Source organism: Abrus precatorius, unplaced genomic scaffold (genome assembly GCF_003935025.1).
Source record: "Abrus precatorius isolate BTA unplaced genomic scaffold, Abrus_2018 Scaffold1, whole genome shotgun sequence".
Taxonomy (NCBI): Eukaryota; Viridiplantae; Streptophyta; class Magnoliopsida; order Fabales; family Fabaceae; genus Abrus; species Abrus precatorius.
This window is the reverse complement of record NW_020874291.1, coordinates 474664-546752: the sequence shown is the minus strand read 5'-3', so window position 1 is coordinate 546752 and position 72089 is coordinate 474664. Positions and strand designations below refer to the sequence as shown.

The following is a 72089-nucleotide window of genomic DNA, read 5'->3' as shown; positions in this document are numbered from 1 at the left end:
TTGTCTCGTTTTACCCCTGTGGATCTATTAACTTATGTGGTGGTCGCCTACAATATATATAATTATGATATGTTTAAAAGTTTCCAATTTCTAATATACAAGTATAGTATAATAGGATAAAAATCAATTAATAGAAGAAAATAAAATTATTATCAATCACAGATAACACATAGTCATGCAAAGGATCAACTATAGCTTAGAGATAATATAATAGAAAACCAAAATAATAATAAAACAATCTATAGTTATTCAAAAAGCAAATACAACTTAGAAGAGTCTCTAGTGGAAAAGAGATGAAGAAATCTCTTGATTTCAAAACACGCTCTCAAAGCTCCAATAGTTGTCAACGACTGGCCAAAAAAAAATGATCTAAGTCATTGCTCTCAGGATTCTTTAAATAGAGTTTAAAATATAAGAGATGATGGTTGTTGTCTCTTAAAGATATGTTTTATCTCTAATAACAATATGGTGTATCAAGAGAAAAAAATATGATTTTTCAGATTTAAAATTTTAAATTCTCTCTTTACAAGTCCCTTTAAAAAATCTCAAAATCTGAAGGCAAGTACGGTCGTGCTACCCATTATGCACGCCCATGCATGGTCCATGAAACACGCTTATTCTTCCTCATAAGCAAGGTCATGTTGGCTACTTAGCCCATTTTTCATCTAATTTGGCCCCAAAATGCACCAAAATTTAGTTGTAACCTTCTTATATCCTGCATAATTAATATAGAAATCAGTTTAAAATCCTAATAAATAATGGTTAAGCATGTAGACATAGGTTGTAAAAATATATAAAAAATACAAACTTATTTACAATCTTGTATCAAAATAATACACAAATTGCATCATTATCTCTTGAAATTTGGACTAAGATCTAAGGGCCTCCTTCCCCTGTGGTCTTACTCCTTGGTTTTGTGTATGGGAAAGGTGATAGACATTTGTATTTTGACTTCCAAAACTATTCCTCCATGAATTAGGAGAGTTACTTTATCATCTCGAATTGTAATTTATGTCTATGAAGTTAGCTTTCTTTTAAACTTTGGTAACTAGACAATTGCTATTATCATGGCCCAAAGAGTTGCAATGCTCACATATAGAAGTTGTAGGTGACTTTGTTGATTGTTCATGTACTATCATTAGTGATTTTACTTGCTTAGTCAAAGCTTCCACTTTGTTTAATAGTGAACTGTTACTCTCTGCTAGATAGATCAAAGTAGTCTCCTTCTTCTACTCATGTAAGGATCAATGTGCCACTGAAAACTAGCAGATGTCATCTCATCTACCAATATATATGTATCATCTAGATTTTTTCTCATGATAACTCCTCCAGCTGCTGCATCAACTGTGGCCTTACTATAGACTAATAGTCTAATGTAAAAAATTTGCGTCTATCTCTAAACATGAAAATTATGATGTGAGCATCTCCTTAAAAATTTTCCAAAATATTATCACACTTCAAATAGAGATTCAGACTCATATTGCTGAAAACTGAAAAAATTTTGCCATAAGCTTAGCAGATCTAATAGAGGAAAATATTTTACCAGAAATTGTTGGGCCAAATCCTCTCATATTGTAATGGAACATGTTGAGAGCATGGCAAACTATGCATTCACCTTTTCTGTGACCAAGAATGAAAAAAGGTGAAGCCTAATAGTATCACTTATGACCTCATTGTATTTTTATGGTGTCTATAAGTTAGAGAAATTTTGTTAGACAAAGGTTGAGGTCTTCATTAGGCGTTCCTCCAAAACTATGTAGAATTTTGCACCATGATGAATAATGTCAGCTCTAGCTCAAGATTGTTGGCTTCCACGTTAGGAGCCACAATGCTTCTGGAGACACCTCCAGTAATGGGTCTATTGTAATCTTGAATTGCTCTCCTTCACTCTACCATCACTTGCTTTCTCAACTTTCACTACTACAAAACCTCCAAACATAGATGAATTTTTAATTATTATAGACAAATTTTAGAATTACAAACAAATTTACAGACAATTTCAGCCCTTTTGTAATATCCGTATAGGTAAATAATTACAGATGAATTTTTAAATCTGTCTGTAATTTATAGATGAAAAAATCTATCTGTATCTTACAAACGACAAAATTTGTTTATAATTATAAACAAAAAAATCTATTTGTAAATTACAGATAGAAAAATTTGTCTATAATTTACAAACAAAAAAATTCGTCTGTAATCGGTCTGTGAAATTTCAAATTTTTTTCACTTTTTTTTATAACCATAATTATTCCTTGTTCTTAATTATCATGGTCTATAAACATAATGAAAACTACAAAATTATATATTTAAAATCAGAAATTATTTATAAAATATAAAAGTAAAATGTTATTAAAAATGAAGGAAGAGGTGTGGAGCTGCTTAATCTCATGAACTCAAAGTATGCATGCATTTGCATATTCTACTGTTGCACCTCCCTTTTCATCCTAGATGCCACCTTCTTCTCTATCTTGTTCTCCATCTTCTTTGCACATTTCTTCCATGCACTTTCCTTGTATTCCACATCTCCTCATTTTGTTTTTGCAGTTGGGTGCTATCTACTCAACAGATGATGGATCTTGAGCAGTGCAACTCTTTCAAGTCTACAAAATCATCTTTTCGTCTTGGGGAGAATGGAGAAGTTGCTCTACATAAATATAATTTCATTAGTAGTGGTACAAGAAATAATATATAATCACACTTAACAAAAACATAAACATCACAATCCTAAACTGTTCTTGAGGACATCCTCTTGTAACTTCACAACATGCATATTCTACAATTTCTGCAAGTACAAATAATCCCACAACACACAGTAATCAAGTTTAGGGAAAGACCTCTATGCCCATCCCCCAGCTACATAATCTCTAATCCTACAACTCTATCTTAAAAATTTTAAGTCTCTATTATAGATCAAAATTTTAAAAATTAAACTGATTAAAAGTTAAAGTATCATATCAAGAATACAATGATGTAAATTATTTTTCAAATGGATGCTCCAATCACTAGTAAAGGCCAAAAAATTGATAATGCTAGAGAGAGACAGAGACAGAGAGATGAGAGAAAGTAGAAATAACAGAAAGTGAAGAAGAAGAATAAGGCACGATTTGGATAGGTTTCACACATTATAGACGAAAAAATTCGTCTATAACTAGTTTAATGAAATCATATGTTTTACAAGTTCAATTACAGACGAATTTCTCCAAAAAATTAAAAAAATGAAAAATTTTTGAATATCCATCTGTATTACAGACATATTATTTTTGTTTGTATATAGCGTGTTTCTAGTAGTGTTTTTCCTTTGTTTTCTCATATTCCTTTCAATTTCTAGATCAAACAAATAGGCTAAAAAGATTAAGAGCGAGTGAATATGCAACAAAAATATTATATAAAAATAAAGTAGAAGAAATTGAAAAAAATAGATTAACAAAATAAAACAGACAATCAAAATAATATTGAATTAAAATTAAGAATTGCTCAAATTAATTCAATATTATATTTTTTAATAATGAAAAACAATCATCGGTAATAGTGTTTAAAACTTGTTTGTGGGCAAATATACCCATCAAAGAGTAATAGAGAGTTCTAAAATAAGTTCTTGAAATACTATCACACAAAGATTGTTTCCAAAAATGAAGAATATCTTAATTTAGTTGTTTAAACTTAAAGAATGTGAAATTAAATAAAATAAGAATTTAAATATAGAAATAATTAAAAAGAATTAAAATAGCACAACCTATGACAATAAATTAATCAAGAAGAATTTCAGGGCATATGGTTTCAATTTCACATTTCTTTATGTTCATTTAGATTAATTCTACAATTAGGATTTCCATATAATTGTTAATCATCTGTACAAAAGCTATTAACATCCAACGGTCATGTAATGCTAAGAGTTTTTTTCCTAAGCTATTACCTCCAATTGTCATGCAAGGTAGAAGGAAGAGAAAGTATAAAGAAATTACGAGTTATTAATTTAATAATGATTGAAAGAAAAGAATTAAGATTGGTTCACCTAATCCCTTGTCTCGTTTTACCATATAAATCCATTAAATATATGTGGTATGGTTGTCTACAATATAATTACTTATGGTATGTTTAAGAGTTGTCAATTTTGAAGATACATGGATAGCATAATAGGATAAACATAAATCAAGAAAGAAAGTTGAAATTATTATCAAACATAAAGATCACATGGAGTCGTGCAAATGATCTACCATAGCCTTAGCTATGGGCAGTGGCAGATCTAAGACCTTAAGGTCAGGGGATGCAAAAATATAAAAGGTACAAAAATATAAAATTAGGGGGTGCAAAATATTATATATATATATATATATATATATTATTAATAACTTATTAAAATTAAAAAGATTTATGAAAGTTGAGGGAGGTCATTTGCCTCCCCTCAACTGTACGTGGATCCACCACTGGCTATGGATTTAGCTAGAAATAATATAATAGAAAACTAAAATAATAATAAATCAATCTATAGTCAATAAAAAAAAATACAAACTAAAAAAGTCTTGAATGAAAAAGAGATTGAGAGGGTTCTTGATTTCAAAACACGTTTATAAAGCTTTAATAGTCATTAACGGCTGGACAAAACCAAGATACCTAAGTCATAGCCCTCAATGTTCTTTAAATAGGGTTTAAAATCTATAAGAGATAATTATTATTACCTCCAAGAGATATGTTTTATCTCTAATAAAGATACAATTCATTTAGGGTTCAAAGCCTTTTGCATGACAACTATTACACCATCAGCTGATCAGCATACACGTGCTTAGCCTCTAACTTGGGCGCAATACTTTATCACGATGAAGTAGTATAGGTGTGCTAAATCTAGCATAGATATCTAACTTTATCAAGATGAATTAGCATATATGTGTCAGAATTAGCATGAACATGTCAATATTAGCACCATTGTACAATCTAACTTCTTCATTATAAGCATCTTTTTTGCTTCTACGACGTTCTCTTAGTTTAGAACATGTCTCACAATTTTTTTAACCTTTTTAGCCCTTTCATATTTATTTTTTATTCTTAAACTTCACTCTTCATTAGAAAATATATATAAAAAAATTAGGCATAAAAATATAAATTTTTAATATTAACTCATTACAAAACAAAATAACTTTTCTTAAGATAATTTGTCAAAATAGGAATTTAACAACCTCTCCGCACTTAAGGGTTATTTATCTTAAAGCAATATCCAAACTAAGAATAGAAGAGTCATGAGCTTACACTTTTAGGACCTAATGAATGAAACAAGATTCATCATTAAGTACCTTGTAATTTCAAGATAAGCATGGCCTAGCTTATATGTTAGTTTCCTTAGAATCAAGTTTTGCACCAAAGATGAGTACTCTTTTCACCTTCCTCTCAAAGTGTTAAAGAGTATAATAATTCACTCAACTCCATTTAAAGAAAGTCCTATACTATAGGCTTGATTTTTAACTAAATTTTTGTTGTTCATTTTAATTGGATGCAAGAATGAAAATGTCATTTTATAGATTGCAGTGTGATCATGAGTAAATATGTTAGGCTGGATAAAAAAAACACACACACAAAGGCTTTAAAACAATTTATAAAGAAAAATAATTTACGTTAAAACTTATAAAGACATCTATTTAGACGCCAATTTTTACTATACTATTTTATTATATTTTATTAATGGTATTTGTTGAAAATATAATATGATAACTTATCTTGTTTAACTATCTTATGCTCTTCTTATAGATTAAATTCTTATCCTCAAGGGTCATGAGTCAAAAACATTTAACACTAAGATAGGAACACTTTTCTCTATTATCTTATTACTCATATTTTCTATCCTTTAATTTTTAAAATTTATCAAAAATAATTACTTAAAAATATAATTTTAATATATTTTATAAAAGTATTATATGAACACTTTTGAATAAAAAAATATTTTAAGAAAAGCATACTTTTACAAATATTTTTTATAAGAAAATACTTTTACTCATTTTATAAAAAATTAAATTTATATATATATAATATTATATTACCAAAAATAAATTTTAATTATAAAAAATAAGAAAATATTATTTAATATCAAAATTTTAATATTAGTGTACACAAAAGTATTCTAAATTTTCAAAATTTTAAATAAGGTATGTTAATTTAAATATTAACACTCCTACTAATCTTGATGAATTTATGTGCCTCTAGAGATAAATTTAGAAATCACCATTTGTGACATAAGGTAGTTAGTCATGAATTTCTTGTTAGACCATACACTTAACTATTTTTTATTGTTAATTTTAATCAACACCATCAATTCCCATCGCCTATACCTACCATTATTTAAACAATTTAACATTAATCACTCTTATTTAAGAAATTTGACCAATTTCACTAAATTATCTTTATTTTCAAGAGTTTCATCAATGACTTTCATTTTAACAGATTCTCCAATTTTACAGAAGCAAAGTTAAAAACAAAAAACAGTTATCAAAATGTGTAACACGTTTCTTAATTCTTTAAAACATTTCTATTCAACAAATAAAATTAATATATTATATTTATTAATATATCTTTCATATTTTGTCTTGAAATATTATTTTATAAAAAATAATAAAATTTTATTATTTGAAAAATAATAATAATAGCTAGTTTTACTCGGTCTAAATTTCATAATTTATTTACTCAAATACTCATAATTCTAGACTAATTTAAAATGTTTTACTTATTTACAAAAAGACTCATACTCCTAAATTCATTTACTTTTTTAATTTTTCTTTTTCTTTTTTTTTTTCTCTTAGTACACCTAAACATGCTTCAAAATAGTTTAAATTTTAATTTTTACTTAGTCAAAACAAAAATATGATGAAAATAATATTTATTCTAATTTATCAAATATCTTTATTCTTTATGAATATCATTGATATATAGGAGTAAATTTCTATGAAATATTTATAGTCAAATTGTTAATTAATCAACATTTACTTTTTGACTTATAAATTAAACATCATTTTGTCATCATTATTTTTGAAACATTGCACGTCCAAATACTCAGGCTTGTGGAAAGAATTAATTTGAATTTATGTATATAAAATACTTTAATTTGAAGTTTCTTGTTGCATGATATCATGTTTTTTGTAACACCTTAAATTTAATTTCAAATAAATAATAATTTCACAAATCGGATAATCAGATTTTCATAAAAGATTTCGAAATAAGTGAAGGGTTACAAATTAATATCACGCAACTGCTACAGGATTAGTTCAATTACAACAAATTTTAAAATAAAATTTAAATCCTATAGCAGTCCATCCGTCCCTTCACTGAGTCTGGTGCTGATCGTCTTGATTACCTAAAAAATGAATGTAAGGGTGAGTACTCTACACTACCAAATCATAAATTAAGCATAGAGTCTCACCTCTAGCACATTTTCAATACATTAAACAAGAACAGGCACAGGCAACATTATCACATCCACAAGCACAAATCATGAACCCATGCATACACACATCAGCCACACTCACATTGACACTGTGATAACAGATTTATACCATGAATGGTCGCCGGTTACCCCCACCTCACAGATACCACGTGGGCAATCACGGGTCGCTCAGCAAAGGTAATAGTCAAAGGTCTAGTCAGGAAGAGAGTGTGTGGCATGTGGTGCACCCGTTCCACAGTCAATGTCACCACCACTCCCTCTTCTCCAAGGTATTTCTACCGTTCTCATCTCTCACACCCCCAGTGTATCGCTAAACCATTCACAGCACATTACAACGGCGTTGCACGCTCCAGTCACACACATTTTAGTATACGGCACATAGCCCACAACTCATTCAAGACACATAGCCCCTAGCCTATTTCCATTCATATTACACGGTCTTCAGGCCCACATTTCACACAATATTTATTCAATTATACGACACGAGTGTCCAAGCCCATTCACAACATTCAATACATAATTCACATCACATATCTCAGCAATTTTCTATCTTCTAACTCAGTTACATCACAACATTCCACAGAATAACAGCAAATTACACATAAAAGAGTAAGGTAGAGTCCCCCCTTACCTTGGATTGAAGATCCACGTCCGAACTCAACCACAGAAATGCTCCCCACACAGTTTTTGGCCTAAACACATGGAAGAATTCTATGAGAACCCCAGAAATCACCCAAAATCAGAGAAAGGAAAGGAAAACAAAAACCCTAACCGTTTAAAACAAGCTTTCTCCACACAAATCTGAGCTCCAATCTCGCTCCCGAACGATTTTGGACGTAATTAATCGGTGGACAAGGGTTCTGGGTCGAGAGGATTGAAGAGATCTGGGAGAGAATTTGAGAAATGAATCTCAAATCCCTAACTCCCCTTTTAAAACTCCTCAGATCGTGACACTCTTGCTACAGCGAGATATTCTTGTTGCAGCGAGGTCCCCTCACTGCAGCGACACGCCCTATCGCTACAGCGAAAAAACTAGAGAAAACTACACTCTGGTTTCTGCAGAATTTCGCTACAGCGAGATTGCACTCAAAAATGCACCCCAGACTATCGCTCTCTCGCTACAGCGAAAATTCTCTCGCTACAGCATGAACAGCCTAGTCTCTGGCCCTGCACTCAGCCCAACCAGTCATGCATACACATAAATACATACATATATATATATATATATATATATATATATATATACACACACATACATACACACATGAATATACATTCATTTTATATAATTATCAATAATTAAGATTACAAAGTTCAGGGCGTTACATTTTTGCTTACTTATATTGTCTTGTCCTATCATAATCTCTATTTACATGTCCATTTTTGCCTTTCTACAAGAACTTTGTTCCTTTTCTTTAACTAGTAATTGACTTCTAATTTTATTGTTATATGTCCTATCTTGACTCATCCTGATTCATGTCTCTCTTTGAATTATTTACAAGGTCCAAATTTCTTTTTATTAGTTAACGATTACTTTCCAACTCGTTATATTCTACACTTTAATAAACTTTATAATTTAAACATTTAATATTTTTAACATGAAACTTAACATACTAAATCAAGTTTTGAGGATCAAGGGTTTACTCTCCAATTATGCATTTACTTTTATCCTACTAAAGTGATTAACGTACTGCCCTCCTTTACCTCAAATTCAAAGTGGATTGAATTCTCACCAAAAGAAAGTTGAACTTGAAAAGCCTTGATACTTCAATGATGTATTGAAGAACTCCCCCAAAAGGCTAGGATGGTTTTTAAGTGTTTGAACTTTATCCTTCAAGATTAAAGATGAAACTTGAAAAAAAATGAGTGTTTAGGTAAGAGTTTTAGCAAAAGAGGGGTTTCTTGTTGAGAGAGAGTTTCAAGAGTGAAGAGAACTTTGGTATAGATGAAAAGAATCCCTTCATCCACCTCCCTATTTATAGGCAAAAAAATTAAGGGCTTGACTTAACTAATTATACAATTTAAGTTAAATTAAATGTTTAGTAATCTTTATTTAATTCTTAAGCTAATTTTTATTATTTTAAAGAAATTTTTTAATTGTATTGTTTCTCTTATATTTAACATATTTCATTTGGTTCTATTCATATTATAAAAAATAATTTCTAACTCGTACATACAGTCTGTATTAAGGTTTAAATAATATTAAAAATGGTAAATTAGATTCTATTATAAAAACGAAATAGTAAATAATAAAGTTAGAATTTTATTTATATTTAAAGAATTTGAAATACTACACATTACAAATCTTAAATTTATTTGAGTCTCAGCTTTTATAAAGTTATCTCTTGTGTAAATTAAATAATTTTTTTTTGTTAATTTTCAAGTATGTTGCTTACTTGTTCTTGCACTCTAACCAATAACAGATTCAATTTGTTTATATTGTAACTCTTACGACTGAAAAAATTCCTAAGCATTCGATAAAAATATTCACATAATTACAATTTAAAAATAGTAAACTTTACAATATACACACACACACATATATATATATATATATATATATATATATATATATATTTTATGATTCATGAAATTCGGTAAGAGAACTTTTCTAATGTTAATAAACTTTCTTGGTGGCTTGAAATAGCAGAGTTGTAGCAAAGCTTAAGATAAAATAGGATCGTTTTTGTTGTTGTTGTTTTTCTTTTTCTTTTTTTATCTTTACAGTTTCATTTAAAATCTTTGAGTTTATAAATAATAAAAATAAAACATATTCACCTTTTAAAAAATTGTATTCTTTTTTTCGTTATATTTTAGTAATCTTTATTTAATATTCTTCGTTAGAAGCTTAAAAATATTTTATTATAGTTGTTTTGTTCTACTCGTTACACTACCTTATAAAAGAATACCAAAAGTAAGAAGAAAAATAAATTTAAGTCATAGTTCTATGTTAATTCGATTTTATTGATTGAAAATATAAAGCCAACATGCTTCTAACTAATCTACATATTGTGTCTTTAAGTTACAACTTTCGAAGAATTTTTTATATTCAATGCTTATGTAATAAATCTAAATCCTCATTTTGCAGGTTGCCTTTAACTTATTCAAGATGACAGATTTCATAATATCCATTGCATCCAAACTTGCTGAATATTTGGTAGGTCCAACATTGCGTGAAGGACAATACTTGTTTTGCATTGGAAAATTCTCAAGAAATCTTCAGATTGAAAAGGGGGAGCTTAATTCAACAAAAGGGAAGGTGGAGAAACGAATTGAGGAAGCTAGGAAGAAAGTAGAAGAACCTGAGGAGGCTGTTAAAACATGGATGGATGATGTGAATAAAATCATAGTAGAGGTGGAGAATTTGCAACAAGAGCTAAATGCCAACAATGGCTGCTTTCGAGGGTGGTGTCCTACTTGGAAGCGATGCTGTTTGTGCAAACAATTGCCAGAGAAAATAGAGAGAATGAAATTGCTGAATAAAGAAAGTACATCATTCAATCCCTTTTCACACCCTCTCCCACATTCAAAATTTGAAGTTTCTTCTTCTGGAAATTTTATGATCTTCAAGTCTACAAAGGAGGCTGAGCATAAACTTTTAGAAGCTCTCACGGATGACAATAACTACGTCATTGGGTTGTATGGGATGGGAGGATCAGGAAAAACATCCTTATCAAAAGAAGTGGGCAAGAAAGTAAAGAAAGAAGGGATTTTTGATCATGTCATATTTATCACAATTTCCCAAAATCCACAAATCCACAATATTCAAAATGAAATCAAAGATGTCTTGGGGTTTGAAGTTAAGGAAACAAGTATTTCTGTCAGGGCAGAGAAATTATCGATGAGAATTAAAAGTGGAGAACGAATTTTGATAATTTTGGATGATGTTTGGAAGAAGCTTGATTTTGAGGAAATTGGGATTCCTACTGAGGGTGACCACAGAAAAGGTTGCAAAGTCCTTATGACCACACGCCGTCTACGAGTATGTGATTTGATGGGTTGTAAGGTGCAAATTCCCCTAAATCTCTTATCAGAAGAGGAATCTCAGGATTTGTTCAAAATGCATTCTGGCATAAATGGTGCATTGAATGAAGTGGCATTGGAAATAGTTAAGGAATGCAAAGGGCTTCCAATTGCAATTGTATCTGTGGGAGCTGCTTTGAAGGAGAAGTCTGACAGTTGGTGGATATCAGCATTGAATGATTTAAAGCATTCAAAACCAGTTGATGTGGATGAAGGTGATAGTAATGCTTTCACTTGTCTTAAATTAAGCTATGATTATTTGAGAAGTGAAGCAGCCAAGTCAATCTTGCGAATGTGTAGTATGTTTCCAGAAGATCATGAGATTGAAGTTGAAGATCTGTTTAGATATGGAATAGGATTGGGAATACGTGAGGAAGTTGACTCTTTTGAAATAATAAGGTGCAAAGTGAATGTGGCAATTGAAAATCTCGTAGAATCTTCTTTGCTAAGTTATTCTAAAGAAGAAAAGAAACATGTAAAAATGCATGATTTGGTTCGTGATGCAGTCTTATGGATAACACGCAAAGAGAAAAAAACCTTTGAGCTATACGCAGGACAAATGCTACATGAATTATTAGAGGATGAAGATGTTAAGGATTCATATGTTTTATCCTTATGGGGATGGGTGGAAGATTCAGTTATTCATGAATTGAATGTTCCAAAACTTGAGGTTCTTTTGTTGAGCTTCTCTGAGTGGAATTGGGAGTATACATTGAATCTTTCAAATTTATCATTTAAAGGTGTGAAAAAACTCAAGGTCATGGCAATAGATGGGCGTTATTATACGGGTTCAATATTATCATTGCCCCATTCAACTCAATGGTTGACTAATCTTCAAACTCTGCGATTGAGGAAGTTGAAATTGGAAGACATCTCTTTTATTGTAAGCCTGAGGAGCCTTGAGATTTTGGACTTACAATTTAGTCAATTGAAGGAATTGCCAAATGATATTGGCAAATTGAAAAAATTAAAATTATTAGATCTAACACAATGTGAAATTCTTGATCAATGTTATGATGAAGTGATTCAAAGATGTTTGCATCTAGAAGAATTATATATCTATGGTTATGGGCTAAGCTTAAAGTCATATGAAAGCTTGGAGAAGAATGATAAGTTATTGAAATTGCAAAGCTATGTTATAAGTGTTGGGGGATTGAATTATTTTTCCTATAGGATACACAATTTTCCTAACAGAGTTTTCTACATGGAAAAGTTCAATACTTTAAATCCAGGAAAAGTTACCAAGGCTCTTTTACAAAGAATAAATATAGTTCATTTACTTAAACTTGAAGGAGATTGTAAAAGCTTCATCCCTGAAGTGGTTCAAGCTGTAGGAGGCATGAATGAATTGACTGAGCTCCGTCTTGGCAAATGTGACAAGATAGAATGCGTCATCAATAAAATTCCTCCACATGAATTTGGCTTCATACAAAAATTAGAAAAGCTAGAATTATTTTCTTGTATTAATTTGAAGAGCATATTTTCAAGGAAAAGCAATTTATGCAATCTCAAATGCTTAAACATAGAAGAATGTCCTAAGTTGGGATCACTGTTTCCAATGTCCGTTGCCCAAAATCTTTTGAAGCTTGAAAAAATGTGGTTGTCAGGGTGTGACATATTGGAACATTTGATAACAGATGAAGAAATACTTCCAATCCCTGAGAATTCCAGCCTTGGTGAAATTGAAGAAGTTCAACCTCACAATTCTCAATTCCAAATTCAGAATCTCTTTCCTCTTTTAAGAGAACTCGAGCTAGAGAAACTCCCATGTTTTCTAAAAATATGCGAGAAATACTATTACCCACATTCGCCATCTACAAAGAAACAACAACTGGTAAGTTATACATAATTAATTACTTCCTAAATAATATCCTTGTTTGTTTCCAAACAGAGGATAGCCATTTTGCTAGTTACAAAAAATGCTCCATGAAGTTGATTGTAGTTCTTGTGACAGTAGTAGAAAGAGAACTATTTGATGTAATAAGACGATGATAACCATTTCCTCTAAATTGTGCTTTTGATATTTTAGTATTTTTTGTTCTCTTTTATGTAGAAACCAAGGACAAGTGGGGTGGATGAGAAGTTCATGGGTGGTGATGTCTCGACTCTACAAATATCTGTATTGGGCTTCCAACATCTTCAAAGTTTAAAAGTGGTTAAATGTAAAAAAGTGAAACATCTATTCTCAGTGGATGTTCTTCATATAGGACTGCCTCACTTGACTTCGCTAATCATAAGAGAATGTGAAGAATTAGAGAAAATTATTTTGGATAATGGTGAAACTCAAAATATATACAATGTTGAAGAGGTCAGCAAATGCAATAAGCTCAAGAGACCTTTCTCTTCATCGGAGGAAATAATTTCAAATGAAGAGGAGAAAGAAAGGCAACACATATGCTTCCCAAAATTGATGGATCTTGAAATAAGTGGATGCAACAAGTTGAAATGTGTCTTCCCTGTGTCAATGATGAGAGATATGCCAATATTGAGCAACATGTGGATAGAGAACTGCTCTGAAATAGAGCACGTTTATGGAAGTGTAGACAAAGCCAATGATTCACAAGTCACAGAGCTGATGCTTCCAAATCTAGTATACCTTCACCTCCAAGAATTGTCCAACCTCGTTGACCTTTGTGCAAGCTTACGGACTCAATATCACTTCGAGAAATTGTCTTCTTTTTATGTGACAGATTGTCCAAAGTTGTCCTCAACAACAGCAGCGTTTCTCCGTAACATAAGTCAAGGTATGCATTTTAAAAATATTCCAAACATGCACAGTGAGATTATAGCTAATTAGTAGTACAAGAAATAATAAATTGGGTATTGTAGACTCATTTTGATAAGTTACATCTTTATTTATTATTTCAGCGAGGGACAAGATGAATATGTTTGCAAAGGTCAGGAGGATACTTCAGGTAAAGTATAGATTTTTTTATACAAACTTTATTACCTTTGAGAGAAGAGCTTGGGTCAACACTTCAAAACATTTAATTTTATAGTTAATTAACTCATATTTTTACATTTGAGTCATTGTTTTTCATTCTCAAGGATACATATTTTTTTAATTATTCATATAAATTATTTTATATGAAAAGCTCAATTTTATTTTTAATGCCAAAAATTTTTATATCTAAAACTTACAATGGTATTGATGAATCTTTCAATTTTGAGTATTAATTTTAATAATTTACCTCTTTATTTATTATTTCAGCGACTTCATCAAAAGATAAGCCATAGGAGTCTGAAGAATAATGATTAGTTTATTTTTAAAGATCGTCATGGCATTTCAGGTAAAGAAAAATATAAAATTGTGAAAATATTTATACAGATAGATAAAATAAAAGGAAAGAGAATTAAAGTGAAGGTTGAATAATAATAATAATTGTGCTCAGGACAATAGACTGCAATTCTTTAAACTTTAGATTTTGTTTTAATGGATTAGAATAATAATATGATATCAGTAATAAGTATAGATTTTTAATATAAAAAAATAATTTTTTTATATTTTATATAAAAATACATTATTTTTATCAATTCTTTAAACTTTACATATTTTTATATATTTTCCATTATTCATATAAATTATTTTATATAAAAAACTCAATTTTATTTTTTTATGTATTATCCTTTTTTATTTTCTCTATTATTATTAATTTTATTAATATTAATTTATCTAATTTTTAATGCCAAAAATTTTTATATCTAAAACTTACAATGCATAAATTTGAAATTTAATTCATAATATCAAATCATAAATTGATTTATATTATTTATTTTCAGAATATTTTAAATACTTTATCCATGTATATTTCATAATAACATAATATTTATTTTTTTACTACGAACATATTTTTAGTATATTTTATTTTAAATTATTTGAAAATACAATATTTTTATATTTCTAAATTTTAATGAATTTACAAAAGTGATTAATTTTGATACACTGTCCATATAAGAACTTTTATACCGTCAATCAATTAGAATAATATAATTTTATAATTGGATGACAATGTAAAAAATCATTACACTATCAATGTATTTTAACTAAAAATAATAATTATTTTTATGTGGTTTTCAACTTGAGGCCTAACAACACACTTATTCTTTAATTCAGCCATACGTAAGGAGAGATGTGCTTCTTCACAACTTTCAATAACTATTATTTTTAGTTCAGTACTGATTTCATGTATTAAACATTACATTTAATTATAGTTTTAGTCTCTTTAGGTATTAAACATTGTAACGCCCCGAATTTTGTAATATTAATTATTGTTATTTATATAAATCTAAATGCATATATGTGTGTGTTGATTTACTTAATAATGATGTTTATGTGTATTAAGTATATGGATGTGCGTATTGTGTGTATGCATGACTGAATAGGGCTGAAATGGGCTAAGTGCCTAAGTGTAAGGAGTAATTCTGGGTTGTCCTCCCTGTAGCAAGAGAATTCTCGCTGTAGCGAGAAGGCCCTAGGGGGAAGGACCAGAACTGTCGCCTTCTCGCTGTAGCGAAAGTATCACGACCAGAAAAGGATTTAAAGGGGGTTAGGGTTAGGGGAAAGTTATTTCTCCCTCTCCCTTCGAAATCCCTTTGATCCTCTCGTTTCCAAACCCTTTTCCATCGATTAAATTGCCTCCAAATTCGTTCGTGAGCTTGATTGAAGGTTGGAATTGTGTGGGGAACGCTTGGAGGTGAGTTTTAATGGTTAGGGTTTCAGTTTTTCGTTTCCTTTCTCTATTTCCGTGATTTCCCTGGGTTCTCATGGAGTTTCTCCATGTGTTTAGGATGAAATCCGTGAGGGAGAGCATTTCTTGGTGGATTTAGTGTGTGGGTCTTCAATCCGAGGTAAGGGGGGACTCTACCCTACTCTTTTTATGTGTAATTGATTGAATATGGAGTTGTGGCTGAGTTAGAAGGTAGAAAATGTGCAGGGAATGAAAGTTGATTGAAAATTGTGATGAGGGCCATGTGCTGTGAGATGTGAATATTGTATGTGTTTACCCGAAATGGATGAATATGAATTGTATGCTAGATGTTGCATGATAGAATGAATATTGTGTACAAATGTGGGCCCGAAAGTCGTGTAATATAGATGAATTTTGGCCATGTGCCGTGTAATGTGAAATGAATATGGGCCTAGTGCCGTGTATTTGAATGCAATGTGGGCTGTGTGTGAGCATAATTACTGCGTGTATGAATGAAATGTATGTGAATGGGGCGTGTAGCGCCGTTGAAATGTGCTGTGAATGGTTCAGCGATGCACTGGGGTGTGGAAGATGAGGATGGTAGAAATACCTTGGGGAGAAGAGAGTGGTGGTGACACCGACTGTGGAACGGGTGCACCACGGGCCACACACTCTTTTTCTGACTAGACCTCTGACCATTACCTTTGCTGAGCGATCTGTGATTGCCCACGTGGTATCCGTGAGGCGGGAGTAACCGGCGACCATTCATAGTGGAAATCTATTATCATAGTGCTTCAGTGAGTGTGGTGGCATGCCATGAGCGCACAAATATGTATAACTGTTAGTGTCATAAGTACATCAGTGATGAATTGCATTGAATTGTGTGAAAAATATTGTTTATGTTTATCTTGTGTAAAGTATATGCACGGTGAAGCTCTATGCTTGTTGTGTGCTGAGTAGTGTGGAGTATTCATCCTTACATTCATTTTTCAAGTAATCAAGACGATCAGCACCGGTCTCAGTGAAGGGGTGGATGGAACTGTTATAGAACTTAGGATATTATTTTAAAAAACTGATGTATTTGAATAAGTCCTGTAGCAACTGTTTGATGTAATTTGTAACCCCTTTCTTTATTTAGAATATTTGATGAAACTTGGATTAACATGGCAGTTTTATTATTTCAAAATTTTGTGAAATTTCTTATTTATTAAAATTAAATTTAAGGTGTTACAAACATTACATTGAATTATAGTTTTAGTCTCTTTAATTTAAATTATGTATATTATAAAATATTTCTAAAGTTATTTAAGATTTTTAATTTTTAAATTTAGTAATTTATTTTTTATTATTTTTCTATCTAAAATTAGTCATTATAAATTGAAGGCATTAAATTATATTATACTCAAAACCCACAGATGAAGATATCAAATTTCATAAAAAAAAAAAAATTAAAGAAAAATTTAAAACAAATTCCTCAAAATCATGTTTTTCACATTTTTTTTAAAATTCCTCAAAATTAATTAATAATAATATTCTTACCTAAAAAGTGTTTACTAGTTTAGTAAACACAAATTTGTTTTATAAAGCCAAATTTTTTACAACTCTCTCTCTCTTTATATATATATAGAGAGAGGGCAGGATCTTCTTATATACGTTTAAGTTTAAAAACTGTTATACTTGATTTGAAATTTTTATTTAACTTACATTTAATGGATTATAATTTATTACTTTAATGATCGTTAGATATAAATTAAATGAAAAGCTCAAATTAAATGTAATAATTTTTTGACTTATTTCAATGTGAGAAGATCACTCCATATATATATATATATATATTGTCTTGTCATATAACTCATATTGTCTCTCTTATTTATTCCAGAAAATGAAGGTTGTATGGAACCAAAGTCATTTCTTTACCCGACTCTAATTCTAGGCTTTTTCGGCAGACTACATTGCAGAAAGGGTTGCTACCGTTGTTGCTTATATTTACTTCTTATGTTATTTTTATTATACATAATACTTATGACTTCGCATACTTAAAACGCTCATGTATTATATTTTTTAGTTGATTTGTAATCAATATTCTTTCTATTAATTCCATAAATTTAGCTTTTATAAATTACATATTTATTGGACTAAGCAAACAAACAAAAGAAAGAAGAAGAGTTAAACAAGTACATATTGATAATCATCAAATAATAATTATTTTACAAACTTATTTTGCTTTACTTAATTATAACTTAGCCCTTAATTGTTTTATAAATTTTTAAGTACCTAGAAAAGCTTTTTTCATATGAGATATTTAAAATGTTATTATATCTAATACAATAAAGAACAAGATGTAACATCCTTCTTTCACTTTTCGGTAATTTACGTGTATTTGATGTAAATTAGTGTTGGGAAATGATTAGAAGTGAGTTGGAAAGATATTTGATGAGTTTGGAGGAGTTTTGGGTGTAGGGGATCTCACTCAGGCAAGGTGAGTCTCGCCCAAGTGAGATGCTTAGTACTGGAAAAATCTGGTTGCAGAGTGTCTCACCTAGGCGAGGAGCTGCTTGCCCAAGCGAGAAGATTCTCGCTCAGGCGAGGAGACTGTCGCCCAGGCAAGAATGAGATAAGATCTACCCAGCTACTGCCTCACCCAGGCGAGGGTGATCTTGCCCAGGCGAGTTGATGAGCTCGCTCAGCCGAGATTGGCTCACTCAGGCAAGGACTCACAGGATGAATAACATGCTCTCTGGACACCATCTCGCTCAGGCGAGATGGAGCTGGCTCAAGCGAGCGCATCAGAAAAGAAAGGTTGAGACCACTGTCTACATATCTCGCTCAGGCGAGCTGGCGGTAACTCAAACGAGATGTCGCTAAAGCGACGTGGACGTCACTCAAACGAGACGCGCGGGGACTAGGGTATTTAAGAAATTTTTTGCATGAAAATTCATTATAAAACTTAACTCACATCCCTCCCTCTCATTTTCTCTGATCTCTCTCTCCTTTTTACTCAGATTAAAGCCTCAAAAACTCCGTTTTCTCTCCATAAACGAGTTCAGACTTGGATTCTAAGCGATCTCAAGTAAGTTTCTTTAGTGGAAATCTTGTTTTTACCAATCGTTTTTCTTGTTTTTGGTTCTAATGGATATCTCTTGATATTCAGGAGAACGTTTGTTCATGAACTTCACTCTTTTACTAAATCTCTCTGTAAACTCGTCCTTGAAGTAAGGAGAGCTCTATTTTATCGTTATAATATAATATTATTTTATATTCATAGAGCACTGTTATGTGGATATGGTGTAAAAATAGTTGGTGGTGATAATTGTTATGTGAAACATGATTGAAACTATGTCTGTTTAATGGTTTGGACTGATTGGTTGTTTCGGCTAAATGGCCGGTATATGCTTATTTGCATTATGTGATGAACATTTGATATGAAATATTATGAGACTTGCTGATTGTTATGAGTACGATATTATGGAATAAGTGTGAATAAATGATATACTGATATGAGATTGTTATGAAATGATATGCTATTGAAATTGCTTAAACCAATGTAAATGTGAAATAAATGGGAATGGACTTAGTTCGGAAGTGCTTTACTAAGCACGATCTTATGAGTGAGAAAGGTGATAATACTGAGATGACTCTAAGAGTCAGATTTGGATCGATCTAGTGTGAATAGTTACAGAGATACATTGGAGTATAGAGTCCGGAGACGATGAGAATCTCGAAGAATTACCCTTAGTTTAGTTTAATTTGCTCGAGGACAAGCAAAAATTCAAGTTTAGGGTAGTGATGAATCTATATTTTTACTAATATTTTAGTGTATTTCTAACCCATTTGATAAGGAAAATATATAAGAAAAGCAAAAAAATTTAGAAAAATAGAATGATTGAAAGTTTTCTTTTAATATGCAGTTATTTTAGCATTTGTGGAATTTCTGCTTAGATCTTAAGAAATTAATCTTGTTTTTGTAGGAATAATCTGAGCAAAAGTCATGGAAATGGAAGATCAATAGAAAGGAAGAGGAAGAGTAGCAATTCTGGACTCCAAAACACAAGAACAATGGAATGCAAGCTGGGCGTTATCACTATTGTCAGTGAAAGTGATCACTCCAGACATCAAATAGGAATACACACTAGGCGTTAACACTTTTACCAGTGAAAGTGATCGTTCCAGAGCTTAAAAGAAGAAGGGAGTCTGGGCGTGGTCACTTTTACTAACGAAAGTGTTCCAGAGAGTTACTTAGAAGAACAAGCTCTGCGTTAACACTCTTGCTGGCAAAAGTGAGTGTTCTAGAGAAGGCAAAATTTCAGCAAGCTCTGCGTTACCACTTTTACCAGCGAAAGTGAATGTTCCAGAGAGGAGTGTATCAAGGCAAGTTGTGCGTGGTCACTCTTGCTCTCGAAAGTGATCACACGCAACCACTCGACCTCCTGCGTTGCAACTCTTAGCAGCGAAAGTGATAGTTCCAGTTTCCAGAAACTACATGAGCTTCTGCGTAGCCACTCTTATGGAGAAAAGTGACAACGCACAGAATTGGGATTTCTATAAATACCTATTTTAAGCTCAGAACTCGGGGTCTTTTGTTCATTTTTCATTTTTTCTATTAGATTCTCGTTGAGAGAGAGTGAGAGAGAGGACTGGGGTTAAATTTTGAAGCTCGTGGAGATGGCTTCTTTGTATTTCTTCTCTTGTTCTCCTTCTTTCTCTTTCTCTGTTACAATGCTTGCTTAATTCTTCATATTTAGGAGTTTATGGACCTTGAATTGATGTATTGATTCAACTTTTGCTTCTAAAATTTGAGTTCTTGGATTAATTGAGTTGTTAATTCTGCTGTTATTGTAATCTTTGAATGAGAATTCGTATAATTAATCAAAGAGGAACATTTGCCAATGGAAGTTGGGTTTGCTTCTCTGATCTGAATTAACAACCAGAATTAGGGGTTTCTTAGGGATAAGGGAACCTAATTTTGCAATCCTAAGGTTCTAAACCTTAATGCAACTCGAAATTAAACTTCACCTAAGGGATTAGGGTGGTTTAGTTGCTTGTTAGGGTCAATGATTTAAGGGATTAAACTTTGACTATTAATAAGAGAAACTAATTGTCAATTAACCAATTGCTTGAATGTTTAGAAGCATAATTGAATTAATATTGACATTTTTGTGAAATAAATTCCTAACTATTCTTCATTCCTATCTCATTTCATCACAACTTTCATACTATGTTTTTACTGCAATTTTCTTACCTTTTAATTGTTCCTGTTCTTGACTTCTGAATGTTACAAATCTTCCAATTTTGTATGGCTCAAAAGGTTATTGTTCTGTGAAGTGATAATTGATTTCTTAATTCTCTGCGGAGACGATATTCTGATCTTAAAAAGTACTCATTACTTGCTGCAATTCCTAGTGCACTTGCTAGTGTTAGAGATTGCAACAACACTCAGAAATGTTGGAGACATCGTATCTGTGATCACAGTACACTGGGAGTGCATAGTGGAATATGATAAAGGAAATCAATTACTAAATTGCTGAATGTGATTTGTAATATGAACTTGTTATGTGATGAATTGATGTGAAATTGATAGTTGTTTATGCATGAGACTTGTGATATGATGTTCATATTATAATGTTAGGCTTAAGATGAAATAGGATCTTGTTGTTGTTGTTTTTTGTTTACAGTTTTATTTAAAATCCTTGAGTTTATAAAACAATTAAAAATAAAACATATTTACCTTCTAAAAATATTATATATATTTTATTATATTTTAGTATTCTTTATTTAATATTCTTTTTTAGCAGCTTAAAAATATTTTATTATAGTTCTTTTATTTTACTCCTTACACTACCTTATAAAAGAATAGAAAAAGTAAGTTAAGAATAATAAATTTAAGTCATATTTCTATGTTAATTCGATTTCATTGATTGAAAATATAAAGCCAACATGCTTCTCACTAATCTCATTTAGGGTATGTTTGGGAGAAGGTTTTTGGAGGGGAAGGGAGAGGAAGACTTATTTTTATATTTTAAATAAATATATTTAAAATTAATAATTTTTTAAAATAAAAAATATAAATTAATATAATAATAAAACTTAATGTATTAATAATATATTTTCCATCTTAAATAATATATAAATTTTTTAATATAAAATTAAAAAATAAGCCCTCCCTCTCTTCTCTTCCAAAAAAAACTTCTCCCAAACATATCTTCGAGGTTTTATTGTGTCATTAAGTTAGAACTTTCGAAGAATTTTTATATTCAATGCTTATGTAATAAATCAAAATCCTCATTTTGCAGGTTGCCTTTAACTTATTCAAGATGACAGATTTCATAATATCCATTGCATCCAAACTTGCTGAATATTTGATAGGTCCAACATTGCGTGAAGGACAATACTTGTTTTGCATTGGAAAATTCTCAAGAAATCTTCAGAATGAAAAGGCGGAGCTTAATTCAACAAAAGGGAAGGTGGAGGAACAAATTGAGGAGGCTTGGAAGAACATAGAAGAACCTGAGAAGGCTGTTAAAACATGGATGAATGATGTGAATAAAATCATAGAAGAAGCGGAGAATTTGCAACGAAAGCTAAATGCAAACAATGGCAGCTTTCGAGGGTGGTGTCCTACTTGGAAGCGATACTGTTTGTGCAAACAATTGCCGGAGAAAATAGAGAGAATGAAATTGCTGAATAAAGAAAGTACATCATTCAATCCCTTTTCACACCCTCTCCCACTTTCAAAATTTGAAGTTTCTTCTTCTGGAAATTTTATGCTCTTCAAGTCTACAAAGGAGGCTGAGCATAAACTTTTAGAAGCTCTCACGGATGACAATTACTATGTCATTGGGTTGTATGGGATGGGAGGATCAGGAAAAACATCCTTATCAAAAGAAGTGGGCAAGAAAGTAAAGAAAGAAGGGATTTTTGATCATGTCATATTTACCACAATTTCCCAAAATCCACAAATCAATAATATTCAAAATGAAATCAAAGATTTCTTGGGATTTAAAGCTGAGGAAACAAGTATTTCTGGAAGGGCAAAGCAATTATCAATGAGAATTAAAAGTGGAGAACGAATTTTGATAATTTTGGATGATGTGTGGAAGAAGCTTGATTTTGAAGAAATTGGGATTCCCGCTGAGGGTGACACTGACCACAGAAAAGGTTGCAAAGTCCTTATGACCACACGTCGCCTACGATTATGTGATTTGATGGGTTGTGAGGTGAAAATTCCCCTAAATCTCTTATCAGAAGAGGAATCTCAGGATTTGTTCAAAATGCATTCTGGCATAAATGGTGCATTGAATGAAGTGGTATTGGAAATAGTTAAGGAATGCAAAGGGCTTCCAATTGCAATTGTATCTGTGGGAGCTGCTTTGAAGGATAAGTCTGACAGTTGGTGGATATCAGCATTGAATGATCTAAAGCATTCAAAACCAGTTGATGTGGATGAAGGTGATAGAAATGCTTTCACTTGTCTTAAATTAAGCTATGACTATTTGAGAAGTGAAGCAGCCAAGTCAATCTTGCGAATGTGTAGTATGTTTCCAGAAGATCATGAGATTGAAGTTGAAGATCTGTTTAGATATGGAATAGGATTGGGAATACGTGAGGAAGTTGACTCTTTTGAAATAATAAGGTGCAAAGTGAATGTGGCAATTGAAAATCTCGTAGAATCATCTTTGCTAACTTATTCTAAAGAAGAAAAGAAACATGTAAAAATGCATGATTTGGTTCGTGATGCAATCTTATGGATAACACGCAATGAGAAAAAAACCATCGAGCTAAATCCAAAACAAATGCTACATGAATTATTAGAGGATGAAGATGTTAAGGATTCATATGTTTTATCCTTACGGGGATTGGTGGAAGATTCAGTTCTTGATGAATTGAATGTTCCAAAACTTGAGGTTCTTTTGTTGGATGGGTATGATAATAATACATTGAATCTTTCAAATTTATCATTTGAAGGTGTGAAAAAACTCAAGGTCATGGCAATAAATGGGGGTATTTATCCGAGTTCAAAATTATCACTGCCCCATTCAACTCAATGGTTGACTAATCTTCAAACTCTGCGATTGAGGTTTTTGAAATTGGAAGACATCTCTTTTGTTGTAAGCCTGAGGAGCCTTGAGATTTTGGACTTACAGTTTAGTCAATTGAAGGAACTACCTAATGATATTGGCAAATTGAAAAAATTAAAATTATTAGATATGACATGGTGTACAATTCTTGAGCAATGTTATGATGAAGTGATTCAAAGATGTTCACATCTAGAAGAATTATATATCTATGGTCATTGACTAAGCTTAAAGTCATATGAAACCCTGGAGAAGAATGATAGATTATTGAAATTGCAAAACTATGTTATAAGTGTCAACGGAATTAATGGGAATTAATGGAAAACAGAATTGTATGGGATTGATTGCACAATTATTTGTAACAGTTATTCTTTTATTTAACATAATTAGCTATAAATGTATATATGGTAGTTTAGCTGATTTATTGGGCTGAAATTAACGTTACAGCTTGTAATATTACTGTATTTATATGAGCAATCTGAATGAGAAGGACACAGTTCTTGGCCAAATATTTTCTTAGTGTAACATGGTATCAGCTTAGGTTACAATCCAAGAACCTTGCCTACGTTCTCGGTTCCCAGTCTAGATTACTCTAGTTCCATATCTATCGAAAAGCACGATGTCTTGTTGGTTCGCCTTAACGGCAAAAACTACTCAGCTTGGTCATTCCATTTCGAGATATTCGTTACAGGAAAAGATTTGTGGGGTCATGTTGATGGCAACACTCCAATTCCTGACAAAGACAAAGATAAGGTTGAACATGCCAAGTGGGTAGTCAAAGACGCTCAGGTCATGGCCTGGGTCCTTAGTTCCGTTGACCCCAACATTGTTTTGAATCTTCGTCCTTACAAGACAGCAGCCAAAATGTGGAATTACTTAAAAAAAGTCTACAGTCAAAAGAACACTGCACGACGATTCCAGCTTGAGCACGACATAGCTTCCTTTCAACAGGATAGTCTCTCCATCTCTGATTTTTACTCTCAATTCATGAATCTTTGGGCTGAGTACACTGATATAGTTTATGTAGACTTAACTTCTGAAGATCTAAGTTCAGTACAAACTATTTATGAAACGACTAAACGAGATCAATTTCTTATGAAATTGAGATCTGACTTTGAAGGTATTCGGTCCAATCTCATGCATCGTGACCCTGTACCATCTTTGGATGCGTGTTTCAATGATCTGTTACGTAAAGAACAACGCCTCCATACACAGTCCATCATTGCAGATAAAAAATCATCTACTGTTCCAATGGCATATGTGGCACGAGGGAAGTCAAGAAGTCATGACATGAGTGCTGTTCAATGTTTTTGTTGCAAGCAATTTGGACATTATGCTTCCAATTGCCCAAAAAAATTCTGCAACTACTGCAAAAAGCATGGACATATTCTTAAGGAATGCACAATAAGGCCACCAAAGCGAAATGTCACTACCTTTACCGCCGCAATTGATTCATCTATTCCTGACAATTCAGTCAATGCAGTACCAGTTCAACCAAATCCTCTTGCTACTACTTCAACGGTGACTCCTGAAATGGTTCAACAGATGATTATTTCAGCATTCTCTGCTTTAGGAATCTCAGGTAAATCCTCTTCATCTTGGTACTTTGATTCGGGGGCTTCCAACCACATGACCAACAATGCTCAATTTCTTACAAATGTGAAAAAATATTTGGGCACTCTCAACATACATACCGCTGATGGAAATCAATTGCCTATCACAGCCACGGGTGATATTTCTTCATCTCTCACAGATGTTTTTGTCTCTCCTGGCCTCACTAGTAATCTAATTTCAGTTGGTCAATTAGTCGAAAATGATTGTCAAGTACAATTCTCACAGTCTGGTTGTCTTGTGCAGGATCAACACTCAGGGAAGATCATCGCGAAGGGGCCTAAAGTTGGACGTCTTTTCCCAATCCGTTTCTCATTACCTCCAAGTCTTTCTTTGCCTTTAGTTTCTTGTAATTCTGCCTTTGTTGATTACCAAGTGTGGCATAAGCGTCTTGGACATCCAAACGCAAATGTACTTCATGACTTGCTAAAATCTGGTTTTCTTGGAAATAAACACACTCCATCTCTTAATGTTGTTCATTTTGATTGTATTCCTTGTAAGCTTGGTAAGAGTAAAATTCTTCCTTTTCCAACTCATCAGTCTCATACAACACAACCTTTTGATATCATCCATAGTGATGTTTGGGGGGTGGCACCAGTTATATCTCATGCTAATTACAAATATTTTGTAACTTTTATTGATGATTATAGTCGTTTCACCTGGGTCTATTTTTTGCGATCAAAAGATGAAGTTTTTTCCACTTTCAAAATTTTTCATGCTTATGTTCAGACCCAATTTTCATCAAAAATAAAAATATTTTGCTCTGATAATGAAGGTGAATACATGTCACACTCATTTCAGGAATTTTTGCAATCCAATGGCATTTTATCTCACAGGTCATGCCCCTCAACTCCACAACAAAATGGGGTAGCGGAAAGAAAAAATCGCCATTTGCTAGATGTTGTTCGCACCCTTTTATTGGAGTCTCATGTGCCTTCACGTTTTTGGTGTGAAGCTCTTTCCACTGCAGTCCATCTTATAAATAGAATGCCATCTCCATCATTAGGTAATGAATCTCCATTCACTCGGTTACATGGTCACCCACCAAATTACTCCACTCTTCGTATCTTCGATTGTGTGTGTTATGTCCATCTTCCTCCACAAGAACGCACCAAGCTCACTGCACAATCTGTTCAATGTGCTTTTCTTGGATATTCTCCTCATCAAAAGGGCTTTCTATGTTATGATCCTAACCTTCGTAGAATTCGGGTATCTAGAAATGTCATCTTCCAAGAACATACATATTTTTTCGCATCACATCATGATCATGTTGCTTCTCCGATTTCTGTTTTGCCATTGTTTTCCAACTCTCATGCAGGTCAACAATCTCCTAAACCTCTCTTGACATACAAAAGACGTAGTCCTACCACTCACATTCAACCAATTGACTCTCATGGGCCCCCTCAAGATGATTCCTTGGCTGCTGGTCCAATAGAAGAACTAGAACCAGAATCGGCTCCTCTACGACGCAGCTCACGCGTTCGTAAGCCCCCAGAAAGGTATATCACTTCCATGACAGCATCGTTATCTTCTATTCCTATTCCTTCATCTTATAAACAGGCCATGGAGAATGAATGTTGGCAGCGAGCTATTGAAGCTGAACTTCTCGCCTTGGAAGAAAATCAAACATGGGACATAGTCCCATGTCCATCATCTATTAAACCTTTGGGAAGCAAGTTTGTGTTCTCTATAAAGTTGCGTTCGGATGGCTTTATAGATCGTTATAAGGCTTGTCTAGTTGTGCTTGGAAATAAGCAAGAGTATGGACTAGACTATGATGAGACGTTTGCCCCAGTCGCCAAGATGACAACTGTGCGCACTATTCTTGCTCTTGCTGCATCACAATCTTGGCAGCTACATCAAATGGATGTCAAAAACGCATTCCTTCACGGTGATCTTTAGGAGGAAGTTTACATCAAACTTCCTAATGGTATGCCTACACCTTCGCCTAATACTGTTTGCAAACTAAAACGATCTTTATATGGATTGAAACAGGCACCAAGAGTATGGTTTGAAAAGTTTCGATCGACATTACTTGGTTTTGAATTCACTCAAAGTCAGTATGATCCATCTCTTTTCCTACAAAGGACTCCTCAAGGAATTGTGGTGCTTCTCGTTTATGTGGATGACATTGTGGTAACTGGCTCCGATCAAGATGCTATTTCAAGAATCAAACACCTACTGCATTCAACTTTCCATATGAAAGAGTTAGGCCAACTCACTTATTTTTTGGGTTTAGAGGTGTATTATCATCATGAAGGCATTTTTCTAAATCAGCAAAAGTATATTCAAGACTTGGTCCAGCTAGCTGGACTCACAAATGCAACCCTGTTGACACTCCCATAGAAGTTAATGTTAAATATAGACAAGATGAAGGTGACCTTCTAGATGATCCCACTCAATATCGCAAGCTGGTGGGAAGTCTCATCTATGTAAGTATCACTCGTCTAGATATTTCTTTTGCTGTCCATACAGTAAGCAAGTTCATGCAATCTCTACGGCATTTCCATCTTTCAGCAACACAACGAATCGTTAGATATCTCCTTGGCACTCCAAAGCGTAGTTTATTTTTTCCTACTGGTTTATCAATGCAACTCCAAGCATATAGTGATGCTGATTGGGCTGGATGTCCAGACACCCGAAAATCTACTACCGGCTGGTGTATGTTTTTAGGAAATACTCCTATTTCATGGAAATGTAAGAAACAAGATTCAATCTCAAAGTCATCCACTGAAGCAGAATATCGCGCAATGTCTGCCGCTTGTTCTGAAATTATATGGCTGCGTGGTCTTCTTACAGAGCTTGGATTCTCTCAAGAACAACCAACTCCATTGCATGCTGACAACACCAGTGCCATACAGATTGCAGTAAACCCAGTTTACCATGAACGGACGAAATACATCGAGGTTGATTGTCACTCTATTCGAGAAGCTTATGATCGAAGAGTCATCAATCTACCACATGTCTCAACATCTGTTCAAATCGCTGACATTTTCACTAAATCCTTGACACGTCAACGACACAATTTTCTACTTGGCAAATTGATGCTTGTAGATTTACCAGCATCAATTTGAGGGGGGATGTCAACGGAATTAATGGGAATTAATGGAAAACAGAATTGTATGAGATTGATTGCACAATTATTTGTAACGGTTATTCTTTTATTTAACATAATTAGCTATAAATGTATATATGGTAGTTTAGCTGATTTATTGGGCTGAAATCAACGTTACAGCTTGTAATATTACTGTATTTATATAAGCAATCTGAATGAGAAGGACACAGTTCTTGGCCAAATATTTTCTTAGTGTAACAATAAGTGTTGGGGGATTGAATCATTTTTACTATCGTGTACACAATTTTCCTAACAGAGTTTTCTACATGGAAAAGTTCAATACTTTAAATCCAGGAAAAGTTACCAAGGCTCTTTTACAAAGAATAAATATAGTTCATTTACTTAAACTTGAAGGAGATTGTAAAAGCTTCATCCCTGAAGTGGTTCAAGCTGTAGGAGGCATGAATGAATTGACTGAGCTCCGTCTTGACAATTGTGACAAGATAGAATGCGTCATCAATAAAATTTCTCCACATGAATTTGGCTTCATCCAAAAATTAGAAAAGCTAGAATTATCTTCTTGTATTGATTTGAAGAGCATATTTTGAAGGAAAAGCAATTTATGCAATCTCAAATGCTTAAACATAGAATCATGTCCTAAGTTGGCATCATTGTTTCCAATGTCCGTTGCCCAAAATCTTTTGAAACTTGAAGGAATGAAGTTGTCAGGGTGTGACATATTGGAACATATGATAAGAGAAGAAGAAAGTGGAATTAATATGGTTCAAGCAATACTTCCAATCCCTGAGAATTCCTACCTTGGTGAAATTGAAGAAGTTCAACCTCGCAATTCTCAAATCCAAATCCAGAATCTCTTTCCTCTTTTAAGAAAACTCGAGCTAGAGGAACTGCCATGTTTTCTAAAAATATGCGAGAAGAACTGTTACCCACATTCGCCATCTACAGAGAAACAACAACTTGTAAGTTATCCTTCCTAAATAATATCTTGTTCGTTCCCAAACAGAGGATAGCCATTTTGTTAGTTACAAAAAATGGTGTTGTATGCTCCATGATGTTGATTGTAGTTCTTGTGACAATAATAAAAAGAGGAATATTTGATGTAACAACACTATGATAATCCACACAAAAATTGGAAACTACTAATTAATTATTTAATCTAAATCGTGGTTTTGATTTCTTTAAATATTTTTTGTTCTCTTTTATGTAGAAACCAAGGACAAGTGGGGTGAATGAGAAGCTGATGAGTGGTGATGTCTCGACTCTACAAATATCTGTATTGGGCTTCCAACATCTACAAAGTTTAACAGTGGTTAAATGTGGAAAAGTGAAACATCTATTCTCAATGGATGTCATTCATATAAGACTACCTCGCTTGACTTCGCTAATCATAAGTAAATGTGAAGAATTAGAGGAAATTATTTTGAATAATGGGGAAACTCAAAATATATACAATGTTGAAGGATGCTTTCCAAATCTTCGAGAGTTAGAGGTCAGAAAATGCAATAAGCTCAAGAGACTTTTATGGAATTGAAGTACATGTGGATAAGGAATTGCTCTGAAGTAGAGCACGTTTATGGAAGTGTAGACAAAGGCAATGATTCACAAGTCACAGAGCTGATGCTTCCAAATCTACTAGACCTTCACCTCCAAGAATTGCCCAACCTCGTTGACCTTTGTTCAAGCTTTCAGTCTCAGTATCACTTCAAGGATTTGTCTTCTTTATATGTTGGGGATTGTCCAAAGTTGTCCTCAACTGCAAAGGCATTTTTCCGTAACTTTGTTGAGCAGGTATTCATTATACACTCAAACCTTAAAGATTGTATTTTTATCAATGTTTATCAATATTCCAAGCATGCACAGTGACTCGTATTCAAAATACTTTTTAATTGATGTTTCATTAGTTAAAAATCATTATTTTTAAATATAAATTATAATAATTATTTTAAATATTTTAACTATCCGATATATTTAAGAAATTTTCTAAATAAAATTATGTAAGCTGTATATTTTATTTTCAGTGCTTACCAGTTACCATGTTTATTTATTATTTATTCTTTCAATTTTGAGTATTAATTTTAATAAATTACCTCTTTATTTATTATTTCAGCGAGCCCAAAAGATGAGCAGTACGAGTCACAAGAATATTGATTAGTTTATTTTTAAAGATCTCATGGCATTTCAGGTAAAGAAAAATATAAAATTGTGAAAATATTTATACAGATAGATAAAATAAAAGGAAAAAGAATTAAAGTGAAGGTTGAATAATAATAATAATAATTTTTAATGCCAATATTTCTTAAATTTATATACAAATTATTAATTTTATTAATATTAATTTATCTAATTTTTAATGCCAAAAATTTTTATATCTAAAACTTACAATGCATAAATTTGAAATTTAATTCATAATATCAAATCATAAATTGATTTACATTATTTATTTTCAGAATATTTTAAATATTTTATCCATGTATATTTCATAATAACATAATATTTATTTTTGACTAAGAACATATTTTTAGTATATTTTATTTTAAATTATTTGAAAATACAATATTTTTATATTTCTAAATTTTAATGAATTTACAAAAGTGATTAATTTTGATACACTGTCCATATAAGAACTTTTATACCGTCAATCAATTAGAATAATATAATTTTATAATTGGATGACAATGTAAAAAATCACTACACTATCAATGTATTTTAACTAAAAATAATAATTATTTTTATGTTGTTTCAACTGGAGGCCTAACAACACACTTATTCTTTAATTCAGCCATACGTAAGGAGAGATGTGCTTCTTCACAACTTTCAATAACTATTATTTTTAGTTCAGTACTGATTTCATGTATTAAACATTACATTGAATTATAGTTTTACTCTCTTTAATTTAAATTATGTATATTATAAAATATTTCTAAAGTTATTTAAGATTTTTAATTTTTAAATTTAGTAATTTATTTTTTATTATTTTTTCTATCTAAAATTAGTCATTATAAATTGAATGCATTAAATTATATTATACTCAAAACCCACAGATGAAGATATCAAATTTCATAAAAAAAAAAAAATTAAAGAAAAATCTAATTTTTTTTCCTCAAAATCATGTTTTTTACATCTTTTTTTACAATTCCTCAAAATTAAGTAATAATAATATTCTTACTTGAAACGTGTTTACTAGTTTAGTAAAAACAAATTTATGTTTTATCGAGCCAAATTTTTTACAATTCTCTCTCTTTATATATATATAGAGAGGAGGCAGGATTTTCTTATACACGTTTAGTAATTTATTTTTTATTATTTTTTCTATCTAAAATTAGTCATTATAAATTGAATGCATTAAATTATATTATACTCAAAACCCACAGATAAATATATCAAATTTCATAAAAAAAATTAAAGAAAAATCTAAAAAAAATTCCTCAAAATCAATTTTTTTACATCTTTTTTTACAATTCCTCAAAATTAAGTAATAATAATATTCTTACTTGAAACGTGTTTAAAGACAAATTTATGTTTTATCAAGCCAAATTTTTTACAATTCTCTCTCTTTATAAAAATAAAATAACTAACATAATAATATAAAATATTTTTTTATTTACATACAAATTTAAATTATATCTTAATTAAAAAATAAAATTACTAACATAATTAAGCATAACAGTTTTTATTAGTAGATACTAATTATAATTACAGTGAAATTAAAATAAATAAATTACTAACATAATACCAGAAAATATTTTTTATATTTATATAAAAATTACTAACATAATCACAATACATAATTTATTTTTATTAATTTTAATAATATAATCAAACAAAATCTAATTTATTTTTATATACAAGATCACATTTAAAATAACAATTAAATTACTAAAATAATAATAATTTGTATGTAAATATTAAAAATATTTTCTTGTATATTAGTAATATATTTTTTAAATTTTAATATAATTGTAATGAATATCTACTAATAAAAATTAATATGCTTAATTATGTTAATAATTTTAATTTTTTAAATTAAGATGTAATTGAAAATAGTATGTAAATAAAAAACATATTTTCAAGTATAATGTTAGTTAATTTTATTTAATTATGATGTGATTATAATTTTATAATAAATTAAAATAATTTATATTTAATTTGAGTAATGGGTTAAAATTGTGACATTTGTCAGCTTTCTATAAGTTGTGTAATTTTTATGGCGAAATTCACTAGGATCGTGACACGTGTCACCATCTAAGAGTTTCTCACTTTTTATGGCGAAATTCATTAAGATCGTGACACATGTCACCATCTACAAGTTTCTTACTTTTTATTGCGAAACTATTTATTAATTTTGCTATAAATATTGCGAAACTTTTCAGTTACACGTATCATGATCTGATTATTTCGCACTTTAGGTAGCAAAATTTGTTATTTTTTAAAAAAATAATAATATTTTTGCCAACCATTTTGACGAAATAGCATGCCACATCAACCAAATCACTCAAACAGAGAAATAATTTTAAAAAATCTATACTTTAAGAAATTGTTTTTAAATTTACAATATTTAAACAAAAAAGTCAAATTTATCTTACATTCCACGTTTCCGAAACGGATCCTATCAAATATTTTACATTTTCTATACATGTATGTATATATGTCTCTCTCTTTTATTCCAGAAAATGAAGCTTGTATTGAACCAAATTCATATCTACCCAACTCTAATTCTAGGCTTCTTCGGCAGACTACAGTGCAGAAAGGGTTGCTACCATTGTTGCTTATATTTGGTTCTTATGTTATTTTTATTATACATAATACTTAATTATGACTTCACGTACTTAAAATGCTCATGTATTACATTTTTTAGTTGATTTATAATCATTCTTCTTTCTATTAATCCCATAAATTTGGCTTTTATAAATTACATATTTATAAGACTAAACAAACAAACAAAAGAAAGAAAAAGAGTTGAACAAGGACATATTGGTAACATATTGAACTAAACCCTAAACATATTGATATAACCATCAAATAGTAAATTATTTTACAAACTTGTTTGGCTTTACTTAATTATAATTCAGTCCTTAATTGTTTCATCAATTTTTAAGTACCTAAAAAAACATTCTTCACATGAGACATTTACAGTGTTATTATATCTATTATTGATAAGTTTATAATTAGGCCATCTTTTACAACTCATATATTAATATTTGACTTTTATTTTATTTAAATTTTATACTGATTTATTTTGTATATTATGTAGTTTAGTATAAAAAGGCCACAATTGAGTTTAAGACGTGTTTTAGGCTTAAATTGATTGCAAAATAGAGCTTCGCAGCAGTTAGCAGGCATAAACCATATCATCAAGCACAGAGATGCTTCAAACACATGTACGACTGTGCATATTGACCAGCAAGCTCATGTATCAAGTTTAAGCATGACCATACTCATCTGTAGGAAACCTAATTATAAAGAGCTTTTAGAGTTTTTAAACCCTATAAAAGTGAGACCTCAGGCATTCAATTGGACATTTTGTCTCTCTTGCATGGGATCTTTGATATACTCTTGTTGGGACTTGAAGTTTCAAGCGATCGTACTTGAAGACCGAAAATTTATCTCATTATAGTTTGCTTTTCTCTATGACTTTGTTCATGATTATTTTAATTCTTTCCTTTAGCATGAGTAACTAAGTCCATAGCTATGCCTATGAGAACTATTACTCATGAATTTACGGGATTTTAAAATTTGAATATGTATTTGGTTTCTGCTCATGATTAGCTTTTATCTTATTGTACATAATTATAATCCTAATTAATTATATTGTCAGGTGACTGTACCTTGATTAGTTAATGAATCTATAGGATAAAACAAGACAAAGGATTGAGTGGACCAAACCAATCTTTTCTTTCAATCGTTATTAAATTAATAAGTTTATAGGTACTTTATACTTTCTTAAATTAATATCTTGCATAACCATTAGAATGTTAGTTTAGAGAAAAGAATATTAATATTACATGACTATTGAATATTATTTGTAAATGTATGAATGATTGAAAATTTCAAGGAAATCAAACTTTGAATTAAACAAAAAAATAATATAAAGGATTGAATGAGAAAACCCATATGCTCTAAGTTCTTCTATGATAAGTTCAACCAAGACGTGTATTATAATTCTTGCGCTTAATTCTATAATTAATTTTATAAATTCTTGTTTTAATTAATATCATATCTTTGAAACTCAAATAATTGAATTAGAAAATTCTTAGTAATTAAAAAACAATCCTTTTGGGACGATAATTCGGGAACTTAATTTAAGAACCATTTATTACTTCTCGACGAGTACACTTGTCCACCAAACAAACACTGATCTCAGAGGAACGTTAGTCCGCACCATGAGGGGTGTGCCTGGAAGTGAAGTTACAATGATGAAAGCGGGAGTTCCTTTCTTTTATGTTCTTGTATCTTTGTTCTAGTCTATAGAATGCGTTACTCAAAAAATATACTAGTTTTTTTACCATTGGGAGTTCCCTTCACTAGTGTTGCTCCTAACACCTCATCCAAGATGGACATATATAGATATAACATCTCTCCAAGTCTAATTTGGATAGGATTGGATGAGTAATATTATGAACAAACATATTTCGTTCTATGAATAAGCACATGAAAGCTTATTTGTAAGTCGCATTAGGGTGGTGCAACTTATGTTCTATGCATAAGTTGCATAAGGTTGGTGTGACTTATGCACAACTACAGGTATGATTGTGATGAACACAAGTCGTGCTCCTCCTTTAGCACCAAGACAGAGTGAGGGGCGTTCAATGTCAACTAGACGAAGAAATGAAATGGATGTTGTAGAACTTAATTAACCAAAACGTTGTTAACTATGTAGGCAAGTGAGCCACACTAGACGATTATATCCAGCCTTAACAATTGCATCTTCAAGTCAAAATGGTTGATGTGTTTTATCGTTCATTTTATGTTTGTTTTGTGTTGAGGGTATTTTTGATAAATTGATCCTATTAACTCCTAAATATTGATTACCTCTTAGTTTCATTAAATGATTAATGTTACTATCACCTTTTTAAATGACAAACTAAGATTTACCATCGAGTGCTGACTTTAAAATTCACAATATCAAATGAACAATTATAACTAATAAATAACATCAACATTATAAAATCAAATTGAGTTTTAAAAGAGGTATACCCGTGATCGTCCAAAATTTAGCATAGGGTGTGCTTCTAACTGAGCAAGCCTTAGATATAGAATAAAATTATGTGAGCATGTATTGTGGTAGCTTAAATAGTGTTTGTCCAAGAGCATGACCAGCTTGCCAATCAGAGAGGAAGGACTACGCCTCTGTATAGGGCATGCCCTTCAACATAGGCATGCTAGATTAAATGGACTCTAGCTGGGCTATGTTGATCTTTAGCACGACTGTGTCTATTAGAAAGAAAGGATTGAGCTGTGCTAACTTATAGCATGACCATGACAAAAAAATATATATATTAAAAATAGAATGTAATAATGATAAAAAATAAATATAAAAAAATTTGGAAGGAAACCTTTTGAATTGAGCATGCTTGTGATTAATGGTAAGCATGAGGCAGGTTCAAGTGACATTTTCACTTTTCAAAAGAGTGAGGGAATGATTTTCCGTTCATTATTTCTCATTTTTTCTCCCCTTCCTTAGTTTCTACACTATTTTTTTTTTTATCATCATTCCTTAAGGTTATTATTATTATTTATCCTTTCTCACTTTCATGAATGAGGTGCACATTTTGACCATCATTTACATTGAGTTTTGCTTTGGCTTTTTGGTTTATATTTTTGAATCCTAGGAAAATTTTAGTTGCTAGAAAAACTCAATCTAGGTGGTTTATACTAAAGAAGAGAGTCTTATGAATGAACATGCCCTTACTCAATGCACGCACATCTATGCTAGTTAATAAGTTGTATAAGTGTGATGCGACTTATCTACGAATTTCAACTCTAAATATCCTAAAGCAATTTATGTATTAAAAAATGATATATTTTGAGATAGAGAGAAAACATATATAAAGTTTGATATTTATTTTATTTTAAATTTAAATTTTTATATATTTTTCATAATCATGTATAATAAATTTCACAAAATTTAAACATATATCATCTAAAATTTGATATTTACTTACGTATTAAAAATATTATATCATTAAAATAAAATAATGCAATAAAGTATTTATAAATTTTATTTTTATATAAAAATTTATTAAGTTGAATCTATTTGATATGAACTTTTAAATGAATTAATTAATTTGACATATCATAAAAAATTATTAAATAATATAAATGTTTAAAAGTTAATGAATACTAAATTATATATATATATATATATATATTAAAGTTGTATCATTTAAAATTTTAATTTAATTTTAATTTATACATAATAATAAAATATTTATAATAAATAAAATAGTGATACATTTGTTTTATTTTTATTTTTATTTTTGTTAAGAAAAGGGTTTAAGAGCTCAACCAGAACAACTGAATAAGGAGAGAGCCTAAGCAGCTAAGAGTCACATTGGTCCAGAACTAAAAAAGGGAGCAAGTCAGGAGGAGCTTGATCTAATTTAATAAAAGAAGAAAACGACTCTAGACCAATTTTGGCTAGCCTATCCGCACATCGATTAGCTTCCCTGAAAATATGGCTTAACCTAACAGATTTCACAAGCTTAATACTATCCCTAATTTTATAAATAATATGATATAAAAGATGAGAGTGGTGTTGAATAGCCTCACGAGAGTATGATTCAATCCACCAAACAGACTGGCTAGAAATCTGAAGGAGTTGAATGCCATAAAAAATGTTCCATAACTCAGCTTCTAGGGAAGAGTAATAGAATCCAGTCACAAAATTACCCTTCCAATCACGGAGAACTCCACCGCAGGCAGCAGTTTCCAAGTTGCCATACATAGCTGCATCAGAATTAATAAGTTTCAGCTGACTCTTAGGAGGAGAGACCCATCTGATCCTAGGGCAATCCTTAGCAAATCTAGAGATAGAAAACTGATCATTCCTGCAATACAAATCAGAAAACTTAGCTTCACAAATAATTTTTTGGATTAAAACAGAGAGTTGGATAGAGTTATTATTAAAAACAAAATCATTTTTATTTTTCCAAGGATGCTAAGTAATAAAACCAAAAAGTCCCTACCAATTATTAAAATGACTAAGGTAGGGATTAGACAAATTTTGAAAAATCCAATCAGACAAATCTATAGAAAAGAATCAATTGTTTTAATTTTTAAAATTTTTATTTTAATTTTAATTTTTACATAATAATAAAATATTTATAATAAATAAAATAGTGATACATTTATTTTAATTACTTTTAGGAAAACATTAAAAATGTACTAATTTTAATAGTGATTTTTTTTAATTATCTTTAACGTTTTTGTTTTTAAAAAACTAACATTATTGATAAAAGAAATTTGCTCTTTAAAATTTGAACATCAAATGTATGTCAGCGTACTCAAAGATTTCTTTTGCTTCAATTCTGAATTTTTTTATTTTTTTTAAAACACGTTAAAAGTCTCATTTTGGTTTTTTACCTTTTAGTTTAAACAATAGTTACTTAAATAAAAAAATTTATTTAAAATTACAGGTCGTCAATTTTTAATAATAAATTAACTTAAACAATTACTATTACAGCATAAACAATTACTTATATAAAAAACTAAGTTAAACAACTATATATATCATTGTGAATTGATTTTACCTTAAAGTAATATAAAAATTGACACATTTAATGAATTTTTAAAAATTATATAATTAAAAATAAAAGTTTCTTAAATAAGAAAATTAAAAAAATATATATTATGAACCCATATAAAAATTAATACTATAATTTAAACAATAAGAATATTGTTAATGAATACTTACATGTAAGTTTTGTCACAGCTGAGTTGAGCCTTGCTGTCTCACACACTCAAAATTTCCATTGCTTCTCTTTCTTCTTCTCGACGTACACATTAACGTGTGCCATGTGACTCACTCTCAAATCTCACTCTTCTTTTTCTCTCTACGATTCAATGTTAAATTCCCGTGCAAATTGTTACCCAATCATGACGTCCCTCTCCCGGCGGTTTCCCGCCGGCGCCACCGCCACCGCCTTGGCCTATGGTGGTCTCCGTCTCAGTCGTCCGGCGAGAACCACCGCGATTTGCATGGTGCGATACGGTTTTCGGTCAGAGCGACGGGGAATCGCGCTGCGACTGCCGCCGCCGGGGCAGGAACATGGCGGCGTGTGGGAGAGATCCGGCGTGAAGGAAGAGGCCAAGAAGGCGGGGCCGTGCTCGTGTGCGGTCGGGGAATTGGCAGGGGAGAATGGGCGTAAAAGCGTGAATCGGGCGGCGGAGGTGGCGGTGGCTGCCGGGCTGACGGTGGTGATGGGCGTCGGGAACAGAGTACTGTATAAGCTTGCATTGGTTCCTCTGAAGAACTACCCTTTCTTCCTTGCTCAACTAGCTACTTTCGGGTAATTCGTTTTGTTTAATCTTTCAGTTTTGCTTTGTTCTCGTTGTAAAGATGAATCCTGAGCTTGAATTTCGTTTCATGTATGTGTTTTTTTGGCACAATTTTGCTTACCTGTTTGAATATTTATGAGAAGATGTTAGATATTTATTTGATAATTGCAGATGTTAAATATTTTTATTTATATTAATTGAAGGCTTGATTAAATTTTGGATTTAAAAAAGTTGCATTTAGGTTTGATAGCTCATTTTAATTTTTTTTAAATAAGTCTTCAGTCAAATATTGTATTGATATCAAACGGATTCTTTCTTCTTCTTTTTTCATTTTTTATTTATTACTTTTCAATATCACATTTGATTCTTTTAGATAAGATTAAATAAAAAAGATATTCGTGATATTTAAAGAGACTAAAAAGAAAACTCAGAATATTTCATCGAATCAAATGAGCAACAAAAATTACAGAACAATTATTTGATAAAGAATTTTTCTTTTATAAAATGCTTGTTTGAAATAAATTAAATATGAGAAATTAAATGAAATGATCTAAATTTAGAGATAAAAGACTTTAGTAAGCCTTAATTATTTGGGGAATTATTATTATTAGAAAAGTATTAACCTGAGTTGTTAAGAGTTAAGACTATGGCTAACAAATATTAAAAAAGAAAATATTTATTATATAATTTTGTCAACTTTAATCTTTAGACTGAGTTTAAGCTCTTATAAATAGTATATTTTTGTCAAAAACCATGACATTTATTATACATTCATGTTTTGAAGATAATAAATAGTTTCGTTTCTAATCAACATTTGCCATTAACATTTTTGCATAATTATTTTTTTATTGGTAAAAAAAAGGGGCTTCAGCCTAAAGAATTACAAACCAAATCCTTTAGGAATAATATTCGAAGACAAGTATTAAAGAAAGGCGAAGACAAAAAAGCTAGAACAATACTAAAAAGATAATAACATATTTGAGGGTCTGATGACTTATGCGATAATGTTGGAGGGGGATCCCAGGATATTTTCCAATGTTAGCATTGCGTTGAAAGCCAAACTCGTGGCTTAACTGATCTCTTACTCTCCAATGAACATTTCTAGAAAAATAAATTGGAGTCTTCTCGTTGGTAACCTTTTGCCTTGAGCTTTGGCAGAATATATCCAAGCATCCTTTGATCACTGCAGCTTGATCTATACGAGCTTCTGCAAATAGAATCAAATCATCTGCAAAAGCTAAATGTGAAACTTTTGGACCATCTTGACTCAAGCTAATAAGTCTCCAGGCTCTTCTCTTAACTGCTACATTGATAAGATGTGTTAACTGCTCCATACATAATACAAATATATATGATGAAATTGGGTTTTCTTGCTGATTACCTCTGCTGGAAGAGAACGAGTCCAATGCTTCACCATTCTAAAGGATCTTCATAGTTGGGGAGGAAATTCACCACCCAATAAACTTAATTAATTTTTGAGGAAATCCAATGCTGTAAGAGTATCCTGCACAAATGGCCACTTAATCCTGTCATAGGCCTTTTCCAAGTCAATTTTAATAGCCGTTAATCCCTTTCTACTTTTTTTAGAGTGCATTGTACGGATTACTTCTTGAGTGATTATGATGTTATCATTACTATGATGGTTTGGCACAAAGCTACAATGCACTGGGCTGACAAGATTCTCTATAAGAGTTCAAAGGCGACTTGCTATTATCTTTGTGATTGTCTTATATGAGACATTGCACAGAGATAGGCCTTAGCTGCATGGCATTTTAAACAATCCAAGGCTCAGAGGAGTTAATGTGAATATCACAAAGTCCATCCCAAAGATCTTGTCGACGAACATAATGTCACTGACAACTATCATACGCTACTGTTCATGCCCATTTTCTTTCATTGTCAAACGCATATTTCATAGGCATAAATTGAAATGAGGTTTGTGTATCCTCAACATTCCACAAACCATCATCCCATGCACACCAAATACCCCACCATGTCATTCTGCATCAACAATCACTTTACTTTGCAAGCCAAATCTACCAATCACATGGTTGGCTTGTTGCCACTTGCAGGAGTTTCCATCAAGATAATGAAAATAGTACTATACATTCAACGAACAGCCTATATAACACCTGCAAACACCTCACCAAGGGTACTGCAACAATTCCAACAGAAAATATTCATTAAGACTTCTGGGATAATTAGTGGGCTACAAAGACCCCATTATCTATCTTCATTAAGGGCGCATCCATCTCAGTACCATGGCGTGCGCTTTATTTTCTCCTTTGATGAAATGAGTAGTTTTAGCCGATGGTGCTGATGGAATCTCATTTGGAGCCCTGTCATTTGTCATAGCCCCTTACACATTGGGTGATGAAATCTTGGTGTAATGTTCTATGCAGAAATTCCATACTACTTCTTTCTCATACTTTTTGTAAGTACGCTGCATGGTTTGCATGATTAGGCTTTCATCAATATCGTGGCTCCTCTCTGTAGTAATAACTTTCTTGCACTTCATTTTTATGGTATTGTCCTGCTTTTAATTTCCCTTCATGCTTATTCTTAGGTTCTTTGCGCATTGACACCTTATGACCAACATTTTGGCTGCCACTATGCTTGTAATAATTATCATGTGTGCTTCGTTGAGGATATTTTTCACCACGTGTGTTCTTAATTCTTATTTCATGTCATTTGCTCACCACCATAGCTCCAGTTGGGGCCTGTACTTCTTAATTACCTCTTGCACCTCAGTCACAGCTTCCTCCTGTTTGTCTGCTTGAATATCAAAACAAGAGATTAGCTTCCTTTTTCAGTTTGGCTTGTTACCTTCCTATTGCATAAGGCTCCATTTGTATCCTTAACCACATCCTTCCTTCTTTGCCCTTTTTTGGCCAACATCTAGGGTCCAAAAGTAGATTCCCCTCCTGTCTTTTGGCTAGTTACATCCCATGTATTTTGCTCACTATCAAGGATTAGGGTTGCTGGTTGGTCATGACTGACATTAGCCTTAAGCCTTCCAGCATTGTTTGCCTCCATAGCTACCCTTGGTATTGATTGTCATGTCCATCGATTATGTCCATCATGTCCATCGATTTTCATGGCAATTTTCAATCGCATGGCCATATTCTCCAATTTCTACAATTGAAATAGATGAGATGTAGACCTTCATACTGGAGATTTAGAGTTCTACCTCTGACTTGCACTGAAGGCACTAACTGCTCATAAAAGGTCAACCTCCACACAAATATGTTCAAGCGGCCTCATGATTGTACTAATGTCAGTTTATCTACCTTTAACATAGTTCCAACTTTTGATCCAATATGCCATAGAAACTTCTTATTATAAAGTTCAAAGTTTAAATTTGGAATGCAAATCCAACATGTCAAACGCTTTACTATATGTTCTTAATCCAAGAAGAATGGTTGCCATCATTGCACTGTTAAATAATAATCTGCCCATCCATGGGCCTTTATATAGACCATGACAATAGTCCCCTGCCATTGAGAAACGATCCAAGATGTAATCTTGGGGCGTATCAATAATTTTAATTGCACATTTTATTGCCCACTTTTTGTGAAGTCTGCTCTTCAAGAACTGCAGACTAACTTTTTTCCCTAGTAGCTTCACAATCAGCACATTCCTCCAAGGTCGACTTCACTCTTCTAGTTCTTCATCAGTGACATGAATCTCAGGGCAAGGATTGAAGGGTTTGCTACTACTTATTTATTCCACAGGTTCATCTCAGTATCATCAGTTTTCTAATAGATCATCCCAATTGTCAAAACTGTTAATCTAATTTGTTTCCTCACCAACCATGTGCTACAAGAAATCCTTATAATAGATCATATCTAGTAGTTCTTATGGAATAGAAAGCTCCCCAATCTCCTCACTCATTTTTCTGCAGTATTGTTTCCAATTCCATATGGATTGAACTTTTTTAATACTCTGATAGATTAAGTCCTCCTTCTCCTTTGTGGTAGTTCTTGCAAGCACCTGCACCTCTGTAGAAACCCTAGAAGCCATTTTCCTTTATTATATTAGAGATATAGAAGTGTAATCAATGCTTTGTTTTCTAATAAAAACTTACTATTACAAGATATCACAAGATTCAATGCATTTATAATATTAAATACTACAATTTTCAAAACTTACTATTTATTGATTTCTTTTGTTTTTGGGTACTTGTTAGAAAAACTGTTTTTTGTGTGGGTATTGGTTTATGTATTGTTTCACAATTAACACTTTGGTGGGTTCCACCTGAACCTCTCTGTGTGGGTTCAAGTGTTATCTGATGATGTTTATAGCTCTCTGCTTCTTGCTTTTCTACTTTTGGGTGAATCTCTTAATCTTGAGTGGTAATTTTTATTCTCCAGTGCTGAATGTTTGCTAGAAAAGGGAGTTTGATGGTGGAATTTGCTTTTATATTGGGTGTAATTCAGTAATTTCTGTTGTTTGATAAAAATGTAACAAGCAACAACTTTAGGGAAAATGTTCTTTCTTTGGAATATGGAGAAAGTGTGTTAGTGAAGAAGTAACCAGCACGAGTGTTTGTGAAAACCTGACCTTTTTGAGAATTTATAATTGATGGACAGGGTTCTACAGTAGAAAAGTAGCCACAATTTTCTTTTTCTTTTTAAAAAACTGAATGCCTTTGATCAGTTTGATGCCTGTTATAAGATAATATTTATATTCCTTCCACTTATTTATTTAATTTATTTGGCAATAACCTGAAACCAAGCAATCCTTTAAGTTTGAAAAGAAGTTACTCAAATGTTTTAACCCTGATGAGTAGTATAAAATGCGGTCTGTGATCTGCAAGAGTTTCCTCATCTTCCTTTTGGAGGTTGTTATGTTTACAGAGTTAATATAACTAACTCTAGTGATATTTTCTTTCTTTCAGATATGTAGTTGTATACTTTTCTATTTTGTATATCCGGTACCATGCGGGCATTGTCACTGATGAGATGTTATCCATGCCAAAAACTCCATTTTTAGTTGTTGGTCTCTTGGAGGCACTGGGTGCTGCCACAGGAATGGCAGCAGGAGGTAATGCTTGTCCTAAAATATTTGTATGTTTCATGTCAAATACTTCTGTCTTCTCCACATAATTAAAGTACTTCTGTGCTACATTTTCTGATTGGTCTATACTTCTCGTGATAGGTCAATTTTTCAAAAAAAAATTTAAGTATTCTCCTTGTAAATTGATCACTTTATAAAAAATGCTTTGACTTGTTTAATAAATGACCAATTACAAGGTGGGTCGAAAAAGTATGCTTTGTAAACTATAGAATAGAAGCATGAAAAAAAAAAAAAATGCAGGGATATTGAAATGTTGACAATAACCATTTATTTTAGATTGAACCAACTCATATCGCAACTCCAGTTAGTAGAATATATTAAATATTATGATTTTTAACAACAATTTTTTTTTCTCAGAACTGACAGTGTATAGTGTAAAATACATCTCTATTATCAGTAGTCTTGCTTATAAAACAAATGTTTTATGGGGTTTTAGTTATACCAATTTCAGTTTTTCTGGATGAATTAAACATAATTGTTAATATTAGATGGAATAGATTTTGAAGATTCTTATTTTCATTTTTATAAACATTTATATTTTTTCCTTTAACTCTAATTTGTGATGGATCTTTGACTGCCAGTGCTACCTCTTCCATATGTCAAATATTGCCGGAGATAGGAATATTATAATATCCGAGTTGTACAATTTTGGTTAGTTTATAAAAATGTTCATGTTTGAATTTCATTTAATTGTTTGTCTCCCCTCTTTGTTGTATCAGCAATGCTATCTGGAGCATCAATTCCAATTTTGTCTCAGGTAAAAGTCAATAGCAGTCAATTGCTCTCATCCATTTATTGTTAAGTTCTGTTACAGCTGCATTTTCATTGTAGCGCTATAATGAAATAAATTTCAGTTATTCACAGAGATTAGATATGAATGGAAAGGAATTAAGAAGGTGAATGTAAGTAGTATGACTTTGTAAATTTTACTAGTTCATATATTTTTAGAGGTTGACCATTCAGTACTTAGCACCCAAAGAAGCAAGACCCATGCCCTTGGATGTGTCCTGCTTGATTGCTGGTTAGGTTGTACAGGTGAAAAACACTTCCCTCAAAAACATGGTGACTGAAGACGACCATTGTGAAAGTTTGTCAAAATTTAAAATTTGGTTTATAGATCTTAAGTTCTAAGCCAACTTAGCTTAGTTACTACAGATTTATTAGCTTCTATATGTAACTTGCATAGATTTCATGTAAAGGCAAACTAAAGGTGGATAGTCAACTTAACCTCCTCTTTTGTAGGCTTTTCTTGTGTGGCAAATTCTCCTTTCAATTATTTTTCTTGGGAGGCGATATAAAGTCAACCAACTACTTGGATGCCTTCTTGTGGCTATTGGTGTAATTATTACTGTAGCAAGGTCAGTCTATGTTAATTTTTGTGGATGCTAGGTTATGTTGACACGAAAACCTCACTCATGAACCATGGGCCTATAGGCGAAAGAACATGGTCTATAATGATATTGACTATGGATCAACAAATAAATCTGGAAGTTCACGAACATTTTGAAACAAGTATTAGTTGCTTTATGGTTTTGTTTGGTCAAATTGATTTAAGTGAGTTTTCATCACTTGTATAGCTGTTTAGCATCCATGTTAATTCACCCTCTCTTTCTGCCCTGCTTTTAACATAAGTTTGAGGATGTCGATTAGTAAAGTAAAAGACTTATTTAATGCTTTCATATTTTATTGGCAGATTTCATGCTAGACAGCAAAGTCAAATTTATTGCAAGTGTTAATCTTTAAGTGACTCCACAAGTTCATAGACTTCTATATGGTCTTAAAAGTGAAGTCTGCAAAAAATTTTTATTGAGTATTATAAATTATAGTGATAGAATTTTGTTCTTTGGCATACAGTAAAACTTTTGAATAAATTTTATTCTTTAGAACATTTATATAACATCTTATAACAAAAGTATATGTTGCAATTTGTAACAAAGCTGTAATCAGTGTCATGCATACAAATGAGATAAAGTTTGTTTGTTATACTTGAGGCAGTCTGATTTTTCTCCTCTGTTTACTTAATGTAGTGGATCTGGTGCGGGGCATTCATTGAAGGAAGCTGGTATATTTTGGAGTCTTTTAATGATAGTTTCATTTTTATTCCAAGCAGCTGATACGGTTCTGAAGGTGGTTTACTATTTTAATGAATGTTGCATTTCCTTGGTCTCAAACTGTTTCTCTATAGTGACTCATGGTCTTTCTTATTTTGTAGGAAGTAATCTTTTTGAATGCAAGCCGAAAACTGAAGGTGTGTACAGTGATTAATTTTTTCAGTCCTTGTATTGACTAAATTATGACTTTGGAAATGGAAGGTCATAGCATAGGCCATTTGAGACTAATGAAAAGATTTCATTTCTGGTGCACTTGGTGACATGTCTGCTTCAAACTTCAAAATAGAAGGAATGATGTTACTAAATTGAAGTAGAGCCTTAACAAAAATGAATGCAAATTATTGGTTTCATTTTTAAAGTTTCACACAAGTCACCTTCTATACTCATGCTTGATAGTTTATATTGTCAAGTTAAATTATAAATTCTTTTATCATTCAAGGTTTTAAATTGAAAACCATGCTATTTTGTATGGCTAAACTAGTTAAATTGGCTAAGTGTTGTAGTTTATACTTTCCGATGATACTGTAATATAATCAATATTCAATATTATCTGAAACAGGGAGGTTCTTTGGATCTGTTTGTTGTCAATTCCTTCGGATCTGCATTCCAAGTAGGCTGCATTCTGTCATTAAATTTTTCATCTTTGATTTTACAGTATAATTAAAAATGAATGCTAAATGCATAAATATATATTTAGTGTAGGCACTATTTATATGCCTCCTCATCCCCTTCTTATCAAAATTATGGGGCATCCCCTTTGGTCAACTACCAACCTATCTTAAAGATGGTGCAGCCTGCTTTCTGAATGTTGGGACGCTGTCAAGAGGTAAGCAGCTGTCTTTTCTTTTCCATATTGTCATTTCTTATAGAAGACGATCACCAAAAATTGTTGTTAAGTCATCAAATGTGTTATCTATCTTAGTATCAAGTTCATCAAAGATCATTTATGACCTAGATCTATCTGCAAGTCACTAGGCAAGATTGATTTACACTTAAAATTTCATGTACATAACATACAATGGCCGGATGAGAGCATATCCTCTATCATGAGCATACCCCAAATAAGAAAAGAAAATCAAACTTTCACTAAGCTAAATGGTCATTTTTTTTCCTTCAAATATTTTAAACCAAACCTAGAGTTGTGTTAGAATACATGCATTTTATGAGAATAAATGGTAAATTTGTGGCGAGAAGCTTTAAAATTACATGGTTTCTGTATAAAACAAAGCACATGGAATGAAGTTCAGCAAGAAGCATGCTGACATTGAATTGCAGTTGAAAAATGGAGATTATGGCATAGAATATCAGAGATGGAGGACTGGTTCCAGTATTATTTGTGATCCAAATATGCTGCTCAAACTTTAAAGGAAACTTTTATGGCATTGCCATAAAATCAACAATGCTTCATGGGACTAAATGTTGGGCAGTAAAATGACAAGAGTAAAGTACTAAATGTTGGGCTGTAAAATGACGAGAGTAAAGTAAAAGCTAAGTGTTGCAGAGATGAAAATGTTGGGCTGGATCAACAGACATACAAGCACAAGATAGGATCAGGAATGGATTTATTGGAGGAAAAGTAGGAGTAGCACACATTGTGGATAGACAGTTGAGTTGCACGTTGAGATGGTTTGGCCATGTTAGAAGACATATAGAAGCCTTAAATAATGTTTATCAGATGCAGAATAGTCCATTAACAAGAGATAAAAGGAGACCAAGAAAAACTAATTGAAACCATTAAAAAGAACTATATTCAGATAGGCTGCTCCGCAAAGATTTGGTTTTTAATCATCTGGCCTATGTAGCAAAATCCACCTTTCCGGAAAAGACTCTTGTTAGTGTTGGAACATTTAAATAAATGCAATATATCAAATTATTTTTGATTTTGCATTTCCTTGTGTTTCATTTTTTATTTCAAAAGTTCCACTACTTTTCAACGTAATTTATAAAAATCCAGGCAGCTTTGGAATGTTATTTATATGGACTGGTTGTGAAAATACCAATTTGGATTTCAAACATAGAATAAGGAAACATATGACATAAAATGATAGGGACCTGTGCTTTAGGGGGAGCTCTGCTTTAGGTTTCATCATCACTAAAACTTGAATGCAAACAGTGGTAGCTAATTAAAATGTTAATTGTATCCATATAATTTAAGGACATTGTAAACTTTGCTTGGACATGTTGGTTTCAAATCCTAATTTTGTTTGTCTTGTGAAAAAAAAAAATGCAAAAAGTAATTTGGCATTAGATTTGGTTTGCAGGATGTGATGGAGCTCCTCTGTTGCCCTTGTTGTTTATCATTGTCAACATGGGCTTCAATATCTCATTGCTTCATCTCCTCAAAATCTCGTCAGCTGTTGTCTCTTGTCTAGCTTCCACATTTTCAGGTATTTGATTTGTTTCTCTCAAAGTATTCATTGATGTTAGAATTACAACATTCTGGATTAGTTGTTGATATGCAGGCATCAGGGAGATCTCTCTGTCTTTTTCCTTTTCTTATCTGATGGGAATCAGGGAATTCACTGTTTCATTTTTTTTTCCCGGGTTTTAAATATTAGAGTTGTAGGAGAATATAGGCAAATCACCTTCTTTTGTGGAGGAGGAATGAGGAGCTTCTAATGAACAGCTGCAACCGATTACAATTAGGAAATCATGGGAAAGTTTGCAATTATGGAAATATTTACCAAAGTCGGAAGGAATGGTTGATAATACAATACTTTAGATGTAGTTTTGAAACTCTTATAGTAGTTACTTTTTCTTCATCCCTGATAGAAAGAATAGATCTATAGTGTGTTTGGTAATGCTTTTCAGCTAGTTGACAACTTTATTTTATTGGTTGAAAAACTCATTTAACAAAAAAATGTCCTATTTAGTAAACTAGCTAAAATGGATAGTAACTAACTATAAGTATTCTTCTCATTTTTTATCGTTGATATTCTTTTGCAATCCTCTTTTACCCTTTTAATTCTAAAACCTAATATCTCTATATATTATGTTCAATGTCTAAAGTACTGTCACTTTCAAAAATATCTTTTAACATTATAAAAAAATAGTTAACTTTTTCATAGATATTTTATTTAACAAAATCATTAAATCTCATTTCTTTATAAGATATTGTCACTAATTTTTTTAAAATAATTTCTTTTAAACTTCTTTTGGATCTTGTTACTTTTTCATCAGACTAAATCATGTCATCGACTCTCCTCATTAGTGCCTCCAATGATCTTCTTTGCACATGTCCCAACCACTTCTATTGATTTCATGTCATTTTTTTTTTTTCACAATAGGTGGTATATTTCAATACTCTTGCATATATAATCATTTCTTATCCTGTGTATTCTCGTATGATCACTCATCATTCTGTAGAGTTGATCCCAAGTGCCTAAACTTGGAGTTCTGTGGTATTATTTCATCTTGTTTCTTGCAAAAATTGCAATTCACATATTTTGTTTTATTTTGTTCAAGTGAAAATTCTTAAATTCCAAATTATTCCTTTATAGTTCAAGTTTAGAGTTAATATTTTCTTTTGATTTCTCAACTTGGGTTAGGTCATTTGCAAAGAGCATGCACTTAAGAATAATTTTTATATGCTCCAAGCAAGCATGTCCAATGTTTAATATTAATGCAATCATTTGTCTTTTAGCCTGTTCATTAATTACACTTTTCAGTGCTGTCATTACCGGAGGTCATAATAAGTTTTTGTCGATGATTCTTTGAACTGATAGACTTATCAAAGTCTTTAACTATAGTGGCCTGAATATTTTAATTTTATCAGTACAGTGGCCTGAAATTGAATGAGTTTATATATTGTTAGACTGTTGAGTATTTGTCTTTGGGGTACAATTTTTCATTTTAATTAAAGAAATGTTAACAACACACTCTTAATTGTTAAAATTTACTAAAAACTACAAAAATAATATGGGTTAAACTCATTTTCATTTCTAAATTAATGTCTTTCATATTTTTGTAGTTTTTAATAAATTTTAGTCAATAGTTAGGAGTGTATTATATTTTTTCAATTAAAATGGAAAGATGCTGAAAGTTAAACAAAAGGGTGCGCGAGTATGATATGCTATTTTCCTTGCCTTTTGTTCATAAATATTTTGAAGAAAAAAAGTTTCAGGAAATCTTGGCACCTTGCAACAGTATGAAATTTTCCTCCATTTTTTCAAAGATTTTATAATGTATTATAAGTTCTTGCTAATTGGAAATTCTGAGCTAAACCCACCTGATGCAATTTGGCTTGTGGCAGTCCCAATAGCTATCTATGTGTTCACACTGCCATTGCCATACCTTGGTGTTGGCTCTTCACTTCCAGCAGGCTTCATTGCAGGGGCCATCGTTCTCGTCATGGGATTACTCATTTATGCATGGACCCCTTCAAATGGTTCCACCAATGCAGCTTCCACATAGAGAAGCTAGCAGGGTTTGAATCTTAATAGCTACACCATTGCCCCAAGCCCAAGGGATGGGTTGCACCAAGCCCGACAGCAAATGGTACAACAAATACTCAGGTCCACTCTTCCTTGATTGATGATCACAAGATGGAGATGTGAAAATGATGTAATTTTTGCTTTAGTAAGTTGCTAGTCCCATGAAGAAAAGTATACAGAAGGTTAAATCGTGTTGGGCTTGCCCCAAATGAAAGAGAAAGAATATAGATAGGTCTAGTTCAAGTTTTGTGCAAGTTTTCATAAATAATAATAAGAGAACAGTTAGAAATACATTTTTTAAATGCAATTTTAAAACAATTTTATTATTGACTAAAATATATTAAAAATAATAAAAATTATGTGGATTTGACTCTTAATATAATGATTATCTTATTTTAATATTTTTTTAATGAATTTTAACTAATAATAAAAACTGTAATTAGAAATGTTTTTAACATTTTTCATAAAAATAAACGTAATAATAATAGCAATAACAACGACAAAAAAAAAGGAAGGAAAAAGCTATTTTATGCTTGATAACTAATTTATAAGTTAAGCATTAATCTTGGTTGGGTTGGATTCCCACGTACGAGTGGTGTAAGACTGAACATATGATTACATTTATTGGTGTTAAATGGAATGAAATAATAATAATTATTCAATGTTTTATTATTTAAATATCTGTAGAAGGTAGAAATAATAATAAAATGGTTGATTCCACCAGATCCCTCGTAGAATACCTAAATGAAAACCAGAGTTGTCATCTCAAATTTCCTAAACCACTGTAAGAATTACATGGAACACTTGTCTTACAGGATACTTTCATTCGGTGGACCAAGAATAATATACTGTTTGATAAAAATGTTAATTATGTCAAATATTTTATGTTTGACATTTTAAAATTGATGTTTAAGCTTTATTTATTTGTTTAAACGAGATAAAACAAAGTGTTGGATTGACTTATTAAAAAGTTTTTTAAAACAATTGTTTGATTTTCTGCAAGAACAGTAGAGGAGTTGGCTAAAAATCACAAAGCTCCCAAAACAAGTGTCAACTCCAAGGTTTTCAAATTTGATCATTTTCTGAAAGCGCAGTATGCTGATTGCCATCACCCCTAACTTTGCTAATTTAAAAAAAAAAATCATTTGGATTGAAATTACAATTTCTTTTACCTTAAAAAAAAAATGAGAACTTAAAGTTGTGTTACTTTTATTTGCATGTTATACTATAGTAACAACATCCCTCTAACAAAACGTTAATAACTCAACCATTAAACCTTTCTAACATACAAATTACCGTTTTATTTTTCCCTCCGACGAATTCTCTTCACCCTTGTTGTCTCCATAAACCCTATCCATATTGTACCACGTAAAAGACACGCCAAAGACTTCTTCAAAATGCACCCTCTAACCCTCCTACAATCTCTCACTATCAATACCTTCCTCTAATTTCATCAACTTTCCAAGCTGTGAATAAACTAAACTACCCATTTTGACACCCTTGAACTTTTTTCTTTTTTTTTTTTCTATTTTTTATTTTTCCAATGTACTCCTTTTAGTATTTCCTCTCTTCCAACAATCTTTCTTTCAACACCAAAACCCAATATTCACCAATCACCACCCTTCCCATTTCCACCCTATATTTCTCTATCTCTCTCTTTTTTCTTTTCTTTTTTTCTCTTTCCTTTGTAATATTTTGATAATACTTTTTTAGTTTTTCCTCCCTCCCTTCCTCCATGGGCAACTGTTGCTCTCAGGGGCCCGCCGATGCTCCGGAAGCGGCCGGGAATGCCGCTGTGGACGACAAGGAAGAGACAAACCAACAAGGTAGCAACCATGACAACAACAATGATAACGATGAGCCTTCAACAAACCCCACTACCCCACCATCAACCTCAAAGCCACCGTCCTTGAAATCACCACCCTCCACGAAACCCTCAAAACCGGCCGCCATTGGCCCTGTCCTCGGCCGGCCAATGGAGGACGTGAGAGCGACGTACACCATTGGGAAAGAGCTCGGAAGAGGCCAATTCGGTGTAACACATTTGTGCACACACAAAGCAACTGGTCAACAATTTGCATGCAAAACTATTGCAAAGAGGAAGCTTGTGAACAAGGAGGACATAGAAGATGTGAGAAGAGAGGTACAAATCATGCACCACTTAACGGGTCAACCTAACATTGTGGAACTTAAAGGTGCATATGAGGATAAACAAACGGTGTATTTGGTCATGGAATTGTGTGCGGGTGGTGAACTTTTTGATCGTATCATTGCTAAGGGACATTACACTGAGCGTGCTGCGGCTTCATTGTTGAGAACCATTGTGCAAATAGTTTACACTTTTCATGGAATGGGGGTCATTCATAGAGATCTTAAGCCCGAGAATTTCCTCTTGTTGAATAAGGATGAAAATGCACCCCTCAAGGCCACCGATTTTGGTCTATCCGTTTTTTATAAAGAAGGTTTCTTCAATTCTGTTCATCTCTATTCTTTTTCTTTCTCAAAATTTTCACCTCTTTTTTTTTTTTTTTTAATCTTATTCTCTTTATTAATTAATTCTAACATGAGAGTTCATTTCCGTTCAAGAGGTAACACTAAAAATTTGTAGTGTATAAATTTTTAAGGGACTTTTCTTAAGTTAGAAAAACTATTTTAAAATTGAGTACAATGATAATTTTGTTAGCTTGAGTTATCAAAATAATTTTATTTTATTTGTAAATTATGATAGCATATTTTAAAAGCAATTTTTATAAAAAATTTTTTTTTTTCTAGCAAAAGAAAAAAAACTTAAGCAAATGCAGTTTAACATATGACTAATTAATAATGGTTGTTTCGGTGTACTGCGTCTCTTGTTCTTAACTGAGATTGATAACTCGTGTTTTTAACGCAAGAGTTTAATAAGATACTTGTTTTCCAAGTTTCATTTAAAGAAATTTGCGTTAAAATTAACATTAGAATCTTGGTGATTAAGAAACTGATTAATATATATATATATATAGAATCTGAATTCTTTATATGGAACATGAAGCTAATTTTAATAGCATATTTATGCTTTTAACAGGAGAGACGTTCAAAGACATTGTTGGTAGTGCATATTACATTGCTCCTGAGGTCTTGAAGAGGAAATATGGGCCAGAAGTAGACATATGGAGTGTTGGTGTCATGCTATACATTCTTCTTTGTGGTGCCCCTCCATTTTGGGCAGGTCTATGTTTCATCTTTTCATTTTCAAAGCTACCACTTTATGCTAAACATTGTTTTGAAGAACAAGGAGATATCATTACATGTTTTCAATTGTGGATATGGTTAAGATTGCAATTTCATAACAAATAATTAAATTGTGATTATAATTTGGGTTGTTAAACCAAACTTGCACATGATCTTATCATCTACAATTTTAACATGAGAAAATTCATTCTTGTTGTAGAAGAGAGAAGATTCTCACATGTGACATGATAAATTATGTGCAAGTTTTTGTATTTTCTGCATTTATTGATTTATTTTTATAAGGTCCCACTTATTTCATATTCATCAAGAGTAAGATGATACATTTTCCCCTAAATAACTTTATTCTAAAATTTATGTTATATATATGCATAGTTTGAAATTGAAAATATGCACTGTTTTGGCAGAATCTGAACATGGTATCTTCAATGCCATCCTAAAAGGCCACATAGACTTTACAAGCGATCCGTGGCCTTCAATTTCACCTGCAGCAAAAGATCTTGTAAGGAACATGTTGAATTCAGACCCCAAACAAAGACTTACAGCACAGGAAGTTTTAAGTAAGTCTTTTTATCCACTGTTTTTGCTTCACATTCAATTCTTTTTCTAAAATAATGCTTTAAATTCATCTACCGATTTATAATTAAATAATGAAATCAATTCTAATTAGTAATAAACAATGAACTCGTTTGTTAAAAACAGATCATCCATGGATCAAGGAGGATGGAGAAGCACCAGATAAACCACTTGACAATGCTGTATTGAATAGGCTCAAACAATTCAGAGCAATGAACCAATTCAAGAAAGTTGCTCTAAGGGTATACTATCTTTGTGGATTAATTCTTATGAAGATTTTTCTTTAATACCTTTTACAAAACTTTCACTTCAGTCCCAAACTTTGTTAAACATAGTAAAATATCACTTTTCTCGAACACTAAGGACTAATTGAATTATATTTTGTAACGTAAAATGTCAAGGACTAGAAGTTTTGTGAAGTAAAGAAGTAGAATCTCAACACATAATGTTAGGAACTAAAAACCAAGTTTATTCAACTCATTTTATCAATTGAAGATCTTATTTATGAAATAATATCATGATTTAACAACATTTTAAGAAAGTGTATGAGCAAAGAAACATAACTTACAAAATGAATATAGGTTATTGCTGGATGTCTATCGGAAGAAGAAATCATGGGGTTGAAGGAAATGTTTAGGGGGATGGACACTGACAACAGTGGAACCATTACAATTGAAGAGCTCAAGCAAGGTCTTGCAAAGCAAGGAACAAAGCTAACAGAACAAGAAGTTAAGCAATTAATGGAAGCTGTAAGTTATCTTTCTCGCCAATTTTTTATGCAACCAAAAATTCAAAACACCAACACATTGAATTTCTCATTTTTCTACAAATTACAGGCTGATGCTGATGGCAATGGAACCATAGATTATGACGAATTCATCACAGCAACAATGCACATGAACCGAATGAACAGAGAAGAACATCTTTACACTGCCTTCCAATACTTTGATAAAGATAACAGCGGGTAAAAAAAATTAACTAGATGGAATATATATGCAGGGAACCCCTTTGTAAATTTACTTGCTGAGTTATAAAAATCAAGGTTCTAATTTCAATTTCTATGCCACATAAATCAGGTTCATTACCACTGAAGAACTAGAACAAGCTCTCCGTGAATATAACATGCATGATGGCAGGGACATCAAGGAAATCCTTCAAGAAGTTGATGGAGATAATGTAAGTGCTTCACTCAATTAATTTCATTTTATAGTACTTAAAGAAATTACTTCCATGTGGGAACGGATCCTGGGTTTTAAATTGTGATTATGGTTGGAATTGTGATTGTGTCACAATCCTTGATATTGCAAAACGTTGTACATTTGTTGCTGTTGTGGCCGCAATTGCAATCACAATTCAATTCTAAATAGGTAGTATTTATTTAATGTTTATTAGATAAAATAGATAGATACAATATAAAATAAGTAGATTTATTTATCTCTGTATATTTAATAAACATGGTTAGTAACTATTAATGTCACATTGTACAGGATGGGCGCATTAACTATGATGAGTTTGCGGCAATGATGAGAAAAGGAAACCCTGAAGCTATGACTAAGAAGAGGCGTGATTCATTGCCATTGGTTTAGTGAGGGAATTGTGAAGGAACATATTTAAAAGGGTACATCTGCTTCAGCCCAATGGTTTTCTTCGGTGGAAAAGCTAATGGCTGAATGAATGATCATGGATTGCGTTGCATCATATATGTAGCTTTGTTGGTTGAAAAGGGATATAGGTGAGGAATGGGACAAAGGGTGGAAACTAAAATGTTTAAAGAAAAAAAATTGGGCGGGAGGGGGGGGAAGGAAACAACTAAACTGACCTTTGAGAAATGTGAAGGTAATATGCTAGGTGTTTGGTTGGTCAACATTTTTTTTTCCTTATACCTTTTCCTTTCCTGTGAAAAATTGTAACAAGTCATGTACTCATATATTTCTGGTCACATAATTAGGAATTTAAAAAAGGGTATTCGTTTATTTACTATTTCCTTTTCAATAATACTAGCTAGCATAAATAATTATTAGGTTTCATATATTTTACTGAGTTAATGACGATCATGATTACAGGAAACTATATGTGCATTTCTTGGAGTTTCGTTAGTTTTCAATGTTATATATGATTCTTAATTAGTTCTGAATTCATCATGTACCAGAACTTAATGGCTTGCTAGTCTTCACATGGGTCAATTTGTTAGGCTACATGATAAAGATTTTGAGGAGTTTATTGAGAGTTTATAAAATTAATTTGGATCTCATAAGTTTTCTTCTAAATTCTTACAGAAAAAAAAATTAATTTAATTTATTCTAATAAATTTTATGATTAAATTTTGTCATATATATGATAAAATTTATTAAATAAAAACTTAATTAAACTTTTTATTAAATATATATCTAAGAAATGAACACAAATTACCACACTATTATTAACAGAACCTCATAATTTTTTGTTCTGTTTTTTATTTAAATTGGCTAGAATCAAAATTCATCTTGAAAAGGATGATCAGTTTTGAAGGAAATAAAATGTAGAATCCCTCATATTTTTTCTGCTCATAAATGGACAAAAGCAGAAGAGAAACAAAAGAAAAGTATTACATATAGACTGAATCTGTATTTGACTAAAATAGAAGATGTAACTCCTAATTATAATGTGTGTAAATGATGTTACACATACGTACTTATTCAAGCTTATTACATATATGGACTAAATTCAAGCTTTGTTTACATATATCTAAGTTAATATTGCTCTTATTCAAGCTTTGTTTACATATATTTGCATGGTATCAAACATAAGCATCTGGCACCAACCGAGGGCTAACCATAGCTGACACAGGCACAGCCTTTTGCAAAGTGAATCCAAAACCCTCATCCATGTTGAGCTCTACCCCATTTGGCAAATTCCAATTAAAGGAGTGCACCAAAGTGCCCAAAATGTATTCAATCAGAACAATAGCCATTTTATACCCTACACAAATTCTCCTTCCAGCCCCAAAAGGAATCAACTCAAAATCAACTCCACTAGGATCGATTTTTGCATTCTTCCCACTTAAAAATCTCTCTGGATTGAACTCTAATGGGTTGGCCCACACATTGGGGTCTCTCCCTATGGCCCATATGTTAACATTTAACCTGGTGTTCTTAGGGATGTAGTAGCCATTAACTTGGCATGCTTCTGTTGCCACCCTAGGAACACCAAGAGGTGTTGATGGGTGCATCCTATATGTCTCCTTGCAAATTGCTTGAAGGTACGGTAATTTAGGCAGGTCAGATTCAACAAGTAGTCTTTGCCTTCCTATCACTTCATCCATCTCTTTCTGTGCCCTCATCATGATGCTTGGATTTTTCAACATTTCAGCTAGTGCCCATTCTATGATGCTAGTTGATGTGTCTGTTCCTGCAGTGAAGAAATCCTATATAGCAAAGAAGATATCTTTATGGTTAGAACAACAAAATGATACTATGAGTATGCAAAGTTTAATGAAATTCAAAGTCTTTATATACATTTTTGTTTAGTTATAGTGCTTGTGCATATTGGTTTAAGACACGTAGCTATGACTATGCTAAACTTGATGAAAATTGATCTCTTTTGAGACAATTTTGTTTTACATGCATCTACGTGGGAAGAATAGTAACAAGTAGACAAACAAAGTTGAACTTTGAATAGTGAATGTTGACAATATTAGATGTTGAATTTGAATTTCGATTTAAGAAATTTCTCATTTGAACTGTATAATAATCGTTACACTACTTTCCAGGCAATAAAAACTTATTTTCTATTGGTCATTTATTTTATCAACTTTTAAAGTACATATTATATTTACAGAAAAGATAAATAATAAAGAAATGAGTAACGAAATAACACAAATCTACGTGCAGAAGTTTTATTGGATATAAATTTCCTACTTCAACCCCATCATGTGTCGTCACTTACTCATCACGTAAAAGATTTGTGCCTATTTAAGAAATATAAAAAATTAAAATTATTTCTTTTTTTATTATATATATATATATATATATAAAAAGAATATTTTTATACTAATATAAGTTTAAAAATTTTTATATTTAATTTAATTTTTTTATTTAACTTATATCTAATGGGTTATAATTTATTACTTTATTAATTGTTATATGTACTAAATTAAATATAAATTTTTTTAAATTTATACTAAAATAAAATTTTGTTCTTTTTTTTTATATATATACTGTTAGAGTAGTTCAAGATAATACTAAAAATTCTTGTTTCTCTTAATCTCTCTCAAACCATCTTCTTTTCACAGATTATACGTCATAGAGTATACTTTTCTTGATGTTCAACAGTTTTTATCGGTAATGTTGCAATCAATGACGTCACACATATCTAAAATGGTTAAGTTTAGTATAAGTAATTAATTCAATTTGCGATTGATCATAAATATATTGGAAGTTTCATAAGTTTTTAATAGAAATGCAACCAGGATGATGCAACTCTTGTATTAATTTATTTTTATAGTGAATCATGATTATCTAAATGTGTTCATATGACAACTGTACTTACTTTGGAAAGGTCATATAAGTAGCACAAAATTAAATAGACAATTAAAAAAAGTAAGACTATAGAGGAGAGTTAAATAAAGTTGGGGTGAAATAGACAGGTACCAATAGTAGAGCCTTAACGTTTGACAAACTCAGTCTCTCTTCTTCTGAGTAAGATTCTCCATTTGCCATCACAATGTCAAGAAAATCTGGGTTCTCCTTACGCTCATGAGAAGACTTTACATGATCCTCAACAATCTTGGTTAAGAAAACATCAAACTTCTTATGCAACCTTCTCATCTTACCCACCACACCTTGCAAGTCCATCCAAGCAATGCATGGTACAAAATCACCAATGTTACCCACAGTTATGGTCATGAATTCCACCACCATCTCCTTAAACTCCTTAGACTTTGATCCTTTATTTGAAAATATTCGGTGGCTAATTATCACTTGGCTCACCATATTTGTAATTGCACAACTCAACAAGTCACTCACTTCAACTGGTTCCCCTTGTTTGGCACACTCATGCATGGCTCTTATCATGTGTTTTACCTCACTTGATCTCACATAGGCCCAATCTTGAAGGGCCTTTCCACCAACCACGTGCTTGGTTATTAGTTTCCTCATGAGCTTCCATTTGGGCCCATACTCAGCAAAAACTAGGTCTTGTGAATTGTAGCCCATCTCGACTGAACCTGTAATTATGGGCCTGTTTGAGAAACTATGGTCTAGGGTTTTGAAGAATGCTTTGGCTGCATCTGGGCTTGACACTACCACAGTATCACAAGTGCCCATTTTGAAGAACATGATGGGCCCAAATTTCTTAGCCATGTTTGCGAGTGTGACATGAGGCATGGCACCCAAGAGTGGTAAAACACCAAGAATTGGCCATCCTCTTGGGCCTGGTGGGAGATTTTGAGAACCACTTTTGATGATTAAGCGAATTGAAAAGTGTGAGATGAATAAGATGAGAAATGCAACACCAATTTCTTTGAGAAGGAACGCATCAATAGTCATGTTTTGTAATTGAATTGATGTTTAGGTTATAGTCATGTTCTGTAATTGAATTGATGCTAAGCTTATGCTAGAATGTTGTTTATATATATATAGAGATAGAGATGAATAAGTGGATGCTAAGTGGCATGTTAGATGTGGCAGTAGTGTTAGGTGCTTAGGTGGGTTCACGTGAACACGTCATAGTGTACATTCAATGCAAAATACGATGTTAAATATATTACTTGTCTTTCTCATGTTAACCTCATACTTCATTGAAATTGTTGATCACGAAAAAAGAACAATACGTGGTGGAAATTTGCTAAACCTTGCACGTAAGTGTAAGAGGGTCCAAAGTGAAAAAAGAAAAAAAAATTACATCCATGTATTCTTATTTATTAGGATAATTATTATTTTAACTTTTAAAATAAATTAATTTACATAACTTAATATATTCTGATATGCTTGATGTTATATATTGTCCCATGACAAAATACAATTTACTATTCTTATGTAAATAGAATTTTAAGTTTGAGAGTCTTAAATATTTGAAATTGAATTAATTAAAATATAAAGTGCGTTCTAATAAATATACAAATTAATATAGTTTAAAAACTTTTATTTTCAAAATTAGCTCATTAAATTAAATAAAGATTTTTTTTTTTGGCGGGGGGTTATTTTCATTAATTTAAAATTTAGAACCATCTTTATACGTTATAAAAAAATATTATATATCAATTGACAAAAAAGTTTGCATTAGAATTGTCTCTATTGATATAAAACTTGATTGAAAAAAATTATATAAACACAACAGATTTATACTAACAATACGACGTGACACAAAAAATTATTAGTATAAATCTAGAATATTCATATTCAAACAATTTAGTTGACAGACTATACTAGCTCAGGCAAATTCAATAACTAATTGTTAGAATACTCATTTGCAACTTTAGTCTTCATAATATACCAAATATAAAATATTCAAATAAAAATACCAAATGCAATATATAAAATATAATGAAAGTTTTTATTTATTTATTTTATATATGTTTTTTCTTTATAATTTTGAAGAGATTAAAAATAATATTATATATTTATTTTTTTTAATTGTTAAATAAAATTTTGAAGTGAAAGACTTAATTTAAACAATTAAAAATTTAAAGAACTAGCAAGGAATTAAAATGTTGAATAAGTATAATTAAGTCTTGTTTATACTAACAATACGACGTCTATTATATTTGTGTTAATAACTTGAAATCTAGAAAACTTGAACGTAAGCAGTTTTATAAATTATGAAGACTAAAGTTGCAAATGAGTATTCTAACAATTAGTTATTGAATTTGCCTGAGCTAGTATAGTCTGTCAACTAAATTGTTTGAATATGAATATTCTAGATTTATACTAATAATTTTTTGTGTCACGTCGTATTGTTAGTATAAATCTATTGAGTAAAAGTAAAAGTATAATTAAGCTTTCATAATCCAATACCTAAGCTTGTTAGTATTTAATTTTCTATTGTAATAATGTTAAACACCTTTTTGTCATCAATCCTATAATTTTTAATTATTTCTTAACCATTGCAACGGGAAGTAATAATCACCAAGCATCATTTAAAGCAAGAAAAAAAAATATTATACACATAAGCTATGGTAATTACAACCATCATGCTTTAGAAAATCAATGCATATCCCTTTCAAGAGGCCCAAAATAATATTACTAGTCTCAAACGTTTATGCAACTTCTCTCTTCCTTAAAGGGTGCACTTGCATCTTCAAAAATCATCACATAACATCTTTAATTTATTACTCTGGGATCAGCAGCCTTAAACTATTTTTCTACCATTAAGAGTCCCCAACACTTTAAAAACACAGTTGCCATGTCTCAGTTATTTTGATGACATATCTGCAAAAAAAAGTCACATTGCATGATTATATGGTAAAACAATGACAGATGCGAGATAACAAAAAATTGCTGTGTTAATAATATTACAAATATGACATGGTAACTACTGCCATATGTGACTGCTGCCTATGTTGATGAGGAATATCATAATAGGCAACCCCTCAAAGCATTAATGATAAATTATTCAATATAATTATTGATTTAAAGGATTGTAATTTTATTACAAAGAAATAAAATGTAAATGATTGCCTTCATTCCTGTGACCTCCTCTAATTATTGAAATTGGACAAGATTCATCTTTTTCCAATAGTCAAACACAGGTCTTGAAAACTCTTCTGCATCCTCATAGATCCACAATTTCCTCCTTGTACGAGTTAAGGCCACATATAGCTGTTTCAACTCAGAGCACAAGACATTATGTTTGGAATCATTAAAATTTGGCATTAATTTAACGTGAGTTCTTGAGTCCAACATATGCTTTTCCTTCATGTACTCGTATACAACCCCCCATCTCCTTTTCAAAGGTGAAGAAGCAAAAAAGTTGTACAGCAATACATCCTAAAAAAATGCCAAAAGAAGACAATGAGAACGATACCGTTTTGAGAATAAACAAAAAGATTTAAAAGAAGTTAAACCAATCAAATCCTCTTGTGACAACAACCTGAAATTCATGGCCCTTGCACTCTAAAATGGTTAAAACAAACGCTTGGTTTCCAACAATTTGCATGATTTTCTCTCTAGCAGAATTATCTCTTACCAAAATTACTTTTTCTGCCCCATATATCCCATTATTCTTACCCTTGCTTCTACTTTCTCCAAAAGTTGTTAGAATTGAAGCACCTCTATTTCTAGATTCCATCACAATTGGGACTTCCCCATATAACAAACTTGTTTCCACTTTCAACATGTCAATAGAATGAGGGAAAAAGTGAAACAAAAGCTCAATGATACTTTGGGACAATTTCAGCACCTTAGCATTAGTGCAAAAGTTGTGACTCAAAACAAAAATATCAGAAATTTGTCCTTTTCCCTTTCTTTTTTCATGGTTCCAACTCGTAGATTCCAGCACAAACTTTTTGTAAAACAGAGACCTTACATCTTGGAATCTAAAATCAATTCCCCTTCCAATAGTCTGTGCTGTATCCCCACAAAAAACAAAACCCTCTTCCACATTTCTGCAGATATGTTTAAACAAAGCAATTTGAGCCATTGTGAGATCTTGTACTTCATCCACATACACAAAGTTCATTTCATCACCTTTGTATCTTTTACTCCTCAGTCTACTGTGGAGATCAACTACAACATCAGCCAAATCAAATTCACCATTATCCATCTTCATTCTTTCATAATTTTGAAAGATATCATATATCATTTCTCTTGTCTTCATGCTCAAAGTTGAAGTGCGGCTTTCAGATGAAGTACAATAGTCGTCACAGCTTAGCCTACCATACTCAGCAGCTTTTGTACCACCTTTTATATGTGACATTATTTCTGTGAACACTTGGTAAGAATCCAACTTCTTGGTTAATTGGGAATTAAAATGTGGCCAATATAATGAATCAAACCTTTCAAAATCCACTTCTTTCTTCATTATGAATGTTTCCAATTCAACTAACCGTTTACCCTTAAGATAAAAACGTCTCTCAAAATAAGAATTTTCCAATGTCCCATCAAGCATCAGCAAAAATTTGCGAAATGTTACCACAAGTGGATATAAATTAAATGGAAGATTATTAAATGAATTTGGGATATTCTTAAATTGTTTTGATGTATTAGTATCATCAATATCTTGATCTAAATTGCTGTCCAGGATGGTGCCTCCTTTACCTAGGGACCTGTATGATGTATGATGTATCCAAAAGAAAATTTATTAAGAATGATTGGTAAGATACAAGTGATGCTGAATTCAATTCAAAGTACGTTAAGACCAATAAAATAATTTCTAGAACTCAGTATGCTAGAAATAAAACCAAATAGTTGAAATGGTCTGACTCAACACTATAACATTTCTTATTAAACAGGAAACAGAAAAACGAAGAAACATTTGAAACAGCATTCCACACTATAATGTAGCTCACTATCAAGCTTCATTTTTTTTTTTTTAGTTATTTATCTAGTCTATGGTCAGGTATTTATATTAGTATTACCATATGAATGACACATCAAATTCTTGACAGAGCACTGATATTTTTCTTTTGTGTTTTCTTTTTCAAAAAAAAAAAAACATTCTGTGAATGTAGGCTTTAATGACATAAAGTCCGTACTTAGAAGCATGTAAAATATTCATATTCAGTTTTTATCATCGCTATATATTTTCTGAAATTAAAGAAAATATAATATATAGCTGTTTCCAAAGGATACAAAGTTTTATGAGAGAAGTTGCATACCTTCTCAAGAGAGAAACATGATGTTGGACCTTTTGACATAGTCCAGGACTCAATGTCACAAATAATTGTCTTAAGACTGGTTTCTCAGCTAGAATATCCTCGGACTCTTCCACATTTGCATAATTATTGGATCCATAGACTTCTTCAACTGCCATATGGTGCAATTTCTCATTTCGAATCAGCTTAGTTATCAGAACTGTGGTTTTGCCAGTACCACTGCGACCGAGTAAAAATGTACTTCGAGGGAAAACAATTATGTTTCTTTGTTCATCATTTACCTCAAATGGCAGATCCACTTCTAAACTATCATGGCCATAAAGCATGTAATCTCTTGAGATGGAGCAATACTTCATCAACAAAATACTCTCCTCAAACTTTAAGTTTTCAGTCTCTTCTTTAGCATTTAAACCATTCTCATTTTCGTTATTATCAACACCCTTAAATTTTTGGATATTGGCAGAAAGTGGCCAGCTCAAAGGTTTTAAAAACACTCGGTACCTGTTCACAAACAAATAAGACTCATATCAGTTAAGTCTAGAATTAAATATTTTAAAACTAATGGATATAAATGGACTCACCCATCATCAGAGCCTTTCTCTTTGCATCTACTGATATATTCATCAGTGTATCCTTTGAATACATTGTCAAGGCGCTTAGCCAATTGTGGGATATCCTCTAAATGTAATATGTCCCATATCTTCAAAACCTGAACATATTTTGAAGCTTTGACTATGTCTATTGAACAAATAACAGAGAGGCCTTCAACCTTGAATTGGTTCAAAATCTGTGATGAATTTTCACAAGACAATTCCACAGTGAACTTTTTAGGTCTCCACCCACTAGAAAGTCTTTCTAGAAGTCTTATGACCATCTTCTTGCTCGACTCTGATCGTAACCTTTTGAATGATCTAAGAAACTTATCAGTAAAATGAACCTGCAAATACATAGGTGGCAATGTTAAGCATATACTTCCCCACCATTCTTTTTTATAAGATACAAATGACTAATTTATCAAGATTAATAAAAAATATTTTTATGTCATAAATTGATAGCAAATTTCAAAAATATCTATAGTAATAAATGAAGAAATTGGTGACTCTTACATTGAATGAATGCATGTATTCATTTAGAAGGCTAAAAAGTGAGTGTCTCGTTAACATAAATCTTACAATAAGGATAAAAAAAACGAGTTATCAACTAATAATTCTGAAAAAAGGGTCTTTGACTATTATAATTAGGACAAAATAATAGTGATAATTGTTTGATATCATTCTTAGACCAAAATAACGACGGTTAACTTCTAGTATACTCTTATTTTAAAGAGTTGTCAAACATTTATTACTTGTTGATTACGCGTAGTGAAGATCAAACATTGATTATGCTAACAAACTTTTTATTAGTAAATTTACCAAGAACAAAAAGTTGTCTACAGTAAAAACAATGAGGACTAATAATTTAATAAAAGAACAATTATAAATAAATCCAGGGTATATATACCTTCCACAATGCATTTTTAAAAAGGACACTATTTGTATCAAGCAAATCATCAAATTGGTCTGACTCTTTCCTAGCATCCAATATAGCTTTAGCCATTTCTTTGACTTCATTGGCATTAAAGAAACAATTACGATTCTTAGCATTAAGCACCACAGCCTTCCAAACATTTTCAGTCTGTGTTAATGTTCTTTCATTCCCCAAAATCCATAAGCAATGCCTAGAAAATATATAAAAAAAAAAAATAGCTTTTCAAATAATATGATACTCAAACAAATAAAACTTCTAAAAATAGATAACTATTAGAGTGAAACATCTACCTAGCCCTTGTAAGAGCAACATTAGTTCTCTGAAGAGAGGAAATGAAGTTTAGAGATGTTCTGTTATTGGTTCTTACAGTGGATAATATGACAACATCTTGCTCACCACCCTGAAAACCATCAATGGATTTCACATTCACAGTAAAACTATCATTGCTTTCATATATCTGTCCAAGTTTCTGTTGAATTGCAACGACTTGACCAGCATAAGGAGACACAATGCCAATGCTGAGTTTTTCATTGGAGCTCAACCATGCTACAAGATGGGATAAACAGCTGTATTTTAGATTTCAAACATCACGTGTTCATAATATATTACAATCTTTATAATTGAAAATTTGAGTCTGATAGATTTTTATTCCTTTCTGGGAAATTATTATCTTATGAGTTTAAATACTGGAACATCATGCTGTTCTATAATATATCAACATTGCACCGTAGAGGTCGTCAATGAAATAGGGTGCTTTTGGAATAGCTTATAAATACCTTATCAAAATAACTTGATTCTTATAAGCTCTTTTAAGATTATTTCAATAAATGCATAGTATATTAGAGACTGAAGAGTAAATACAGTAATTTTGAAAAGTTTCATCTGTAAAAATCTTTTAAGAAGGAACCTTTAGATAGTTTAGTTATTACTTCTTTCTCCATAAAAACTAAACATCAATTATAATTTAGTAAACCATTTAAAAATTTGTATTCGGTACTGAACTCCTTTCAAATTAAGAAATAATGGACAAGAATTTCAAATGTCCGAAAAGGATATCTTATTGTGACTTAAAGTCCTGCACCAAGGACAGAAAAGACAGTTAGAAGCGAAAAAAAAAAATCTAACTTTAAAAATCACAGCCAAAATTTGTACATATTGGCATACCTTCGTGCAAATTCTTTAGTATTGTCATCACAACTGCAACCTCAGCCATATTTTTAAAGCTTCTTCCAGCATCATCAAGCTGTTCTTTTCCTCCAATTATATTTATAAAAGAATAGGGACCAAACATTGGCCCTGGAAGATATTGCTTCCCATAGTAACTTCTTTTAACATTTTCTGCATCCTGAATTTTATTAAAATAGAAATATGAATTTGGAAATGCACTTATTTGTGGGTGCATCCTATGTTGCGTGTTGAGAAAATGCTTTGGGTAACCTAACGAACTCAATCTCTGAAATAAGCTTCTCGCAAAACCAGCTTCAAAAGAAACCTTGTACACAAAAAGAATACGCACAAATGTAAATTAGCGATAGAGGAAAATTGGGGATGAACAATAAAAAAGAAAGAACAATTACTATATGCTTTATAGTGGCTACATACATTGCTTCTAACCATGGATGGTAGTTGACATTCATCACCAACAAGAATGGCATGGCTTATTCCTGGAAGTAGCAGAGGTATTAATGATTCACACTCTTTTAACTGTGAAGCTTCATCTATCACCAAAATGTTCAGCGGCTTCATGGTTAAAGAGTGCAGCTTATAAGAACCAGATGTTGTGGAAAAAATCAATGATGAATTTTGGAAACAAAACTCTCTGATTGAATCTTTAACAGTTCTTAAAGGTTTTGTCAACATAAGTCCCTCAAGTGAATCTTTAACAGTTCTTAAAGCAGTTAGGCATTCAGTTTTCTTCTTGTAAAACTGGTATTCAGGCAAAATCTCTTGAAACAACAAGTCTTGAAATGACTCAAGTGCCTCACTTAAGCTCACTAAATTCCAATAGTTATGTTCCAGCAAGTGACACATGGCTACATGCTTACACAAGATAGTAATGCATGATTTTAGTCGCAATGCTGCATAATGAAACCTTTCTGTAAACTGTAGATATGATTTGGCCTTACTCTCCTTTCTCAACTCATCCTCAATGGATTTATGATAATCAGAATCACGATTTTCAAGAAGATCAATCATTGATTTAAAACAAGAAGTCCAACCAGTAGAGGGTGAAAAACACTTTTTAAGCTGTTGCACACGATGATCCAAATATATATCTTCAATATCCTCACCAACTTTCAGCCTCTCATTGTTTCCAAACAATAGCAATTCTCCCATTGAACAGAAAAAGTCACCAGATTCCTTACTGTGCGATTCTTTCAATATTGTTAATACACGTGAAGCCACTTCTTTGATGGCAACATTTGTGGGGGCACATATAAGGACCCTATATTTCATTTTCAATAAGGCAAAAAGTAATGTTCCCAAAGTTCTAGTCTTTCCCGTTCCTGGGGGACCCCATATGATTTTCACAGCAGAGTTGTGATTGCAATTGAGGCCAGAAAAACAAGCACTAATTGCCTTATTTTGAGATTCATTGAGTTCTGATGATAATCTTTGATATGAACAGTCATCCCTTAATGCATCAACCACTAAACCACAACAAGAACATTCCTCAACCTGTTTTCCAACATACATTAGTCAGTTATAGCACTAATTTCAAAATCAATTATTTTAAAGTAACATATAACACAGTTCCCATAAAATTATATGACATTAATTAGGATTTGAGAATCAATTGATCTGGTTTTGGTGTGGTCAGTCTGGTGTCTGAAAGGCATAAAAAAGTGGTAGTAAAAAGAATGAATAGATTGTTCCATTCTACAACAGACATTTTGCATTTAGCAAATCATGAATGTATGTAGGCACCAAGTTAACATTTAATTAAACAATGAATAAAATTTTAATATGCTGTATTAAAAACTATAACACGATAACATAAAATCAATACTTTAAAGCGTGGCATTCTTTTAATTAATCCCTATTTCAATTTTATTCGTTTTCTGTCCTTAAAAATTATAAAAACCGAGGGCTAGTCTAAGGGACTAAAACTGTATCATTCCTAAAACAAATAAACAAAGGCTCAATGGAAAAAAAATAAAAAAATCATTCTCTTAGAAGTTGAAAAACTCTGAAGCTTAAAATTCACTTACCTCATTACTGGTGCATAAAATCTGCTTGACAAGCTTCAAATTACCAGGCATGTGAAGGGCATTCCAAATTCTTCTGTTTGGGCTTACATTTGTCAAGAAAACAAGAAATAGAGATGTATGTCTTAATTCTTTCGGATCAATATTTCTTGATGCCTTAACTTTTAAATAAACAGACATGCTACCACCCTCAAACTCATCTTTTGTCCATACAACTGATACAAAACAACAAGTTCTTCCAAATCTTTCCATGTCTTTTACAGTTTCTGGTTTATAATCGGCCAAAACCAAAACATCACCAGGCAAGGTCTTGTATGGTTCTCCATGATGAGCAAACCTGTTTTTCCAGTTATCAATTTTCAAGTTATAAAGTTTATTTTCCAGTGGTCTTGCCTCCTCTAAACCAATCACTTCTGCATAAGGTGCTTGGTTTATGATCTCCATACTTGAGCATAGTTGTGCTCGAGTTTCTTCTAGTAAAGGGTACACATAAGATCCAAGATAATGATCAATGGACTGGAATGACTGTTCAATCTTTTCTACCTGAAAATCAAGGGTCAATCAAGCTCAAGCCACACATAACTTGTTAAGCAAACCATTAAACTGTAGGCCATGATCATACACTTACATGAAATATGTATATTTTTCCAACAGCTGAAAAAATCCAAAGTTTATTTTTGTTTCAAATAAGTGAAATATACATACGGCTATGCAAAAGCACTTAAGGATTACGAAGAGACAAAGTCACAGAAGCCAAAAAAACCAAGAAAAAGAAGTGTGTTAGCATTTAAACACTCAACATAAGATAAAGCTACACCAAAAAACGAAAAAGAGGTACAGTGATGCTTAAAATAAGATAAAATGCAGAACTAATGCTACTACTAACCTTGTCCTTGTATAGATCCTCATTTGTAATTTCCTGAATTGACCAAGAAAATATAAAACCCATGAAGCCATAATCATCATTCTTGTCCTTCTTCTTACTTGAAGTTTCACCTTCCATCATTCCTTGTTACTCAGTTTACTTGGCAGAACAAAATCACAAAATGCATGCATGAAATGCAGATATAACTACTGATCATAAACCTACTGAGACTAAGAAACAATTTGAAATTTTAACTGCATATTGATCTTTAAGTAACGCCTTTTTGTTTTCCCTGCAGGCTACACACACTCTTTTTGTCTTCTCAACTCAGCATGTCTCTTTATATTACCACTTGACTCTTTGTTTGCTCATATAGTCCTTATTCCATAAAAGAATTTCGTGGGAAAAAGTATAAACTGTTTAACTTCCTTAACTTCATTTAAGTGAAATGGAAAGGAATTTTCAGTTCTTAAAAATGAAGGGTATCGAGAAAATGAAAAGAAAATTTTAATTAAAGTGCCTCTATCCCTCAAACACATTTAACGATATATCCATTCATAAATTCATTTAATAAGTTAAATACACTTAAATTAAATAAAGATGGGATAGTTATTCATTTATCAAGTAATAGTGATTAGATGGTAAATTATGCATTTTCCCAGTTTTGTTGTTGTTGTGTGTTTGGTAAATAAGCATTACCCCTTTAGTATACGAACGTGTGAAGCCTTCAAACGCACAAGCTGATTATAAAAGCTACGACCTTCTTTCTGGAATTCAAATTTTAATGGAATACTACTCTCTTTTTTTTCATATACTAGATTTAATTCATACAATTGTTTTACATAATCTGACTAATCTATAAAATTTCTTATTTTTCCTTTAAACTTTAATTTATGACAAAATTGATAACCTAAAATTTTAAAAGAATATTACCTTCTGCACTTTTAAAATTTTAAAATTTTGATGTTTTTAACGGTATGATCAAATTTCTCTTACTCTTTACCCATTGTATACTTCTATTATTGAAAAAGATCATAAATCTTTAAAAATGATTCCCTAATACTTTTTTTTATAATAACCCACCATTATTGTTGTAAAATAAAAAAAGAGACTTACTTATAAAAGTGAGAATTGCTATTTCCAACAGAAATGTTATTTAAAATTTCTACATAGATAAATAAATAAAACAAATTATACTTTCTCTTCTCTAAACAAACAAATTAGCACAGAGAGATCGTATAATAGATATCCATTTCATTTCTCAGAAAATAATCACAATCACATTAGTAACAACTAATATTTCTAAACATTGAATCAATTATTAAATTGATGAAGAGACTTAGTTCACAATTTATTCATTTAATTAGAATTAAATAATCATTAAACCAATAATAATAATCAAATACATACAATATAAAATTATAATAAATTTAAATAATTAAAAAATAATAGTAAAATATTAAGTGTAAATAAATTCTATAAACATTATTGATTAAATATATAAATATTAACACAAATTAATTAAGAAGTCGACATGAAAAAATCTATATTAAAATATGCAATAAAAAAATAGTGTAGTGACATGAATTGTATTTACTAAGTATTCATAGGAAATGACATTTTACTTTTTTATTATTTTTATAATATCATTCGTCACCTTTTACTGAATAAATATTTATTTATTAAAACAAGACATATATGGACAACAACTATACTTATGCTCAATGGATAAATTGGCTGAACTTAATTCTAAGTGGCATTGGGTTCAACTTTTATTCTTCTAACATTCAATATTTTATATCATTTTAACGATAACAACTACGTCTTAAACGAGGATAATATAGATTACACGTTTACACGATGCTGTTTATCAAAAATAAAGAT

At 31.6% G+C, this 72089-nt stretch overlaps 4 protein-coding genes across 4 annotated transcripts; 2 read left to right on the top strand and 2 right to left on the bottom strand.

The window, feature by feature from the left end:
- The first annotated feature begins 38909 nt into the window (after positions 1-38909).
- Positions 38910-51205, top strand: LOC113857390 (protein CLT1, chloroplastic-like). The gene is made up of 10 exons (XM_027489219.1): positions 38910-39401; positions 44291-44436; positions 45189-45226; positions 45712-45827; positions 46497-46596; positions 46682-46717; positions 47140-47190; positions 47283-47406; positions 48842-48967; positions 50833-51205. Exons 1-10 carry the CDS (start codon positions 38956-38958, stop codon positions 50991-50993), a joined length of 1344 nt encoding a protein of 447 aa, XP_027345020.1. The 5' UTR covers positions 38910-38955; the 3' UTR covers positions 50994-51205.
- A 1543-nt stretch (positions 51206-52748) lies between these two features.
- LOC113857440 (calcium-dependent protein kinase 17-like) lies at positions 52749-56400 on the top strand. The gene is made up of 8 exons (XM_027489334.1): positions 52749-53475; positions 54075-54218; positions 54646-54798; positions 54941-55056; positions 55396-55563; positions 55651-55778; positions 55891-55990; positions 56302-56400. The coding sequence occupies exons 1-8, from the start codon at positions 52749-52751 to the stop codon at positions 56398-56400; spliced, it is 1635 nt and encodes a 544-aa protein (XP_027345135.1).
- A 1190-nt stretch (positions 56401-57590) lies between these two features.
- Positions 57591-60339, bottom strand: LOC113854599 (flavonoid 3',5'-hydroxylase 1-like). The gene is given in 3 exon segments (XM_027485699.1): positions 57591-58243; positions 58246-58264; positions 59443-60339. Coding segments are annotated over 3 exon segments (1569 nt in total).
- A 2154-nt stretch (positions 60340-62493) lies between these two features.
- On the bottom strand, positions 62494-70343 carry LOC113858327. The gene is made up of 10 exons (XM_027490919.1): positions 70227-70343; positions 69344-69883; positions 67734-68810; positions 67296-67623; positions 66422-66677; positions 66105-66321; positions 65186-65541; positions 64608-65105; positions 62882-64055; positions 62494-62778 (listed from the first exon to the last, which is right to left on the bottom strand). The coding sequence occupies exons 1-10, from the start codon at positions 70341-70343 to the stop codon at positions 62494-62496; spliced, it is 4848 nt and encodes a 1615-aa protein (XP_027346720.1).
- Positions 70344-72089: the final 1746 nt, after the last annotated feature.

Coding starts and splice junctions, on each gene's coding strand:
- LOC113858327 (XM_027490919.1), bottom strand. CDS start 70,343: ATGGAAGGTGAAACTTCAAGTAAGAAGAAGGACAAGAATGATGATTAT. Junction 69,884..70,226: donor AGGATCTATACAAGGACAAG/GTTAGTAGTAGC, acceptor CTTGATTTTCAG/GTAGAAAAGATTGAACAGTC. Junction 62,779..62,881: donor GCAAGGGCCATGAATTTCAG/GTTGTTGTCACA, acceptor GCATTTTTTTAG/GATGTATTGCTGTACAACTT.
- LOC113857440 (XM_027489334.1), top strand. CDS start 52,749: ATGGGCAACTGTTGCTCTCAGGGGCCCGCCGATGCTCCGGAAGCGGCC. Junction 55,057..55,395: donor TCAAGAAAGTTGCTCTAAGG/GTATACTATCTT, acceptor AAATGAATATAG/GTTATTGCTGGATGTCTATC. Junction 55,991..56,301: donor AAGAAGTTGATGGAGATAAT/GTAAGTGCTTCA, acceptor CACATTGTACAG/GATGGGCGCATTAACTATGA.
- LOC113857390 (XM_027489219.1), top strand. CDS start 38,956: ATGTTAAATTCCCGTGCAAATTGTTACCCAATCATGACGTCCCTCTCC. Junction 39,402..44,290: donor GCTCAACTAGCTACTTTCGG/GTAATTCGTTTT, acceptor TCTTTCTTTCAG/ATATGTAGTTGTATACTTTT. Junction 47,191..47,282: donor CCTTCGGATCTGCATTCCAA/GTAGGCTGCATT, acceptor TATTTAGTGTAG/GCACTATTTATATGCCTCCT.